This window comes from Sarcophilus harrisii, chromosome 1 (assembly GCF_902635505.1).
Source record: "Sarcophilus harrisii chromosome 1, mSarHar1.11, whole genome shotgun sequence".
Lineage (NCBI taxonomy): Eukaryota > Metazoa > Chordata > Mammalia > Dasyuromorphia > Dasyuridae > Sarcophilus > Sarcophilus harrisii.
In genome coordinates this window covers 20,393,871-20,465,959 of record NC_045426.1, presented here as the reverse complement: position 1 = coordinate 20,465,959, position 72,089 = coordinate 20,393,871, and positions in this window count along the sequence as shown.

Here is a 72,089-nt window from a genome sequence, read left to right as displayed (position 1 = left end):
AAAAAAAAGCAGGGGTAGTCATCCTGATCTCAGATCAAACAAAAGCAAAAAAATTGGTCTAATTAAAAGAGATAAGGAAGGAAACTATATCTTATTAAAGGTTACAATAGATAATGAAGTTATATCAATACTAAACATAAATGCCCAAGTGGTATAGCATCTAAAGTTTTAAAGGAGAAGTTAAGAGACCTGCAAGAAGAAATAGCAAAACTATAATAGTGGGAAATCTCAACCTTGCACTCTCAGAACTAGATAAGTCAAACCACAAAATGAATAAGAAAGAAGTTAAAGAGGTAAATAGAATACTAGAAAAATTAGGTATGATAGATCTTTAGAGAAAACTGACTGGAGACAGAAAAGAGTACACTTTCTTCTCAGCAGTTCATGGAACCTATACAAAAAGTGACCATATGTTAGGACATAAAGACCTCAAAACAAATGCGAAAAGACAGAAATAGTAAACATATTCTTTTCAAATCACGATGCAATAAAAACTACATTCAATAAAAAGCCAGGGGAAAATAGACCAAAACGTAATTGGAAACAAAATAATCTCATCCTAAAGATGAAAGGATGAAATAGAAAATTATAGACACAATTATCGATTTCATCCGAGAGAATCACAATAATGAGACAACATACCAAAATATGTGGGATGCAGTCAAAGTGGTAATAAGGGGAAATTTTATATCTCTAGGGACTTACTTGCATAAAATAGAGAAAGAGAAGATCAATGAATTGGGCTTGCAACTAAAAAGCTAATAAAAGAGCAAATTAAAAACCCCCAATCAAATACTAAATTTGAAATTCTAAAAATAAAAGAATAGATTAATAAAATTGAAAGTAAAAAAACCTATTGAACTAATAAATAAAACTAAGAATTGTATTTGTGAAAAAAACAAAATAGATAAATCTTTGGTAAATTTGATTTTAAAAAGGAAAGAGGAAAATCAAATTGTTAGTCTCAAAAATGAAAAGGGGGAACTTTTCACTAAGGAAAAGGAAATTAGAGCAATAATGAGGAGTTATTTTGACCAACTTTATGCCAATAAATTTGATAACCTAAGTGAAATGGATGACTACCTCCAAAAATATAGGCTTCCCAGATTAACAGAGGAGGAAATAAATTGCTTAAATAGTCCCATTTCAGAAAAATAAATCAGTGTCTGATTTCTGTCAAGCTATGCATACCCTTTGACCTATCAGTGTTACTACTGGGTTTATATCCCAAAGAGATCTTAAAGAAGGGAAAGGGATCCACATGTGCAAAAATTTTTGTGTCAGCCCTCTTTGTAGTGTCTAGAAACTGGAAATTTAATGGATGCCCATCAACTGGAGAATGGTGAATAACTTGTGGCATATGAATGAATAAATTGTGATATATGAATGTTGTTGATCTGAGGGAAGCTTGAAGGAGATCAGATAGAAATGTATCTACTCTCTACCATCTTGGCTCCATCCCTAAATAAATAAGCACCTACTCTGGTTAAGGCACTATACTAAGCCTTGGGGATACAAAAAGAGGTGAATACAGTTCCTGGCTTCATGAAGCTTAAAATCTATTGAAGCAGACAATGTGCAAACATATACAAATCAAACTATAGATGGGAGAAATAGAAAATAATTAACAGGGAAGGTACTGAAAGCAAGGGGGATGAGGGAAGGCTTCCTATACAAGGTGAAATGTTAATATTTATAAATAAGTACCAATTACTAAACATTAACTACAAAGTAATTGCTATTCATGTTTGGAAATATCAGGAAAGGTGTGTCCATCAGAGAATCAAATCCTTGAGGTTTCAATTTTAGACCCTGTTAGTTAGATTAGTTAGTTAGTTAGATAGATATTCTAACTAAAACAGCAGAAAATCAAAGGATAATTCCATCAGACTGAACATCTCTAACTGAAAGTGTGTGAAACAATTACTAAAAAGAAGTCTCTGTTTCCTTCGCACAGTAATGGGATGGAGTATTCAGGCCTGTAACTCTAAATTAATCACTGACTCCTCAAATATGTTATCAGACTTGATAGAATTCCGTCTTTTAAAAAATAATTCTTTTGGTCTAGTCTACATTATAAAGAACTCCCACTGTGGGAAACTGTCTCCACCAATGCCTATGAGAAATTTATCTGTCACTTGGGATACTGAGAAGCTAAATGAATTGTCCTGGGTCACATGACTAATGTGTATCAGAGGCACATGTGGATTCCAGTTCTTTGTGGTTCAGTAGAAAAAAGCATTATGTATAGAATCCCGGGTTTTACTTTCAAACCTTACCTCTTGAAACGTAGTACTTGTGGGACTATGGATCACTGTACTTGGTCCTCCATTTTCTTATCTTCAAGAATATGGGACCAGACAAGATCATTTCTAAAATTCCTCCTAGCACTATTTTCCTATGATCCTAATGTTCACCATGTTAATCCCATCCCCACCCCAATGTTGTTCTTCAGAAATGATCAGAAACCTATACATGATGTCATGAATGCATGCACATGTGCATACAACTGTTTCATTCTCTTCATATTTGGTTCTTTTTAACCAAAAGAAGGCTTCTGGGGTGGGGGTCAATGAATTCTCATCTGTAAACTGGGGATAATAATGGGATTATAACCCAGGGTTATTATGAGTATAAATTGAGATAATATCTATAAAGCAATTTTCAAATCTTACAGCATTATGTAAATGTTCATTATTTTCACCACCACCTGTAGTGTCTGGGTTAGCACCCTGAATGCCTTAAAATCAACCAGCGTCAGGATCAGTAAAAGTCCTTGGTCTTTATTCTTGGTCTTTGGGGGGAAGTGAGATGGATGGACACAAGCTCTTCACAACCTCCCTTCTCCTCGTCCACCATCAAAGTGTCTCTGGCTTGTCTTACTCCATAACCTAATCCCACCTACAATTGTCTGTATACACCAAAAGAATGAGCCAGCACAGAATAGTGAGAAGGGCCAATTTCCAAGCATATACTAATAGAATAGTGTCTAATAGGTAATTAGCCTTAAGTGCTTGGTTATCTGATTTCAGTACACCTACTCAGAGTTTCAGCCCTTTACAATCATCATCATTATCATCTCAACTTCAAACCCAAGGGACTCCAATAAGTCAATTAGTCATTTAGTCAAAAAAGCCTTTCTTTTTAAGTAAAATAATATTTGTATCTTTTATATCAGTAGACTATCTCTCAGTATCCTCTCCTTCCCAAACAACATCTCACATAAAAAAATTAAAGATTAAAAAAGAAAAAGAGGATGAAGAGACCAAAAACTCCTGCCAAATTCATAACATGAAAGAAGTCTGAAAAAATATACTCATCGTCTCCCTATTCATTGATTCATACTTACGATTCTTCAAAGGAGTAGAGTGAGGATATTTTTTACTTCTCTTTTTTTGGAGTCAAATTTCTTTTTTTTATAAAAAAAAATCCACATTAGTTACAGTGTAAAACAAGAAATGGAGCAGAAATGAAAAGCCACAACAAACAAAAACCAAAAAAAGGTGAAAAAAGTCTGCATTTAGACACCATAATTCTTTTTCCCTGGATGTGGATAGTGTTTTCCAGAATGAGTCTTTTGGAATTGCCTTGGATCATTGTACTTCTGAGAAGAGCTAAACCAATCATAATTGACCATTGTACAATACTGCTGTTATTGCCTGAAATGTTCTTGTTGTGTTCACTTCAAGTTGCATCAGTTTGTATGAGTATTTCCACATTTTTCTGAAATCTGCTTGCTTTTTAGTTCTTACAGAGCAATAATATTCCATGAATTCATATACCAAAACTTATTCAGCTTTTCCCCATTTGATAGGTATTCCTTCAATTTCCAGTTTTTTGCCACTACAAAAAAAGAGATGCTATAAATATTTTTGTACATATAGGCCCTTCTCCCTGCCTTTAAAAAAATCTCTTTGGAAGGCAGAGCTAATAGTGGTATTGTGGAGCCTTATTTCAACATGCATTTATTTGGTATGTCCCACATGACAGACACTATGCTAAGTATTGGGGACCCAGCAGCAGGGGTAAAGAAAGGTTCCTAGCCTTGATTTAATGCCCTGAAGTCTTGCCTTTATAGTTATATGTGTGAGTGTGTGTAATGGAAGTTAATTTCAGAGGAAAGGGGCTAGCTGTGAAGAGAAGGTTTTTTGGGAGTAGAGGAAATTTAACTTCCACCCACTCCAGCAGTTTACCAGAAGCAGCCCATTTACCCCCCAAAAGGCTCTATTTGATCTGTTTCAGTTCTGTCATTGGTGCCCTTTCACCTTTCCAAAGAAGTCATTATCTTTGTGTACCTGATGTAGAGAAACCATACCACTGCAGGAATAAAGAGGTTGAATGTTATTTTAATTGAATTTGTTTTCAATTTATTTCTGGCTGTCTAGGGAAAAGCCTTTTACACTCACATCATTTGATTCTTTCTTGCTTTCCCGTCCATTATCCTCATAATGAGCTTTTAACGCATTAAGTCAGCCCTGTTTGTTGAACAGCGATTCACATTTATCAAATCAATAAACAGTAAGAGCATAAAAATGGGAGTAAGTAAGAAATCAAATCAGAACACAAAAGAGAAAGTGAGAGAGAGAATTGGCTCCTTGCATCCAGAGAAACTTTTAGCATGGATTCCTAGAACCTTGGCCTGGAATTGTGTCATTGAAAAGTCTATTCATTTTTCTAGGCCGAGATAGACATAGAACCTCGTGGAAATGTGATGGGAGCATTTACCAACTTCCTTTTCTCAAGGTTATTTTCATTGCCTTTCATTAAAAAGTGGCGTTCACAGGAAATATTGCTGGCCCTTTCTCAAGTCTCCTACTGAGCCTAACAGAATAGCGGTAACAAGCTCTATCAGCCCTCAGGTGGGTATCCAGACTTGCTTGCATCTTGACCTGTGCAGACCAAAGAAGATGGGAGAACATTTGAATTGCCTATAAGGCAAGTATGTACAGCTATCAAGTTTACCCTTCAGTGAAGGCTTGTTTTAACCTATTGAGTACTATTAAGACAGCAGGGAGTGACACATTCCTTCTAGGAGCAAGGAAGAGAAGGATCTTATTTCTGATGCAAAATCAACTAAGAATTTCACAAGAATTGGTACTATGAGTTTTTCTTTTGAGTTTCTTCAAACAAAATAGCTCAAGACTCATTTGGGGGAATCAGTCATCAAATCCTGGGCAGTCTGGTGTCTTGCCCCATGCCTCAGGTCACAAAAGCTGGATTCAAATATTTTATTTGATACTTAATACCCATGAGAATTTGGGCAAGGGTACTTTAACTCTCTGTATCTCAAATTTCTCAAAAAAAATGAGTAGATCAAACCAAATAATCTTTGGTTCCTTTTAACTCTCAGTCATCAGAGAGTGTATTAAACAACACTATATTCTTTTTTTTTCTTTTTCTTTCTTTTTTTCTTTTTCTTTTTTTTTTTGCTGAGGCAATTGGGGTTAAGTGACTTGTCCAGGGTTACAGAGCTAGGAAGTGTTAAGTGTCTGAGGCCAGATTTGAATTCAGGTTCTCCTGACTCCACTGTACCTCTTAGCTGCCCCAACACTACATTTGTTAGGAAGTAGTAGCCAAGGAAAAATAACCAAAGTTCATTCAATTCAGTTCAGAAAGGCAGCATGATGTCATTATGTAGTGGGTGGAGAAGTGGACAACAAATCTATGATACTATAATGTATTCAAGAATTGATTAAATAGCTATTGTGTGCCAGATTCTGAGCCAGATGCTGGCAAAATAGAGGCAAAAATGGTACAGTCCTTATCTTTAGAGCTTGCAATCTATTTTCCCACCTTTGAACCTAAAAATCTTCTCTAGGATGATGAATGTTCTTATTCACATAGAGTTGAGTTTCCAAAAAAAGAATCAAACCTTTGTTTAAGGAAAAAAGGGACCGGTGTCACTTTTTCTTTTCTTTCATTTCCTTTGAGGCTAGCCTGAAAACAACAGAAGTTTTATTATGGATGTGTCATCATTTCTACTTGTAGAGCGGTCCTCATCCTTTGAATGTAACCCATGAGTGGGTTTTTCCTGGAAGAAAGCACATGAGGTCATAATTGTAGCCCATCCATTATATTGTTGGTATTTCAGCACTTAATATGTTCATTATCCTGCTGCAGTCTTTTTCATAAGTTGAAAGAAATTATGTTATAATAGGAGAAATGAGCTTTCTTGTTTCTCCCTCAATTCTCCTTTGTACCAAGACAAAAGGGTTTTGAGTTGATTAAAGTTCTCTTTGTGACCCCCCCACCACAAAGGCATCTTCTTCATATTTGGAGCACGCACACTTATTAAGAATGTTTTGAGCAGCTTTGGGTGGTCTTATTGATCCAGACTGAATTTATTTTAGTTTTTCATTTCATTTATTTTGTATATTCCAGTTTACAAGTAGGGTGTCATGAGCTCATAGTCTGATTCAGAATCACTCATGGAAAAAATGTTTTTAAATGTTGCAAAATTCCATTATTGTGCTTTTATACAGAAAGATTTCTTTGGAAACTTTTTAAAATATATATTTTGGATTCTTTGAATAGCAGCAAAGATGCAATTACATTGCCTGCATACCTGGATGAATGGTCTTAGATTGGAATCCTGACTCATACAATATATAATATTCTGAGTCATTCAGGTTCAGAAGATTATAAACCACATCTGGGAACCACTCTTCTCACAATTTCATCTAAAAGCCTACATGAGACATGACCAGAACAGTTTACCAAGAATACGATATTCAGTATGATGTGTTCATGGGCAAAAAAAAGTTAGAGTTGGGGATGTCTAGAGGATAATGTGAGCACACCTTCGATTCTATTCAAAATGGTAGCATTTGGGGTGGAACACTGGGTCTGGAGTCAGGAAGACCACTGATTTTAAATAAACCTACCTATGATCCAATGCTATTCATTAAGCATTTTAAAAGATGTGTGAAGTTTGTATTAGGTGCTGAAAGTACAAAACTAAAACAAAGCACATTTGCTCTCAAAGAGCATTGACACAGAGGGCAATAAAACAGAAAGCTGGAGGGGATAAAGAAATACACATATATAAAAATATAAATATATATGAAAAATGCAGAAAACATTAACCACTGAAGTTAGGAAAAGGTCATGAGTAGGAGGAGAACCTTGAAGAAAACCAAGGCTACTGAGAGGTAAAAGTGAAGAAAGAAAGCTTTCTAGGTATGGAAAACCATTCATGTTAGGGTCATGGAGGTAGAAAATGAGAAATCGTGGATTGGATCAGCAAGTCAGCCAGTTGGACTAGAATGCAGAATATGTGAAGGAGACGCATATACAAATTAGACAAAGGTCACATTAATTTGTTTAAATAAAATTTAATATGCACAGAGAATTATTTCATAAGACTCAGTAGAAAGGAGATGATGACCCAAACTGGGTTTCATTGTTCAGAAAATTGAGCACAGTCACACATAGTTATGAGCTCCCCTGAAATGATGATTTTCCTTTTTGACATTTGGCTTATTCAGTCCTTCAGGCTTCATAGCCTCTTAGTTCCCCTTCAATGCCTGCATATGGATTCCCTAGGGATTTCACTGGTAGTGCCTTGTCAGGCTTCAGCCTCCTGAATTAGGTGATCTCTTGAATGCATCAAGAAAAGAAGGGAAAACTTCACTGTTGAACAAATCCCCCACACACTCTGATCCCCACTCCAAAACCCATGACATACCTGAATCAACAGAACATCTAAAGTTGAAATGAAGAGGAAAATATATTTGGTGTGAAAGTGTGCACAAAATAATCCCTTTTCTTCCTCTCTATTTATATAGCACAAGCTTCTTGCAAAATGTTTTATATGTCAGTTCATTTAATGATCAGAAAACATTATGAGCTAGTTTAGGAAATAACATTACTTGCACTACATAAATAAGAAAATGAAGACTCAGAGATATAGGTAAATGATAGTTCAAAGGACTTGAAGGCAGTGTTCTTTCTATCACATCACAGTAGCCTCTCCTGTTAGTATTTGGTCTTGCCCCATGCTTCTATGACATGGTAAATTCTGAGCCAGAATTCTGAGTTTAGGAATGAGATCACCTGAGATGTTCAAGGACCATCTGAAATATCAACATATAAAATCCACAAAAATCAGTTTCCATACTGAGGAATTTGATGGCCAACTTGTTCCTTCAGGATGGTGTTCTGACATTTCATAAGCTGCTACCTTTGAATGTTCCCTTTCCTTTTTTTCCTTTTGAAATCCCCAACTTCCTAAATATATAGCTCAGTTGTAATATCTGATATACTCTTGAGATTTCTGCATTTATATTTTGCATTTTTATTTATATTTTATTTACTCATCTAGGTATTAGTAGAAGGGAGTGTGGTATTGGATTAAGATTCAGAAGACTGGAGATTCAAAACACACATGTGAGATCATAGACAAATTATTTAACTTCCCTGGATATCAGGTCCCTTATCAGAAAAATGAGTGGGGTGGCTAGATGATTTCTAAGGGACATTCCAGCTCTAAATTTATGATCTTTTGTTGTAGTCCTTCCCCATCCCTACCTAAGAGGAGTAAGCTTCTTGACAGCAGGCAATACATAATTTTAATTTTCCTTTTTTATATAACTACCATCAAACATGACTTTTGGAACATAGCATTTTAGAGGCTGAATTTGGTTAAATTGATGATAGTAATAATGGAAATTCTAGAGAGAGGAGTTTGGGGAAGGATTTTTGTTTGTTTGTTTGTTTGTTTGTTTTGTTTTGTTTTGTTTTTGCATTTCTTCTGGTCTTGTTAGATACCTGAGATGAGGAAAAGTAATCTCACAGGGAGATTTGTTATGATTTGTTCACTTCAGTTCAACAAATATTCATTATATATCTAGTATATGTGTGGGTACTATCTAGGCCCTGGGATAGGGAAGATAAGAAATAGCTTGGAGATTGTTCCAAGACACCAGGTAAAACGTGATGAATGTCCACATTTGGGTGGGTGGCCACATAAATAAACAAAAGGGGGGAATATAAAATAAAATTGAGATCTAATTGATCAGAGTTCTAGAAAGCAATCAACAAGCAGTGATTATGTGTGAGTCACTCACTGGATTAAGCACTAGGAATACAGGGAATGCAAAACAATTCCCTCTAAGAGCCGATATTATTTTGTAAATAAATGTTTTTCAATAAAAAAGTTTTCTCTCCTTTCCCTCCAACTTTGAAGGAAAAAATAAGATAAAGATAAGTCTAGTAAGAAATAAGCATAGTCAAACAAAATATTCTCACCTAAACCAAATGTCTCATTGTGTACCCTTCATTTCTCTGTAAAGAGGTAGGAAGAATATTTCATCGTGAGTTCTTTGGAAATTGCAATTAGTCATTGTACTAATTGACACTCTTAAATCTTTCAAAATTGTTTTGTTTTTACAATGTTATTGCCTAGCACATAATAGGTGCTTAACAATGGTTAACTTTTTTTTTTTTTGCTTACATTCTAATGGGGAGGCATTAAGATAAATAAGTATATACAGGAGACATGTCAAATAGAGACAAGTTATTCTCAGAGGGCAAAACATAAGTCAAAGATAACACTGATGTTGCAAACTTGGGTGATTGGAAAGATGGCTATACCCTCCATAATAATGGCAAAGATCAAAGGAAGAATGGGTTTGGAGGAATGATAATAAGTTCTGTTGCATACATGTTAAATTTGAGAAACTTTGGGAATCCCATTTGAAATACCTAATAAGTAGTTGGTGATTTAGACTTGAATTTCAGGAGAAAGATGAGGGCTGGAGGGTTGCATTGGTTAAGCGCTGGGTAAACAAGAAAAAAAATAAACATAGATCTTTTTGCATCACCAACTATGTATTGGTTATTTCACACTGGAGATCTTGAATAAATCTCCAATTCAATGTGTATAAAACAGAACTCATTGTATTTCCCCCAAAATTCATTCCTTTTCCAAACTTCCATATTACTGCCAAGGGCCTGATCATTTTTTGAAGTTGCCCAAGTTTGTAACCTCAGTGCTATCTTTAATTATTGATTTGCCCTCTAAAGTTAATTTGCATCAGCTTTATATAGACCTACCTAAATAAATGTCCTCTCCCCCATTAGGTCTGGGAGACATTTGTATACAGGAGCTTATGAGAAGAAAATTACATCATGAAATGAGTATACAATCAGAAGAAAAATAAACCAGAAAAATCATAGAAAACATACAAAATTAATAGGCATAATATAAAGGAAGATTCAGAAGAAGTGGCTAGACAGGTAAGAGGAGGGCTGTTGCTATTTTTTGTCCTTTGTTCTCCAAGAGCATTGTGACATAAGTGACATAACAACTTGCAAGTGAATTGGATTTAAGGGAGGGAAAATTGTGCCAAGTCACCACCAGCCTCACTTTTTCCTCTGGAGCCATCTGGGTCCAGTGGTAAGATATAGATCAGGGCAACTGGTAATGTCTCAGGACAACTCGCATAAAAGAGTAATCAGGTAAAGAGGGTTAACAGCACCAAATACTAATCAAGAAAGATGAGTATTGAGACTTGGCAATTAAGAAATGAATGCTAATTTTGGAGAGCTCTATTTCACCCAATTGAAATAGGATTGGAAGCCTTCTTGCAGAGAATTTGGAAGATGATGAGGAGAAAGGGAAAAAAGGACCAAATGTAGATAGTTTTTCCCAAGAAAGGAAAGACATAGAATAGGAAGAGATAGAATGATAGAATGATTGATAGATAGAAACAGATAGAGACAGATCATTTATGAAGAGTTTATATTCCAGGAACTCTCCTTAGCACTGGGACATGAAAACAAGATGATCCTTACTCAGAAAGAGCTTACATTTAATGGGAGGAGACAACATGTAAAGGTGATAGAAGAAAGTGGGAAAGGAGGGTAAGTCAGCCCACGTGGATACAGGGCAGATCACTGCAGAGTGAGCCAGGAGGAAAGTGGATACAGTGACTGAGACTTCTGATAAAAAGGCAATTCTAAGCTAGGACTCATTAAAGATTGAGTTAGCCTCAAGGTAAGATAAATATCAAGGGATAAAGGCAAATAATTGAAAGTGATCCAGGTGAGAGCTGGCCATCAATGATAAGTTGAGTAAAACAGCTGAGTCAGGGATGATGGTGAGGTTAAAAAACTGGGATGGTGATCTCAGAAGAAATAGAGAGCTTTGGAAAAAGAGAGACTTTGCAAGAAAGAGAAAGGGTTCCATTTTAGACATTGTGCATTTGGGAATGTTATTCTGACATCTGTATGGAGATTCCCAACACTCAGTTGACAAGCCAGACTGTTGCCTTTAAGGTCACTTAGATTTCATTCATTTGATACTCTGGTTAATAATTTTCATCAATCACATAGTCACAGATTCCTCCCCTTCCCAGTGGTATCTATGGAAATTTGTATCTTTTTGTTGTTCAATTATTTTAGTCATGCCCAACACTTTGTGTCATTCTTTCTCCTTAGTTCTCCAAGAAGACCATGATATCAAGGAGGTGATCCTATGACATGAAAGTGAATTGGATTGAAGTGAGGAAGGGCTATGGGATTTTCTTGGCAAAAATAACTGAGTTGTTTGCTATTTCCTTTTGCAGTTCATTTTACCGGTGAGAAATTGAGGCAAGCATGGTTAAGTGACTTGCTTAGAATCATACAACTAGTAAGTTGAGGTCAGATTTGAACTCAGAAAAAAGGCTCTTCCCAATCTAGACCCAGTTCTCTATTCACTGAGTTTCCTTTAAGACACAAAACCATAAGATGTCTTATGAATTAAAGCAACAAAAATAATCGTGCTCTTTGAATCAATAATTTCATTGTTGAGAATATACCCTGAAGAAGCCATTAAACACAAGAGAAGAGCGATCTTTGCAAAGATATTCAGAGCAGCATTATATGTATTTTTAAATAGAAGCAAAGTAAATGTCCAATAATAGCAGAATGGTTAAATTAACTAATATAATGGAATACTATAAAGCCATTGAAATAGATACTCCTGAGGTATATAGTGAAATCTTGAAAGAACAGTGTAAAAATACTGCAAGGTTAGAGACAGAGAGAGAGAGAGAGAGAGAGAGAGAGAGAGAGAGAGAGAGAGAGAGAGAGAAACTAGAAGAATATAGTAAATGCTGGCTATGATTATATTAGAGGATAAATGAAAAAGGTAAATGAGAAATGATTGCTACCATTTACATAGTGCTTTAAAGTTGGCCTATGTGATCTCATGTGAGCCTCACAAATTGCTATTTGTGAAATTTTGTAAGTTGGGGATTGCTATTATTGCCACATTATGGATGAGAAAACTGAGAATGACAGGTTAAGTGATCTGCTTCAAGTCACAGAGCTAGTAAGTGAGCTTGAATTTGAACTCGGGTCTTTTTAACTCCAAATATGGTCTTCTTTCCACTGTACCATCTACTGGCTCCATACAAATATCTCAGTGAAAATGTATGGATAAAAAAAGCCCGATCAGGACTTAGAGAAAATAAGCAAAAAAATCTTAGCAATATTTTATTCACTAAAATTCATTTCAATGTCAATAATTTTCACTGATTTTAGAGGCAGAGGACCTAGATTCAAATTTTGCCTCTGAAGCTCTTGATTTATGTCACTGAGCAAATCACTTCATTTCCCTAGACTCCACTTTCTCTAGCTATAAAATGAAGATATTGGACTAGATGCTTCTGATGCCCTTTCCAACTCTAGAGCTACAATCCTAAATCGCTAATTAAGTGGAATTGGAGGTAATAGTGTTGATGCTTAACAACTGGCTCTCTGAAAATAATCTGCACAATTTTAATTTTTATTATTCAGACATTTTTCTATTCCTTCTCTTGTTTGAATAATCATCAAAATAATATACCAAGCCCTGATTTCTAATTTTTCTGATTTCCAAGTTATAAATACTGACAATGAAAATTTAATAAATGCCAGTAATAGCTGAATCTAGCCTACCGTTGAGTATTTTGTTTGTATTGTTCTCCCTAAAGTCTGACTTCCTTAAAGCCTTGCCTAATTCAGACTTCTCCTCTTGAAAGGCAAGATCAAGTGACTTAGATTGAAATTCTAGCCCCACTACTTAACAGCTATATGATCTTCAGTAAGGCACTTAATCCCTTGGAGTTTGTAAAATGGGTAGATATACCTTCATAGAGGTGTGAGGAAAAAGCTTTGAAACTGTAAAGTGATCAACGCCTGTGAACTATTTTTCCTTCCAGTGTTTTCCAGTGTGGACTTTGGGCTTTAAAGATCCTTAAGTTCCTTTCTAACTCAATCATTCTATGACACTTATATTGTTAGTGTGGGAACAACATGACTCCAATCTTCCTAATTGATGCCCAGCAGTCAGTAGCTGTTTAATGAATGATGATGGAGAAAGTCTGCTCTTCCATGCCTTCCAAGTTACTATGGTATTATGGGTGATTTCAAGGTAGATAAACTGGCCTTATCTCCTTGCAGAAAACCAATCTAACTCTATATATTGTTCATTCCCCATTTTCAAAAAGGACTAATGCCATCAGGAGAGTGTTGTCTTGACTTGCAAGTGAATTGGATCCAAATGAGGTTATGCAGAGTCCTCGGTTTCACTCTCTCCTCCAGAGTCACTGGAGTCCAGTAGCAAGACTGGAGATCAAAATGACTGGCAGTGACCTAGGATGTGGTGGGAGATACTGACCTTTCTAAGCTAAGGTCTTTCCCAGGCCTTAACTTGTCTACCCATTTAGTGATTATATAGATTAGGTAAGAACTGAGGCAAAACATGGTCTACTTTGCCTTCACAAAAAATCAACCTGGGTGAGGAAGACCATCAGAGTTTTGGGCCAGAACAGAAACAAATGTCATTTAAACTTACTCTAAGCCATCAAAATCAAGCAATGAGCAAATGAAGCTTAGGCTGGGACCTATTTTTTTTTTAAGCAAATCAGTGACAGAATGATTTGGGTTTAAAGCTACTATTCAAGTGGTTCCATTTGAATCCCAATTGGACTTTATCAAACCTTAGTGTTTCTGAGATATATTTCCAGAAATCATGAATGAAAACTACATGAAACAAAAGAGATAATTGTTCCAATTATTTTTTTTGGGGGGAAATCACTTAACCCCAAAATTCTGATATCTTGTGAAGTTTAAAGTGATCAAAGGAATATATATATATTTTGATCACTTAAATTTAAATTTTGGACTCAGTATTCATATCATTTCCTCCATTGACCTAAAAACTCCCTGAGGGCAGGGAATAGTTCTACTTTCTCTTTTTATCCCCAGAATCTAGAATAGCTGCTGAAACACATTCTTTAAAAAAAGCTTATTGATTAATTAACTGATGTAAAGAATGTTTTCTTTAAGCATTTTAAATAGTAATTGCCTTCATTTGTAGTTTGAGCAAGAGAAGGGAGAGAGAGAAATAAAAGATACATAAGGAGAAAGAGACATACAAAAACAGAAAAGAGGAAGGCAGGAATCAAGAAGAGATAGAGACAGGGATAGAGAGAGAAACAGCAGTAGAAGTAAAAGATATAGAGGAGAGACAGAGGCAGAGGATAGTTGAGAGACAGACAGGAAAGGAGGCAAAGAAGGGATGAGAGAGTTAGGGAGAGAGACAAGATGGGAGTTTGCCATCACTGTTCCTATGCATAGAAGAAGGAAAAAGAAATCAAATTCTGCCTGGCTCCTGCCCCAGTTACCTACCTAATAGGATGATGTTCCCTTTTTACAACTTGAGGAAACATATATATCCAGTTTAAGGACAGAAGCTTTAGAGTCTAAGGCTTGATGGTAAGGCTGAAAGAACAAAGGGTCCTATTCCCAATTCTAAAACGAACCAGTCCTGTGACCATGGTCAGTTGCTTTATTCCATCCGCATCTCAGCTTCCCCAATTGTGTCATCAAATCAAGACCACAAGCATTTATTAAGTGCCTACTATGTACCAGGCACTATGCTAAATGATGTCTAAAATTTAGACAAAAAAAGGGGGAAGGAACAAAATCACAGTCCTGCTCTCAGAGAGCTCACAGGCAATGTCAAAGAATAATGATAATCACAGTCTGCCAGAATGCATATCTCATTAATGCTTACAAAGGACTTTGTAGCTACTATTTCAAGTACCTTCCAATCTTCTGAAGATACTTGAGCAAAGTATCAGAATGAATGACTGTTGGGATGATTCTAAACTAGCCCATGTTCCAAACAGCTCTGACCTCACTTAGACTCAGGTTTCAATTTTTGTTCTGCTCCCAGAGGGATTTCCCTTCCCTAGAGCTCTGAAAGCAAAAACAAGATGATTTTTTTTTTTTTGGTAAACATTGCAGAGGAAATGCAGGATCTGTTTGGGGTTACAGAAATTACTCCTGAGGCCCCTGCCAACTCCAAGATTTCACAGTGGTGTGAGCATTCATCTTCAGCCACTGATTTAGATTCTCACACTATATTTCCTCTGTATTAATTTGTTTTTCTTATTGCTTATTTAGGGAATTGTGGCACATGGCAATTTTCAGTTCCTCTACTGACCAATCCTTTTCACATGTAGTCAGCCCCATAATCTGTTTTTTGTTTTCTCTTTTCCTTCTTTCTTCTCTTTCCCTTTTCCTCCCTCTTTTTTTCTCTCCCTTCCTTCTTTCTTCCCTTCCTCCATTCCCTTGTCCTTTCATTCCCTCCTTCCTTCCTTTTTCCTTCCCTCCTTCCTTTTTCCCTTTTCTTCTTTCCTTCCTTTCTTCCTCCTCCCTCTCCTTCCTCCTCCCACTTCTCCTCCTCCACTCCCCATTGTCCTTCCTCCCTTTCATTCCTCCTCCTTCTCTTCTTCCTTCCTTCTCCTTCATTTTCCCTCCCTCTTCCCTTTCCTGCCTCCTTCCTTCATTCCTTCCTTCTTTCCTTCCTTCCTTTCTTACTTCCCTCCTTTCCTTCCTCCCTCCTTTCTTTCTTCCCTCCCTTCCCTTTTTGCTTCCCTCCTTTCTTTCTTTTCTTCCTTCTTTCCTTTATTCTTCCTTCATTTTACCTTCTTTCTTTCCTCCTTCCTCTCCCTACTTCTTCCATTCTCCATTGTCCTTCCTTCTTCCCTTCTTTCCCCCTTCCTTCTCCTTCTTCCTCTTCCTCCTCTTCTCCTCTTCTCTTCCTCCCTCTTTCTCCTCTTCCTTTCTCTTCCTCCGTCTACTCCTCCTCTTCTCTCCTCCTCTTTCCTCTTTCTTCTCCCTCTTCTTCTCCCCTCCTACTTCTTCTCCTCCTCTTCCTTTTTCTCTTCTTCTTCTTCTTCCTTTTCTCTCTCTTCTCTGTGTCTCTCTCTGCCTCTATCTTTCTCTGTCTCTCTCTCTGACTCTTTGTCTCTTACCATCAGACACTATTCCAGCATTACTATACATTAAACGTGAATTCTGTATAATTTTAAAAGAACATTTCAAAAGATGTCATCCTTGCCTTGAACACATTAAGATAAAAACAAAGAACAGGAGACTAATGGAAAGGCAAATGGAACATGGATGGGTGGGAAGGAGTCTGGAAAGAGCTAAAAGTGTTCATTTCAGGCAGTTTTCCCAATTGCCCGGAGCTCACCCAGAATATTGAGTAGCCTTTCTAATGAATGAAATGACAGTGTGCAACCTTTCTACACCCAGGTTTGTGGCTAAACCAATTTCAAAACCCTGCTCCAATAACAATTGCTTGTAGTGAAGATTTCTGCCTATTAAACATGATGAATTTTGAGTAAGATCGCATCAACTGCCTGCCTGATACTTCCTACAATCAGGGCAACTACATTGGATTCTGCAAAAGCTGGGGGTATGCTCGTTCTTTGTGCCTGGCTAGGAAGTTGGCAGTGTTTTTGGTCAGAGTAGTAAGTAACAAACAGGACTGTGACCTGGAACATGAGTTGGGTTGCGTAGTGCTGCCTCCCAGGATGGTTTGCTTCTTTCCCCATCCTTATTGGGCATTGAGGCTTGTATCCACGGCTGCCATCCCAATGCTGCATCACATTGCCCTCATTCTTTTTCTGAGTAGTCTTGACACTGACTTTCATGAGACTAAGGGCAAGAAAACCCAGTTTTCTAGCCTGACTATTCTCCCCACCCTTTGACTATTTCTCATGGGTGAAGGCATTTCTAGCTGTGACCCTGATTATGATTTTGTCATCAACAATCATATTCCTAAACCAAACCTAAAAGAGCATTCATCAAGTGGAACACAAAAACAAGGTCATTTTATCTCTCTAGGCCTCAGTTTACTAATTTGAAAAATGTGAGAGCTAATACTTTCCAGTTCTAACATTTTGTGGATCCAAAAAAAAATGCAAGTGCCCTTGCTACATACATCTTCTCAGTTTCACATCCCAAAGGACCCACAAGGAATCCCTCCATCTCTGTATGTGCTACCTATGAGGCCCTGAAGCCCATGGCTAATTCCCAGCAATTCCCAGACTCTGACTACTCACAGAAATATGACCAAACAAATCTTGCGTGGCTTAAGAGACTGAAGAGATATGGTTTAACTTCTCCTCAAAACCCTAAACCAAATAAAGTTCCACAAGGAAACTTTGGCCATTCTCCCAAGCACTCTGACTCGGGGGGGGAAAGAGTTCGTCTTACATGCATTATTGATTTTTTTCAGCTATGGAATTTAGACCACCCGAGATCTTACTTTTCTTTTTTGCACTATGACTTAAATATAGGCACAATTATTTTTACAGTGTTCTATCATTTCTTCTTTCTAGAAAGCAATTAGGTGTGACAGCAGATAGAGCACTGGACGTGAAATTAGGACAACCTGGGTTCGAATCTGACACTTAATAGTTACATGACCCTGAATAAGCCACTTAAACTCTATTGGTATCAGTTTCCCCATTTGTAAAATGAGGACAGCTGGATAGAGATAGAATACTTGGGCCTGATGACAGGAAGAGACCTGAGTTTAAATATGACCTGGGACATTTATTAGTTGAGTGACTGACTTCCTGTTTTCTACAATTTCTGCAACTGTAAAATGGAGACAATTATTATCCCCGTTATCAGGTGGAACAGAAAATTTAAAAAAAAATTATCACTTTATCTCTCTGGGTCTCAGATTACTAATTTATAAAATGTGAGCGCTGATGCCTTCCAATTTTAACATTCTGTGAATCCCCCAAAAATGCACTCCCAGTTTCATGTCTCAAAGGACCAGAAAGCAATCCCTACATCTCAGTACGATCCAGGGTTGTAGTGAGGATTAAAATAATAGGCACTTTTTAAAGCTTGTTTCCTTACTTTCTTTGCTTCCTGCTTTGGATTTCTTTTTGAATGCCCATCTTGACTCAAGATTGAAGAAATGCTACTTTAGCAGCAACTCTTACTCAACTCTGTTGCAATATCTCTCAGTGTCTTCTCAGCCAGATGTTCAGCCTCAAGTCACTTTTTTCTAAGGACAAGCAGCTTCTTAGGGGTCCACCTATTAATGCTTTGTTTAAATCTAATTCCAACTGGGAGAGAATCAAAACTTTCTCTTAAACACTTCTGGGAGGCATCTGGTAATGGAGGTGTTATTTCCTTGCTAGCCAAGAAGAAAAGAATAAAATCCCATCTTTTTTTTCCAGTGCTAATAACTTCCCTGGCATTTAAGCATTGGACTGTAAGAGATGAGGAAAGGAGTAAGAGAATGTGTGTATCTGTGTTTTTGTGTGTGTATGTGTTTTATTTTGGATAAAAGTTTGCTGAGCTTTCAGAATCAACTATTCCAGACCTGGTGGGTTGCTAATTAAGGGTTAGTATACTAAATTAGCAGTGAATTAACATTCATTTCTATGCTAGTACACTTGAGCTGCAGGAAATTACCCAAATTAGATTCAGGTAGTGACATTCATCACAACCAGTAATGACTGTAGCTTAAACAAGATTTAGTGGTACACTGGGGCTAATATTCCCAGAAAAGTTAGGCTTCCTTGTGTGTAGATATTAGGATGTTATCGACATTAGACTATGGGATGTTTGTCAGGGTTTTGCTGCAGGAGAAAGGCTGATAAACACTGGGTTCTTTCTTTCCAATAAAGCAACGTTTTACATGACTGGATATCTTTAGTGCAATATGGGATGCCCAAGGCTGACATATGGAATGGTTTATTTTTTATATAGGTGGAGTGACTAGGATTGGAGGAATAGCCTGCTCAATATTTTATAATGGGTTTGCCCTTATCTTCTTCAGGTAGAAGACATTAGATTATAGCTTCAGGATGCATTTTAGGGGTTCTCTAGTTCAACCCCATCATTTATGGTAAGTCCCAGTGACATTAAGGGATGCTCCCAATGTACAGATATTTCCAAGATTCCTGTTTCCAAGTCTTATACCCATTCCACTGAACTATGTCCACAAGGTCTCCTTTGTTGACTCGGGCTCAATTGACCAACCAATTGGGCATCTCCATATGACAACAAAATGGAAATGGCCTAAAGCTATTATTGTTGTATTCACAGAGAAGATGATGAAGACAGTGAAAGTTATGGAATCCAAATAACATAAGTATCAGAACAAAGTTAAAAGATCCATGTGGCATGTCAAGTTGTGCAAAGTATTGTGTTGTGTATTATAATACATATATGTATATATATATCATATATATCTAGGGGCTGGAAGAATATATCTATCTATATATATATATGTCTATATATATCATTCTCAAAAGAATATGATGAAATAGGTACAATGGTTTTTATCTTCTTTTATAGATGAGACAGAAGCTATGAGAGATGTGAACATGACCCTGTCAACTGGAGGTAGAATTCAAACCCAGTTCCCACTTCAGAGACTTCCCATTTATATGACCTTGGGAAAGTTACTTGAGATGCCTCAGTCTGTTTCTTCATCTATAAAACAAGGGACCCCAACAAGCAACTTCTGAGCTTCCTTCTACTGCTATATATTCCTGTGTTATATTTGCTTCACGTCCTGTTCTCCTTTGGGAATTTCTATTACGATAGAAGATATTTTCAGAAAAATAGAAATTGTATTCAAAATTGCATCCTTATTTCAGCTCCTTCCACCCCCATTCCTGCTAAAAGCCAGCCATCTCTACCCAATTCTATTGTCTGGGTTGTATCGGGCTGATGCAAAACATGACTGCTTTGTGCTTCTGTCCTAACCACTCACCCTCCTCTAGCTTATAATGGGAATATTGACTGCCCATTGACTGTACCAGTACAGGGCAGCTTTGCAGTAATTATGAATGAAAGATGCCAGGAGTAAAGCATCTCATTCCAGATATTTCTACACATAGTCAATATCATCTTTCGTAAGCGTGACTGAGCTCCAAATGGTTTGCAGTCATAAGGGAATGACCAATTGAATAGCTATTATTTTATTCAACCAGAGTGATGCTTTTTGGGTAAAAAAGAAAAGTCAGAATGCAGCTTTGCATAACTTACAGCACCCTGATTCTTGTACACTATAACCAATCTTTATCCATTCCCCCTCTATGCTTCCATCCCCTCCACTCAAGAAACAAGGCTTAGGGAATTATGTCCCTGATACAAATGGAAAAGGATTAAAATTTCCTGTAATGAATTACCAAAATTAGCAAATCTCCACTCTCACGGGCCATTAATGTATTGTGTATTCTATGACCCTATAGAAATTGACAGGTGCTGATGATTAGGGAAATGGTTATTGAAGGGAAACCACTCCATATCTGGGGGGAAAGGAGTTTGATTGTGTGTAGAGATGGCAGGCTGGAGGTCCTGGGGCTGGTGGTGATGTACAAATCTGGCTCCAATAAAAATCAGAGGGCAGGTCATGTCAAGTATTGGAGTTTCCTATGGGCATCTAGATGGGACAGTGGATACAGCTCTAAAGTCAAGAGGATCTAAGTTCAAATCCAACCTCAGACCCTTAAGACTCACTAACTAACTTTAAGCAAGACATTTAATTCGATGCCTCATACATATATACATACAAAAAATAATTGGAGGTTCTTGAAGTACCAAGGTCAACTATCTGAAGGTCCCAGCAGAGAAAGTTCAGATCTGAGAACTCCTTATAATAAGAAAATGCAGGACCAGAGATCCCAGAGAAATAAGTATGTGTGATACAGTCTGTTTTATATTTTATCAGCATCTCTTCTGCCTCTCTCTAATGCACTGCTTAATAAGAGTTCTATGTCCCCACCATCCTCAACTCTAAAGATCGGGATATGATGGTTGGGTCTGGAAATTGAGCTGGGAAGCTCAATTATACCTGAGTTCTCTATGAAACCTAATTTACTAATAAAAACAAATGGCAACTATAAGAAAATAACAAGGCTAATATTCAACTTCTCTTCAATATTTGTGCCTCCATATGGCATCAGGTATAAATTTATGTATACTAACTGACAGAAGCTTTCTACTAATTCCAAACTGAAGCTCAACATTCAGCCTTGAGAGACAACAGGAAAATATGACTCAGATTGTATTCTCAGCCTGCTATAGAGATGCCTGTGTACTGTCCCAGATGCCTTGCCATGGTTCTTATCCAAGCATTCAAAGACAGAAAAGGAACTGGCATGGTATCCCTCAAAGAAACATGTCTAAAGGACAGAATTAGCCAGAAAATGCCAGCAGAGTAGATGATTTAACACATCAGTCAGTCTAGCAAAGACAGGGAAGGAAGAAAGGAGGAAGAAGAGGAGAAAGAAAGGGAGGAAGATACTTGTTTGTTGGTACTCTAGAAGACAAAGTTTCTATGCATCGTTATTTCTTTCCTATTGACATGAATACAGCTTTGTGAAACAATTTAGTCAAATACAGATTGAAGTGCTGGCTCTGGCACAAAAGGGATCATAGATTCAGAGACAAGAAGGGAGCTAGGAAGCCATTTAGTCCACCCTTTTTCCTTTTATAGATTTGGAAGCTTGGATATTGTAGGTGAGAGATTTTGAGTAGTCCAGGATGACTTCTACATTGTGTACCTGAGAGACTGGGAGGATGATGATGTCTCTACGTTAGGTAGAAGTTGGGAGGGAGGTTTTTGGGGAAAATATAATGGGTCCTACAAGTGGGACCTTGAGGAAGGCACAATCTCTAAACTACAGCTTCCAATTTTATCTTTGTAATATCTCCCAAATATACTCCCTTCTCTCTTCTGACACTGCCCCCACCCTGGTACTGATCTTCTTCATCTCATGCTACTGGTGGGCCTTCCTGCCTTAAGTCTCTTCCTATTCCAATAAACCCATTATTCAGCCACCAAAGGGATTTTTTAATTCTAAATTCTGTGATTTTGTAATTTTTTTTGGACCATGACTGGGTTATTTGAATTCTCTGAGTACCTGGTCTGCTAATCTCCAAGGACTATCAGGAATTTGATATAGTGGAAATATTGGTGAATTTCAAGTTCAAAGACCTGGGCTCAAATTGTAGATCTCCTTCTTAGTATCTGGAAGATCCTGGATAAGATGACTTATTTCTATCACATGTTTTTCATAATTGAAATGAAGGAGTATTTTAAATGACCTTTAATGGTTCTCCTTTACCTAAAATTCATAAAGACTGTAGAAATCTGAATGATCTTTAATGGTTCTCCTGTATCTAAGATTCATAAAGATTATAGAAATCGTCAGAGCATTAATTCATTCAAGCCATCAGAACTCTTATTTTTCTCTCTGAAAGCACATAAGACTTAGAAATGTATCTTGACTTTCCCCAGACCACACTTTATGTAGCCTCATTAAACTAAACACTGACTACAGTGAGAGTTCTACACATCAGCCCCCACCCCTCATCTATTATCATCTTGTTTAACTTTAGGAAAATCCTTTAAAGAAAAGTTGTTGGTATTTGCAAATACAATGATTTGGAGAGATAGTATAATAAATCAAAAGGAAAAAACCAAGAATCTCAAATTTGCCTTTCCCTTAACCTCATTCCTTGGATCTTCAACATCTCTTATGTCTAAACTCCCTGAATTCTATTTCTCCTTTTGCAACGATCAGCAAATATTGTGTGAGCAATTTTTTTAAATATACTCTTGTGCTTTTTGCTAGTACCCGGAAGAGAAATGAAGCTTACTTTGCTATCATCTTCAGGTCTCACATTGATATATGTTGTTATTAATCTCTTCACTTCAGAGCAGTCTTTCCCCATAGGCTTTTATTGACCATTTCAGGATGGAAATTTGTGTTGGAAAACATTGAAAAGAAATGCCTGTTTTGGAAAGTGAAACCAAGATAGTGGAGGAAAAATCAAATAGCAGACAGAGAACATAAGAAAAGGAAGGGCTGAAGACTTGAGGGAGGGAGGAACTGGGGGGAAATGTTCTCTATTTCCCTGGGTGGTCTAAGTATAAGCCAACTTGGCCATTTTCTTCTTAATCCTACATGATATTCCATCCTCCACCACTGTGATTTTGAACAGACTAGCTTTCATATCTGGAAAGGGCACTTCTAGAAATGATAGAATCCATAAGTTCCTTCTGGGTTCATGTCACCTATCTCTTATCACTCAAAGCTTTTCATGACAGTGGAGATAGACTGCAGCCCTGTACCAAAGAACTCTGGGAATAGTGGTGATCTCCATCCCAACCCTAAACCACCAGCTTTTATCCCAGTCCCTATAGTTATTACCTAGAGGACAAATTTTTGCAAAAAAATATATTAGCCCTAACATCAATACCAACCAATGATCCACTACTAAGGATAGACAGGTAAACCTAGGAGCCCTAAGAATAGCAATTACCTCTTCCTCTTCACCTCATGGTGACGGAATCTGACAATTGGTCATATATATTAAAATAATACCCACTGAAAATTAGGAAAAGAAAATTGTCACCACCAAATTTCTTGGTACAGTTAAATGGTGCAGTGAATATGGTTGTATTGATGAAAATAAAGCTAAAGAAGATGTATTATCATGAGTTTTCACCACTGTGTGTGCATTGTATCCATCTGATCTGGCAGCTGAAACCTCCTTTTGTGTCTCCTTCATTAGGATGTGAGTTCCTTGAGAGAAGGAAGATACTTTGGGCTCTGCTTCATTCTCATTGGTCTAACCACAAAACTGACTTCACCCCGGGTTATTCCAGGACAGCTCAGGCAGAGAAGACCAGTACAAAAGAGTCTACAAGTACGGATACCACATTTCCCAAGGGAGACTCAGACTCTCAGTTGCTCTGTGATAGGACAAAGGTTTACATCTTCATATCCTAGATCACTGTCAATGTTTTGAGTATAGTATAAGACAAATGGTCCCTAAGGGATACAACAGTTGTATCCATGAGAGTTCTATCCTTGACAAGAAATTAGTGGCCATCTAAATCATAGCTGACAGGGGCCAGTTCTGATAGACAATGTCAAATTTAGTATTGGTGAAAACATAAACAGCTCATTCTCCACTCAGAGGCTATGCTGGTTTTCTATTGATGTTTCTACATAGAGTGTTTAATAAATGTTGATTTTAAATTCATTTTTGAAATTGTGCATAATGAAAAAGTGGAAATTCTTGGTGTTATTTAACTTGATCTGAGGAGGGAATTCCAAGTAAGGAAATTCCTTCTGCTATATAGACCTTCAAGACTGCTTTGCCACTTAAGAGTATCATAGCAGGACTGGAGCACTGGAAAATAAAGTGACTTACTTAGGTGTCATACAACCAGTGACTTGCTTAGGAGTCACACAGCCAGGAGTATCAAGCAGGACTTGGATTTCAATGAATCCACTGTCACCTTGGAAAATAACCCTTTTTAATGGAGTCATTCCACTCACATGTTCAACCTATTCTCCATCTTAAGATGGCAACTTCCTTTTATCTGTGCATATTACAACCTCTTCCCACACCATTCTTCTGAAAAGATCAATGACCAGCTACCATTTTTAGTACTCAACAAGGGTTTTTGACTGTAGATTTATATATCCCTCTGCTTGTTGTGGTTAGAAGATCTTAGGGGCCTTGTCTATTGCTATTCTTTCCATATAGTCTCATATTTAAATAAGCATTTAACATACTATATTTGTAGGTTTACAATCATGGACTTGTGGATTAGTGCTGCCTGGTCCACGAACCTGAGGAAAGGTTCCTTTCCTACATTTCATCCTACCTTTGATGGAACAACTCTAGTGTTGAGGAAATCATCACTTCCTGCACCAAAATCTTTCCATCTATGTCTGAAAGTTCATCCTTATGTTGAGTCAAAACCTGCCTCCCTTAATTTGCATTACTTTTTTGTGGGGAACATTTTATTTAAGTGCTAAGTTCTTATCCTAAACTCCCATGGTTAAATCTTAGCTCTGCCATTTTCTATTTAGGAGACCTTAACCAAGTCAAGAATTGTCTCTAGAACCTCAGATTTTTTCATTTGTTTACTTTTGTTTTTGTTTTTCAATTAATAGCATTTTATCTTTTCCCAGTTACATGTAAATATAATTTTTCCCTTGAGGCAATTGGGGTTAAGTGACTCATACAAGTCTTTCCAGGCTGTTCGGAAATCCCCTAGCTCATCATTTCTTAAAGAACAATAGTGTTCCATTACATTTACATACTATAGCTTATTTAGTCATTACCCAATTGATGTATGTTCACTCCCTTTTCAGTCCCCTGCCACCAAAAAGAGCTGCTATGGCCTACAATTTCTTTATTAATCAATCAATCAATCAACAGGAATTTATTAACTGTGGAGAATATAAAGAAATCCTAAATCAGGCCCTTCCATCAAGGATCCTAGACTCCAGTAAAGGAAAAACATATAAGCAAATAAGTATGTACAAGATAAATGAAACATACAGAGTCGTGGGGATGTAATCTTAGAGAGTAAGGTACCAGCATCTGGGAGTGAAAGGAACTGAATTCTTAAAATGGAGAGGGGTAGACTAAGTGGCTCAGTATCATAAGATCAGGAAAAAATTAGGGGTGGAAAGCACCTTAGTGGCATTTTATTTATTTTACAGAGGAGGAAACTGAGGTACTGAGACAGAGACAGAAAGAATAACCTGAGTAACATAGCTTGAAATACACACTCAAAGCTTTTTAATTCTGGGTCACATCCTTTCATTAGACCATCCTGTCTTTAGATCCTTTCTCACTTTAAATCTCTGTGCCCTTTTAGGCCTTTTAAGCCTAAGCCAAATAGCTCTAAATGTCCTTCCTTATACAATCCTTTGCATATTTCTTGCATTTCACTTGCCTGGTACTTAGTCTTTAGATACTCGTTTTCAGATGAATAGGTCAGGGCATGCTCAGATTCTCTGTTTTGGTTAAGTTGCTACTTTTCCTGAGTTTTTCAGTCATTTGACACTTACCCACTTTCTCAGCCACATCTATGGTTATAATAGCAGACGCCATATTGGACATCTTTGGTTGAATCTCTCTAGCATGACGTCAGGTCTCAGAGACAGCCTGTGAGCGTGCTCCAAAAGACCCTGACAAAAGTCTCTGATGGGTAGTTTCACCATCTAGCTGGTCTCCCTGCCTCAGATCTTTCACTGCTCCAATCCGTCTTCCACTCAGCTGTCAAATCCATCTGCAGAAATTCAGGTCTGACTGTATCACTGCTACCTGCCTCTCAGCACACACACACACACACACACACACACACACACACTACACACTCAGGAAGAGGAGGAGGAGAGGAAGGAGGATGAGGAAGAGAAGGAGGAAAAGGAGGAGGAGACAGAGAATCAGAGAGAAGGGGGAGAGACAGAGGAGACAGAAAGGGGGTCAGAGAGATTGAAAGAGACAGAAAGGGGGGGGGGACAAATAAACACACACAGAGACAGAGAGAAATCTGCAAGGCTGGTATTTTGACTAATCTCAGAGAAGCCAATATTCCAATTCCTTACAAATATAGCTTTCCACTGTTCCCCACGATCACCCAGCATTATATATATTTTCCCATTCCACTGATGGCAGCCATGTCAGCCTGTTCAATCCTGCTTCATGATGAATTTGGCTTCAAATGTACTCAACTATTTCCTAAAAATATTTCCCAAAGTGCTGGCCTCCCAATAACCCCCAGCTGAGATCTGTCTCCTTGATGGGCACTTTTTCTTCCACTGTAATTTCCGGACTTTTGCCATTTCTGCTGAGCTTTCCCTTTAGCTCTAAGTTCCACCCTCACTTATTCCATTTGCACCTCCCTGATCTGCTCCATTTAATTGATTCCTATCATCTTTTTATTTTATTTGGGTTTGCTGGCCTTGCCCAGCGCCCCTACTGTCTCTCAGCCAAACTCAGCTTGGAGTAGCAGAAATGAGTTTGGGGACAGGGGTTCCCGACTCTGAATTCTATTTCAGACATTAGCTTTGAGACCCTAGACAAGTCATTTATTTCCACATAACATGATCCAATCAGGACAATTATGGCTTCTCTGGGTGGTTGTGAAGATTGAATATCAAGAACTTTGATGATAATATAATATATATTATGTGATTATAGATATTACATATCTATGTAATATGTAATATGATATTATATAACATAACAACATAATATAATTAACATACTATAAATGCTATTGTTATTTCTTATACAACAAGCATTTATTAAGCAGAAATATCAGTCAGCATTAAACCCAGGCCTTCTGACTCCAGAACTAAAGCATTTCCTCCAGTCCAAGCTGTTTTCCCTTTAAGATTCTCCATTCCAGTGTCTGTCTGTCTAGCTATCATCTGTACAAGCCATTTCATTCCCTGTTCTGCCTTTGCACCCATCATCTACACAGATGGACCTCCGTGTTCTCCTCTACTTTGCAGGATGTCTTTATGCCAGGCACTGAGTGAGAAGCTGAGCACACAGACAGAAATCGTAAAGCCCCTTCTCTTAAGGGGGCTTGTATTCTATAGAGGGAAGTACACAATATGTGTACAGATTAAACGAAATAGTCTCAAGTTTTTACAATGACACACGTTGTAAGTTCAAGAGGGTGCTAGTAATAACAATGGTGGACAAAGGGATGGGGATAAGGAAAAGCCTCATTAGGAGGTGGCAACCAAGCAGTGCTGAAGCACTTTTGCTATTCTGATCCTCAATTGACTGGAAAAAAATTAATGATAAGGATACTTTCTTTACCTAACTCATGAGATGGTCAACAACACAAAAGGAGATAATATATGTGAAAATATTTTAATCACAAGCTTTTATTTTTATATCAACTGCTTTAATATTATTAAATGTTCAATCCATATAGTGAGAAATCAGATGGCCTAGTAGAAAGGGGACTGGTATTGTAGTTCCTGATTTCCTTTATGACTCAGATCAAATCCCACTTCTGTCGAAGTCTCTCCATATGCACCTAGTACCCTCCTTCTAAGCCATCCAATTGCATATCCATGCATTGTCTACACCTGATTATTTACATGGTAGTTCCCCACTGAGAACATAAGTCATTTGAGAGCAAGGACCAAGTTATTATGGAAAGCAAATTATGGATGCTTGTTGACTGGCTGACTGGGCTCCAATCTTGGAACTGATGCTACTATGTGCATGGACAAGTTGTTTCACTTCATAAGTTCTCAGTTTTCCCCATCATGTGGGGGTAAAAATCCTACTTAAGAGACTTCTTGTGTGAAATAAATTTTGTATACCTTCCTGTACCAAAAACAAACAAACTGAATTCTGATATATCACTCCTATTTCAAGTCTCAAGTTCAAAGTAAGAATCAGCTAGTAAAAGAAAATGAGAGAATGAACAGTGGGGGGAAAGGAAAAATGGGTTAAAGAAATGAAGATGGTGAAAGGGGGTCCCAGAGTAATTGACATTAGTTCACAATTAAAGAAACTGAGTGTAGTATAGTTAAAATAAAATTCATCTTAACCCCTTTCCTGCCACCTCAATAATAAAGTGCCCTTAACATTTGGAGAAAGGGAGAATTCACAAAGAATTGGAGATAGTAAGGTCATTAAATCTCCTTTTATTAATAGAGTTGGCAACTACTGACCTGAAGGGAAGTGCCCTGGAGGTAAGGGCACTTGGGATGGCTTCTATTCCAAATGGGACCACATGATTCTACATCATGGTGAAAGAACACTTAGGAATTAGGAGGCTTCAGTTCAAGTCATCATTCAGTTAATCCTTAGCTGTTTGACTTCATGCTACTCTGAGCCTCAACTGACTGGAAAAAGCTGGTGATAAGGATACTTTCTTTAGCTAACTCATGAGGTGGTCAACAAGATAGATGAAGAAACCTGAACCAATTTCAACTGAAGACAGGCAGGTTTAAAGGTATGAACACTTTGGCAATGATTTAGGTAGGTTAGGTAGTTCATAAAAAAAACAAGGAAGTTAAGGAACTTGGAGGACAATTTTTGTAGGGGCAAGGATTGGGGTAAAGATGAAAGCTGTGGTGAGTGAGTAGTCTAAAGGAAAGAATCTTTGTTCTAAAGCCAGAGCACCTGGGTATAAATAAATCCAAACACCGATACTTGCTACTTTTGTGACCTTAGATGAGACATTCCAAAGTCTATGAGCCTCAATTTTCTCACTGGAAAAATTAGGGGAATGGACAAATAAGCCTTCCAGCTATGGAAGCTCTAATAGCTATCATGGGTCTGTTTTGAGGTTTAAATGGGACAACATATATGAAATACTTTGCAAGCCTTAAAGCACTACATACTTGCCAGTTTTCATTATTAATATTGTATCTGTTATTAGAAAAAACCTTCAGAAAAATGACCTGGTATTTTAACATATATTGACCACCCTGAGAATATTCAGTTTGGAGGAGAGATTTTGGAGAAGGGAAGAAGTTTGATAGCTTATTTCTGACTCCAGGTCTGGCACTCTATTAATTGTGTCACCCAACTGTCCACAATAGTTTATACTTTCAAGTATTTGAGGGTAAAAGAAAGATTCTGCTCTCTCTTGTTGGTGGAGGAGGAGGTAAAATGAGGAGCAATATGTAGTTTTAGGATAAATCTGAGGAGAAAGCTTCCCAGGAATTAAAGCTGTCTAAGAGGAGAATGAATTGGTAGGGAGTTGGTGGTTTTGCCTTTCTTGGTCGTCTTCAAGTTTGAGAATTGTTTACGGAGAATGATACCAAGAGAATGCTCATTCAGAGATTAGAAAATAGGTTTTTTTCGTTTCTACCCACTCTGACATTTTGTGATTCTGCAAAGTTGTATATTTCTGCTTGAATCTTTCTCTGTTTCATGGGCTTTCTATTCTATACTCTTAAGAAGGCTTCCTTACTCGGAACTGGATTAGAGATAAATTAATATTGTTTACAAATGGAAAGTTTCTTCTCCTAATGCAGCTATTTGTGCATGTGGGTAATGACTTGCTATTATCAAGAAAAACGGAATCCACATTTGGAATTCAGATCAGAACAGGTGTTTCACATATTAGGATAAATTCAATCCAAACAGTTGTCCTTAGGGTATTTTTACTCCCATGCCATTATTAAAATAGCAACTATAAAAAAGTGCCATGCTCTTCAGCCAGTTCCTTGATCTCCAAATTACTTATACATCACACAGGGTCTGATCTCACCTGGTGAGATTCACATTCTTGATGAGTGACAGCTCATGCAAAGCTCAGAGCTGAAGTGTCAAAAAAACAGGATTTCCCCCAAGTGTTTCTACCCTGCAGACTTACATGTACATTAATATGCCTGTTTACCTTATATACTTAAATGTGTTATTTCCCCTTCTTCTCCCCATCCATTCTCCAGGAGAATATAAGTTTTTTATGGTAAGAAATGTTGAGAATTTTTTTTTTTCTTTCCATCCATAGAACCTCACCCACTGCCTGGCAAATATAAGGCAATTAAGAAATGTGTGTGGGACTTTGGACGAATTAAGTTGAATGGAATTGATGAATGCTTTAAAATAGACTTCCTCTTATCTATTTTTCTCTTAAGAAACTATAGACTCTTTTTAAATTCTTTTTTACCTTCTTCCTCCCCAAGTAGAGAAGTGATATTTTATTTCAGTGCAGAGTTTAATACAGATTTAGAAATAGCAGTTAGAATGAGTTCTAGAACAGTCAAGAGAAGTTTTTGCCCTCTCCAGTACAAAATGGTTTCTACTGACTCATAATGTTATGATCAATGGAAGCGTCTTAGACCAGGTGTGGTCCAAGGACAACTTGAATTAACTTCTGTTAATGCTATTTGCAGCCAAAGTACTTAGTACCTTATGAATATAGTGACATCATACATCAGGGGGCTTGATGATAAGATAATGATAACAATCTATTGAAGGTTACAAAGCATAAATATCTGGTTGTCAGAAGTATACACCAAAATTGTTTGCCGGAAGTACATATTCTCATTACAAATTCAAGATGGAATCAATTATATCAAAAGTGTTTCTATGGCAATTGCAAGGATCAGGAATCTACTCACAAATCCTGAGTTCATTTTGCCCTATCCAAAATTGCTCCATCAGCTGAATGGGTCAAAAGACTAAAGAATTCAGATTCAGAGAGTCTGTGGGACTTGCCCCCATGCTACATATCACCCAACTATTTGGGGTAGTCAACAATAAATAACATGACAGCTATATAAGTAAGCTGCCTCTTGCTTCACTAATCATTGGAATTACTTGTGAGTATTTAAGACTCTCTCAGCAGTAGATCACAGGGCCACTGGAGATTCTGTACAGTGTCGCATTCCCACTGAAGGATGTTCACATGTATTGTAGCTACAAGAAGATTATTGAGTGGTACAAGTGAAATTCCTCAAGGTTAATGGGTGTTTCTTATTCTGCATTATTTATCTTTCCCAAAGTCATCGACAAATAGGCTTCCATTGTTGAGCTGTCGATGGCATTTTTTTCAAGTTGTTTCTTTCGAAGACACTGACATGTGTCACCCAAATTGCTATGTAGAGTCCCACAATTCCAGCGGCTGTCATTGGGCTCTTTTATTGAAAATTGTCAAGGTTTTTGACAGACAGAAGAGAGGTGGGGGGGTTCTGGTGACATATTTTGATACATCTTGACAAGCTTTCTCACAGCCTTTCCTTGTCAGTCTCCCAGATTTGATTTTTAATCAGGATTGAAGGGAAATCTTCTATGGTCTTTAGCATGTCACCTTTCCCATTGCAAAGGGCAGCCAGAATAGAGAATTTACCTATTTCTTATTCACTAGAATGTACCACTTTTCAATTTTAATTATTCATCTTAGTCTCTTTTCTGATTTGTGGGCTCTCAAGAGTTCACAATCCTTAGAAAAGGTTCATTTGGGCTTTAGTGTGCTGGGCCCTTGGTAGAAAGAGAATTTTTTTTAAGTGGCTGAGAACCAATACAAATTGTAGCCTCATGTCACTGCAAAACTGACAGTTCTGCTCTAACAAAATCTTTTCTGAGTTCTTATGAGACTTCAGTCACTTGAAAAAATAATATAGATTTTAAAATATTCAATTTAAACTATTGGTACATGCAAAAAGTTGAAGGGCAAAGAATCTCTCTATCATAATTCCCATTATAAGCATAGAATATCCATTTTTAAAAGCAATGTATTCTAAATCAAAACCCAATCTCTTAAAAAAAACAAAGAATCTTGTTTTCATTCGGAATAAAAATTTTATTAATGTGTGAGTCATTCTAAAAAGGTTTCTTCCCCCACTAGAAGAAAAAAATCCACAAGACATTTAAATTTTAAGTGCTTAATAAGTTACTCAATAATTGACTGATTATTCTATTATCACAAAGAGCCACCATAGTAAAATGGATACTGAACCAGCCTCATAACCAAAAAGATCCAGATTCAAAACAAACCTGTGCCGCATAATAGCTGTAGGACCCTAGCCAACTTTGGTAACCTCCCGGCACTCCCATGCAGTTCTGAGACTAAGTTGCAGATAAGGTACAACCATACATTGGTAGAAAGCTTTTCCTTATTGTTAGTTTCCTGGGTCTATAAATAAATGAGCTATGTGCTTCCTGAAACTTGAAATTTATGCTACATATATACTGTCCTTGAAATTACTCCCTTGATAGATACTATTGCCAGAAGAAGATTTGGTCTGAATCCATGACCAGATAAAACTTCAGGTGCTATGATTTCCTTCCAAAGCTCAGATTCACAAGTATCTCATGAGACAATATGGAATCATAACAAATTATTGTGGTCCAGCAGTTCTTTGTGTGAAAGAAGGGATGCTGAGATAACCATGGCAGACAAACACATGCATAATAAAAAAATACAAGTACATAGTCCATGTGATCCCAAAGCCTTTCCTCCCTCAGCAAAGCAAGCACTAAAGGAATTGGTTGCCATGATGGTGCTGTATTCATCATCCAGCTGTGTTCCAATGGAGTACTTCACTGGCTTGGCTTAACACCTCCTAGTAACTCACTTGACATCTCAAAGAACTTTGTAAAATATTCTTAAACCTTTGGCATTTCATCCTGCCCTGGGCCTCATGAATAAAACATCTATCCAATCAGCAGCTTTGGCAGAAAGAACAGCCAAGTTCCATCCATCAAAGTCAAAGACTGAATTACCCAGTGATTCTGAAGCCTTTAATAACTCTGTTTCTTTATGATTATGTTGGTAAATAGTCAAATCCTGCTGGCACTGAGCTTTTGGTAACCATTAATTTCTAGTCTTATAAAATCTAGTGGTCAAATGACTTATCTTCATTGCCATACCAATTTCCATTTCTTTTCTTTTTTCTTTCTATTTTTTTTTGTTCTTGATGTTGGTAAATGCAATGTATTCTTTTTTTCAGTTGTTTGTATGAAGGTCAATTAATGCTACATACAATAAAGTCAACTAGAACTTACTTTTTTAAAAAAGGTAAATGATAAATGTACTCCTTCTATAATGACAATCTTTTGTCTTAGTTCTATATTCTGAGGTTATAAAACACACACACACACATTCTGAAGTATTTTTATGAGTAGAGTGAGTATAAAGCATAGAACTTAAATTATGTGAAAATCCAGATAAATTTGGAATTGAGATCCAAGAGAAACTGAAGAAGCTGAGTTTAAGGGAGGCTGTGATTTAGCCAATATCGCACACGAACCCTGGTTCCTTGACTCCAAACTCAGCACTTGTTCCCAGGCAACAAATGTGTGATTTAGCCAATATCACATGTGAACCCTGGTTCTCTGACTCCTAACTCAGTACTTGTTTCCATGCAACAAATATCTTTCCACATAGATCCATTTCGTAACTCCATGATAAAAAGAGATAAAACTGTGATTCTATGATCCTAAAAGTCTCAATTTGGCAGACCCCTCGTGAGGTCTCAAATTTCTATAATAAAATTACCTCTTAATACGAAGGAAAAGTGTCACTTCACAGAACCCCAAAATTTCAGAATTAAAAGGGACTCTAGAAGTCATGAATTTCAACCTGGTCCTAAAGAATAATCCCCTCTCCTTTATTAAATCCTCAAAAGAGGTCATCCAAACTACTCCAGTTAAGGAAAGTTATTCTTTCTCACCTCCCCAGCTTCCACTGTGGAATAGCTCCCAGCAGTTGTGCTAAGGAGGTTTTATTAATTGTAATGTTAATTTCTTGGGATTTATTTGGATCCTGACCAGGCCATACAACATTTAAACCTCCCAATTTTATTTTACCCATAGACATAATAAACATATATTTTATGCATTTATCCAAGGGAATTGCAAAAATAGTAACCATTTCAAGGTCGAGCATAGATGTCTGAGACACTTTTGGAGACCTTCATCTCAGTTAGCTTGGAACCATTTTAATGACAATTCCTTGTATTCAGTTAATCAACAATTTCTGATCAGATGAGATAACTTATGGGAAGTTCACTGATAAATGATAAATTATTGTTGTTATAAATTTGCTTAATTCTAATTGTCATCTAGCTCAGGGGCTCCCAGTCCTGTTCGGTCTGTTTCCTATTAGCTTTCAGTAAATTTACCTTTATTCATCCAAATATCTTCATATTCTTAACAATAATAGTGGGAAATCCATCAAATGTTGTCTAAAATCTAGGTGAATTACACAAACACACACATGTATGTGTGTAAATTCATCTGATCTGTCAATTTACAAAACTATCAAAAAATCTACTAATGCTAATGCCAATCTGGCTCTTTGTAATCACTGCATCCCTTTCAAATAGTCTCTAACCATTCCTTTAATAACATATTCTCAAATTATGAAAGGAATCCAAACCAAAATTATTGCCTATAACTTTCTTAATTAAGGAAATAGAAAATATGAAACCATTTATCATCCTACTTGTATTGAACTGGGGAAGGCTTTTCATTAAATAATCATTTCCCCAAGGATTGATTACTGAAACATTTTCAAACTTACACCATCCTTATTATAATCATTATTGTCATCATTACAATGCACATTTCTAAATAGTAGGAGGCTAAATTTGGAAAGGACCTTTGACACCAATGAGTTTAGGGACTGAATTTTACAACTGAAGAGACAGAGACAGAAAGAAATAGCTTAACCATGGTCACAAAAATCCTAAACAATAGACTTATACAAATATATTTATTTTGAGGATAAAATTTCCCTAAATAAATTATGGCAGAGTGATGAGAACAATTGCCAGTATTAAACTAGATATCCCATCTGACTGACAATTTATCTAAAAGTAAAACAAATGAAAACAAGAAGTACACTAAATTTTCTCCATAAAATTACTTCCAATAAACTATATTTTATATAGCCCAAAAGAGACATATCATATATAGAACTTTAACAGATCATTAAGTCCACCTCATATATATGTTGTTTTTGCCTAAGTATGTCATATTATCATTAGTGAAAATATTGTTTTCGGCTGAAAATAACTCTATCAAAACAGTTAAACCATCAACCATCCAGTCATTCAATCCATTGAAAATAAAAGCTCTAAGGAAAGCAGAAAGAAAAAAAGGAAGGTAGAATTTTGTCTTCCATGAGAAAAACAAGTGAATGAATATTTTGCTTTCTACATGTTGTTTTGAGGTCATGAAGACACAATATCAATTGAATGCAGACACTATCTAATTCAGTTCACAAAAGTTTGGTCACACTGGTCTGTTCTTAGGAAATAAATACCCATCTTCTTTGTCAGAGCCTCCTTCCCACATATACATGAGTCTAAATCTAATATTTTCCATTTGATAACAAAACATATTCTGAAGCATTTAATTGACCATATCCACTATCTTCTATTTTCTCCCCTCAATGAAATATAACAAAGATCTCAACCATTCTATTTTTAAAAACCATTACTATTTAAAAGGAAACAAAAAAAAGAGACCTCAAATTTTGGGTAATGTGATCTAAAAATTCAATTTATTTTGATTATTAATTCAAATGATTATTAATGGTCAACTATGTACAAGGCACTATTGCCATAAAGAATAAATAAGCCTCCATCAGATTAGTGTTACTGTTTAATTATTTCAGTTGTATCTAACTCTCTGTGGCTTAATTTAAGGGCTTCTTAGCACAGATAATGGAATGGTTTGCCCTTTCTTTCTCTGGCTCATTTTCCAGATGAAAAACTAAAGCAAACAGGTTTAAGTTACGTGTTCTGAGTTACACAGCTAGTAAGTGTCTGAGGATAGATTTGAACTCAGGAAGATGAATCTTCTTGACTCCAGCCCCAGCATTCTATCCACTGTAGCACCTACTTGCATTAGCTATTTAATGATGTGATTCAAAGCACAACCAGAGCTTTTATTAGGGTGGCCTTTGCCCCAAGTTGGAAAATTTAGAGGCTGTGATAGCATCATCTGGGGAGAGTTTCCCCCATGCTATTTCCCTAACCAGCCACTTCAGAGAGTATAGGCTTTATGGCCATGTCCTTTCACTTTGTTGAACTTCAGTTTCTTACTGAAGTTTCTTTAAAGTAATGGAATTTGATTAGATGAGCTCTGAAATCGATTCTAACTCTTAAGATCTAGAGATTCTAAAATCCAATGATCCAGTGATACCAAAGTAACCTTGTCCCTTACATTATAGTCATGTCCTGGAGTCATGTCCTTTCTGTAGCAATTATTAGTCCTTCAATAGCATTAAAAACTGATTTTTCCTAAGGCACACTTACTCTCCACCTTATAGTAACCATACTCCTACAGTTTCCTCCTCTCTTCTCCACATCACTATTTGGACCAAGTTCAAAAAGAGCTCATAATGACTGTGTGCACATCTGTTAAATGTAGAAGGGGTCACAGGTAATAAGTGATTTTAAGAAGGTTTCTTAAGGTTCAGTGCTCAGTCAAAAGACTCAACATGGAATGAGGAAAATCTGAGTTCAAATTTTATCTCACACACTTGCTAGCTGTGAGATCTTGGCAAACTATTTTACAAGTTTTGGCTTCAGTTTCCTGATCTGCATAAAATGGATAATATCATCTATCTCCCAAGATAAGAAAAATAAAATAAGATAATATTATAAAGTGTTTATTATTATCATCATAACAAGTTTCCTTCCTTTCTCTTTGACCTCTTCCATTTCCTTAAAAATGTGGCCCTTTTATTGTATGATTTCCTCCATTGTGCTATGTTTATGTGCATGTTTCTATATTTTATTAAACTCACCACCATTCTTTCCCTAAGTACCACTAGCAGTACCCTCACCATAATCAACAAATAAACCTGTTTTTATTTATTTAATCTGAATTTTGAACTTCTATGATATTAGAAATACCATGATTGGAGTCAACGTGGTAGATCAGAGGCTGCAACCCAGCTGAATTCTCTCAATATTCCTCTCAAAATGACTTTAAAATAGCTTGTCTAATTGAATCCTGGGGTGACAGAACCCATAAAAGGTTAGGGTGAGACATTTTTCCTAGCCCAAGACAATGTAGGATGTTTGCAGGAGAGGTCTGTGACAGTTGAGTCAGACCATCTCAGGTCAATAGTAGACTTTAGAGGTGGCTGTGAAACTGGAAGCAGAAGCTTCTGAAGCTCTTGGGTGAGAGAGGGTAAGGATGGAGAGATTATAAGAGACCATAAGATGAGATTGGGCAAAGGATCATGTTACATTGCTCATACAGAGTGCCAGCTGCAGTTTGCAGTTCCAGAACAGGGAAGAACACTAGTACTTGTAGTCCTGGGGGAACATGGGCTTTGTTCACAGTTCTAGGGCTAAGAGCAGGAGCCCTTTCTGGGTAAAGATCAAGGTGCAGACCAGGAGAGGAATGACCACACCTCTCTCTGCATCACATCACCTTGAAAGCACCAAAAACTTACAGACCTGCAGAATTCTCTTTCAAAACATCAGTGTGAAAAAGCCAGATGGTTGAGTTAGGGCTCTCCCATCCCTACTTCAGGAACAGAGATCACCTTTAGCATAAAGTTACAAGTCAAGAAATAGGATGGGAAAATGAGCAAACAACAACAGAATAAAGACATAACCTTAAAAATTATTGTTGACAGGGAAATTCAAGACACAAATTTTTAAAAAGACAGCAATGTAAACAAGCAAAGTCTCAAATTAAAAAAAACAAATTGGCAGAATCTCAATAATAATTCCTGAAAAAACTAGAAAAAGCAATGAGTGGAAGAGATAAAAATCGAGGAAAAATTAATGAGAGTGATACAATGAAAGTATGAAAAGATAAATTATTGGTAAAAGAGGCACAAAATACTGGAGGAAATGACATTAAACAACAGAATTGGTGAAATTTTAAAAGAGGCACATAAATTAACTGAAGATAACTTCTTAAAAAAGCAGAATTCGTCAAATGGAGAAAAGGTATAAAAGCTCATTGAAAAAAATAACTCCTTAAAAATTAGAATTTGGCAAGTGGAAACTAATGATTACATGAGACATTAAGAAAGAACAAAATACTCAAAAGAATAAAATATAGAATAAGTGAAATATCTCAATAGAAAAAAAACTTATCTGGAAAATAGATCAAAGAGATAATTTAAGGATTATCAAATTACCTAAAAGCTGGGATAAAAGAAAGTGTCTGAACCTCAAAGTTCAAGAAATTATCAAGGAAAACTACCCCAATGTCTTAGACCCAGAAGGTTCAATAAAAATCGAAAGACTCCATCAATCACTTCCTGAAAGAGATAACAAAATAAAAAATCTAAGACTATTATTAACAAATTTCAGACCTGCCAGGCTAAGGAGATAATATTGCAAGCTAAATTGCAAGCCTCAGTAAAAAGCAACTCAAATATTATGAAGCTACAGTCAGGATCACACAAGATTCAACATGTCCCATATTAAACGAGCAAAAAGTTTGTAATATGATATTCCAGAAGGCAAAGGAGCTAGGATTACAACCTAGCATAACCTATTCAGCAAATGAGTACAGACAGTTCTTGGTTTCCATAAATTGATTAGAAAAAAAGTAGAGAAGAGGTCTGTATCTCAAAAAGATAAAAACAAAAAACAAAAAAAGAAAAAAGGAACTATATGTACAAAAATATTTACAATAACTCTTTTATTAGTGCCAAAAAAATTGGAAATTGAGAGGATGCCCATGAATTGGAGTTTGGCTGAACAAATTGTGGTATATGAAAGTAATGGAATATTATTTTTCAATAAGAAACGAAGAGTAGGCAGATTAAAAAAAAAAAACAAACCTGGAAAGACTGACATGAACTTTTATGTAAAGTGAGAAGAACCAGGAGAAAATTGTGCACTGTCATGATATTGTGTAATGATGAACTATGACAAGATTTAGTTCTCAGGAATACAGTGATCCAAACAAATTTCCATAATTCTTGTGATGGAAAATGTAATCCACATCCCAGAGAAAGGACTTATAGAGTCTGAATGCAGATTGAAGTATATTAATTTTTAAATTTTTTTAGGTTTTTCTTTTTCATGTTTTTTCCCTTTTGTTTTGATTCTTCTTTCACAATATGACTAAAATGGAAATATGTTTAACAAGATTGTACATGTATAGCCTATATATTGAATTGCTTGCTGAGGAAGGAAGAAAGAAAGGGAGAAAAAATTAGAACTCAAACTTTTACAAAAATGAATGTTGAAAATGAATGAATGAAAAAAAATGAGTGTTTTATATGTAATTGGAAAATATAAAATACTATTAAGTGCAAAGGGAAAAAAGAAAGGAAAAGAAATGATAAGCAGGATGTTCTCCAAGTCTAAAAAGATTTACATGAAATAATGAAATGTGAAATGAGCAGAACCAGAACACTGAACACAATAGCAGTAATATTATAGAATTATGTATTATGAATAACAGATATTTTCAGGGTAAGCTAGATGATGCAGTGAATAGAGCACTTGCCCTGAAGTCAAGAGGACCTGAGTTCAAATCATGCCTAAACATTAACACTTGTTATCTATGTGACCCTGGGCAAGTCACTTAACTCCAATAGCCTTAATTTTTTTTTCCAGCTACACAATGATCAAAGACATTCTGTGATTAAATGTATTGTCCATCTCCAGAGAAAGAACTGGTAAAACCTTAAAGCAGATCAAAAATACTTTTTCTTTACTTTTTTCATTTTTCTTGGGAGGTTTTGTGTCTTTTTTTTTCACAGCATGACATATGTAGAAATGTGTTTTGCATGACTACATATGGATAACCTACCACAAATTTCTTACATTCTCAATGAAGGGAGAAAATTTGAAATTCAAAATTTTAAGAAAAAAGGTTAAAATTATTTTTACATGTAATTGAGGAAAAATAAAATATTAAATTAAAAAAGGAAAAAAGGAAAAAATAAAATTAGATTACCAGTATTGAAAAATTTAAAAAGAGAGAATGTGTGACAAATGAAGAAACAACGCAATGAGTAGAAAGTATTTTTTTCAGATTATATGCCAATAAATCTGATGATCTAATTAAAGTGGATGATTTTTTGCAAAAATATAAAGTATTCAGATTAATAGAAGAATATCAAAATAGGTACATGATTTGGGTAAAAAGGATGACACCATAAACAAATTAGGAAAACAAGGGATAATTTAATTATCAGATCTTTGAAGAAGAGAGGAGTTTATGAACAAAGAAGAATTAGAGAACATGATGAAAGGCAAAATGGACATCTTTAATTACATTAAATTAAAAGGTTTTGCACAAACAAAACCAATAGAAACAAAATTAAAAAGGAAGTAGAAAGATGGGAAAAAATCTTTACAGCCAGTGTTTCTGATAAAGGTCTCCTTTCTAAAATATATAAAGAAATGTGTCAAATTTATAAGACTACAAGTCATTCCCCAAATAATAAATGGTCAAAGGATATGAACAGACAATTTTCAGATGATGCAATTAAAGCCATCTATAGTTATAGGAAGAAATGCTCTAAATCACTATTGATTAGAGAAATAAAAATCAAAACAACTCTGAGATACCACCTCACACCTCTCAGATTGGCTAAGATGACAGAAAAATGATAAATGTTTGAGGGGTTGTGGGGAAACTGGAGCACTAATATATCATGGTGGAGTTGTGGAATGATCCAACCATTATAGAGAACAATTTAGAAGGATGTCCAAAGGGCTATAAAACCATTCATACCCTTTGACCCAATAGTGCTGTTGCTGAGTCTTTATCACAAAGAAATCATAAAGGAGGGAAAAGGACCACATGTGCAAGTATTTTTGTAGCAGCTCTTTTTGTGGTGGCAAAAAATTGGAAAATGTGTAGCTGCCCATCAACTAGGAAATGGCTAAAAAAGTTGTGGTATATGAAGGTAATGGAATATTATTGTTCTATAAAAATGACAAACAAGCTGTGTGAGAAAGACCTGGAAAGCTACATAAACTGATGCTGAGTGAAACAAGCAGAATCAGGAATACATTATACACAATAACAGTAAAAATGTGTGATGATCAACTATGAAAGGCTTGATTCTTCTCAGTGATTCAGTGATCCAAAGAAATCCCAACAGACTTTGGACAGAAAATGCCATCTGCATCCAGAAAAAGAACTAAGGATTCTGAATGTAAATCAACACATGCTATGTTCTCTTCTTTTTTTCTGATTTTAATCTCTTCCATGGTTTTTCCATTTTGCTCAGATTTTTTTCTCTCAATATGATTCATAAAGCAATGTGTATTAAAAATAAACAAATTTATTAGAGAATTCAAAAAACCTCAGAATAAATAGAATCCTTAAATAACTCTATTTTAGAAAACAAAATTGAACAAGACATCAATGAGCTCCTTAATAAAAAATTCCTAGTACCAGACACATTTACAAGTGAATTCTACAAAACATTCAAATAACAATTGATTCCAATACTACACAAACTATTTGGGAAAATAGGTTTTTAAAAGTCCTACCATTTTTTTTTCTATGATACAAATATTGTTTTGATATCTAAAACAGGACAAAACAAAATGGAGGAAAAACTATAGATCAATTTCCCTAATAAATATTAATGCAAACATTTTAAATAAAATATTAGAAGAGAGAAGATCATATACTATGACCAGATAGGATTTATACCAGGAATTCTGAGCTGATTAAATATTAACAAAACTATAAGCATGACTGACCATATTAATAACAAAAATAAAAAAAAATCATATGATTACATCATTAGCTGCATAAAATTTTTTTGATGTAATACAATGCCCATTCCTATAAAGCACACGAGGAATCATATGAATAAATGGAGATTTTCTTAAAATGATAAGTAAAATCTATATGAAAGCAAGAGTGAGCATTATTTGTAGTAAGATGCTTTGCCAAAGAGATCATAGCTAAAGTAAGGATGTCTATTATCACCACTAATATTCAGTATTATATTAGAAATTATAGCTATAGAAATAACATGAGAATGAAATTAAAGCAATAAGAAGCAATGAGAAAACAAAACTATCAGTCTTTGTAAAATGGGGTGATTTAAGTATTTAAATTCCTGTCCTGTTAATCTGCACAATTTACATTTTGGTAAATGTTATTCCATTTCACTTAAATTGTCACATTTTTGGCACAGGGCTGGGAAAAATATCGTCTAATTTTTATTTTAATTTCCTTTTCATTAGTGGTGAATTCAGCCTTTTCATTTTTGATCCTGGTAATGTGTTTTTTTTTTTCTTTTTTTAACCAAAATTAACCAAAGAATTATCTACTTTTCCATAAAACACAAACTCTTAGTTTTAGTTATTAGTTAAATAATTATTTACTTTCAATTTTACTGATCTGTCCTTTGATTCTCAGAATTTTTAATTTGGTAGTTAATTGGGGATTTTTAATTTATTTGTCTAAGTTTTTTAGTTATATACCCAATTTATTGGTCTCCTATTTTTGTATTTTATTGATATAAACAATTAGAGATCTAAAATTTCCCCTAAGAACTGCTTTGTCTCAATCCCATAAATTTTGGTGTATTGTTTCATTATGTCATTCTCTTGAATGAAATTAATGATTGTTTCTATAATTTGTTGTTTGACCCACTCATTCTTTTTGACTAAATTATTTAGTGTTCTATTTGTTTTTAGTATATCTTTCCATGGCCCTTTATCATATGCAATTTTTATTTCATCATGATCTAAAAAGGATGCATTTACTATTATTGTCTTTCTGCTTTTGACTGTAAGGGCAGTCTTTGTACTGCTAAAGAAAAGACATATCTTTCTATCCCCATTAAGTTTTCTCCAGAGTTCTATAATATCTATTTTTTCTAAAATTCTATTCATCTCCTTAACTTCAATCTTGTTTGTTTTGTGATTAGATTTATCTTGTTCTGAGAAATGGGAATCGAAGTCCCCCACTAGTACAGGTTTTTCTGCTACCCCTGCCTTTTTAAAAAACTTACCTGAAATATAATATTCTCTAGGGTTTTTTTTTAATATTTTCTCCATTTCATGGCTTATGGTTTTTAATCATCATTCTTTGAAGACAATATGATACTTAGAGAATGTTAAAGAATCAACTAAAAACTAGTTGAAACAATTTTAGCAAACTATAGTACACAAAGTAAATTCAAATGAATCATTAATATTTATCTACACAACAGGAAATCCAACAGGAAGAGATAGAAAAATAAATTCTATTTACAATAGATTCAAATAATAATACTTATTATTATTAAATATAAATATATATAGATATTACATACATGTAAATAAATAAAATAATTACATAATTAAAAATAAAATAAAATACCTGCCAAGACAAATCCAGGAACTACATGAATAAAAGTTAAAGACATTTTTTCATACAAATAAAGATAGATCTAGACAATTGGAGAAGTATTAATTACTCATAGGTATGCTAAACCAAAATAATAAAATTAATGGGGGCAGCTAGATGGTGCAGTGGATAGAGCCCCAGCCCTGAAGTCAGGAGGACCTGAGTTCAAATGTAGCTTTAGATATTTAATACGTCCTAGCTATATGATCCTAGGCAAATCATTTACCTCGAATTGCCTTGCCAAAAAACAACAACAAATTAACAAAATTGGCAATTCTACCTAAATTGATTTACTTATTCAGTGCTATTCTAATAAAATTTTCAACTGTGATAGGCCCAGAAGAAAGTGTGAATGAAATGACAATGAAATCCCTAACATGTTCAAAGGACATAATCTGCTGAACATCTAGATTGTGCTTGGTCAATCTAGGTCAATTATACTTCTGTAAAGTGAATAAGAAAAATCTCCATGACTACAAGTTAAGAGCCAGAAAAGACATTAGAAGTGATCAGACTAAAACCTTGTGTTTGACAGATCAGGAAACTGAAATCCAAAGAGTCTGAAGGATCTTGTTGTTCAATCATTTTTCATTTATGTCCAACTTTTCATGACCTCATTTGGGATTAGCCAAAGAAATTAGAATGACTTACCATTTACTTTTCCAGCTCATTACACAGATGAGGAAACTGAGATAAGCAGGGTTTAATGACAGGGTCACACAGCTAGGAAGTATCTGAAGTCAGATTTAAACTCAGGAAGATGAGTCTTTCTGACTTCAGGCTCTCTAACCAGAAAGCCATCTAGCTGCCCCTTGATGATCTTCCCAATATCAAATGGATCATAGTGACATAGTCAAAATTAGAATCCAGATTTTATGACTACAAGTCCCATCTTTTCAGCACTATCTTATTTGATGATTTAAAGAAGTGCATCTCCAATGATCATGTAGAATGATTAACAAAACAAGCAATTCAGGCATTTTACAGATGGAGATAAAAAATAATGATTTAAAAAAAAAGATTTTTTAAAACCTCCACTAAAAATGGGGATGAGAACGTAAGACATGGCATGATGTCTATAGTATTGGAACTGGAATCAGGAAACCTTGCCTCACCATGCTGCTTCAGTTGTAAACTTGGACCAAGTCTTTCAACTCTTTGAGCCTTGGCTTTCTCATCTATAAACTCAGAAAGAATAATAACAGCTACTTCACAGAGTTGGTGTGAGGGTTGAACAATATAAAGATATGATATTATTACACAGACTGTTATCCAGTGGATTTTAGACTATCATGAATTAGTCAATAAGCATTTATTAAGTATCTACTGTGTGTGAGAATACAAAGAAAGGCAAAAGATAGTTGTTATTCTCAAGGAATTCATAGATAAATAGGGCAGATAACATGCAAACATTGACATACAAAGATGATATAAACAGGACAAATTAGAGACAAGTGGGAAGGTCACTATCATTAATGCATTAAATCAAAGCTCTAATCATACTATTTGTGGAAAAGCCACAGAAACACTGATGATAGTATGGATACAAGAGTTGGGAAGACATGGACTTAAGTCCTACCTCCAAAACATGGTGACTGTATGACATCTAGGAAAGTCACTTAATCTTTCACTGAGCGTGCACAGAGGCAACACCCTGGTAAATCATCTCAGCAAATAGGCTAAACAATATTGAGAGTAACCAAGGGGTTTCAAACCCATCAATGGCTTAAGGGATGGCTACCTCAAGCATTTGAAGAAATGGGTAGATGAAAACAATTTGTTCCAATGACATTAAAGCGGGCATTGTAGAGCACTTGGATTTAATCAGACATCAAAGACATCAAGGTCATCCCCTGCATCCTGAGCCATTGCCAATCATGACTTTTACCTTACCACTGAACTTTGGTTACTCTGAAATAGAGTATAATTTTATATAACTCTGCCTCACTTAAATCTAATTTGTGTTCAAGTCAAGATATCACCTCATGATGTCATTGGTCCTCTTTGAATGAAGGATGAACAATCTTTGCTTGAGTTACTGATAAGACTGGAGTTCTCTCTAGTCGGAGTTTTAGCACCAGGACTTAACCTATATTAATAAAATCATAGGTGCAGATGATGTGACAATAAATCACCTCTAACTTGTAACATGAGTTGTCAGTCTTTTCTCTTCTCCAACTACAACATCACAAAGAATGTCTTGGTAATTTAACATTTGGATTAGGGGTTGTAAGGTTGTTAACTATTGAAATTGTGAAATTGTTAACAATATGTCTGAACTGCTGATGAAAGGGGACCACCAAATATGACCCCAGAGTTTTTTATGAATAGTCACTCAGGTGAAAGTAGTAGCTTATCAGGTCACCATTAGAAGCACCTAGAAAGGAGAGGAGGAGTATTTATAATCCTGTACTTGGTGTCAGGACCTGAATTTGGTTGTTACCCTTGACTGAGGGACCCTGAACAAACCACTTAATTTTTTCTCCTTCAGTATTCTTATATGTAAAATGGGAATAGCATTAATGCTACTTACCTCTCAGAATTGTTGTGAGGCTCAAATGGGATGGTGTAGGTAAATCAAGTTGCAGATCTCAGTGTTATATAAACCACTCAAATCCAGTCTTTAATAAATAAAATAAGAGATGATAGATATAAAACTACAAGGGATCTCATAAATACATACAGATGATGTACAGATGAAGAAACTGAGGCACAGAAAAATAAAATAATTGGCCCATGGTCATTAACCTTATAAATGTCTGAAACCAGATTCAACCTCAGATCTTCTTAATTCCAAATGTAGAAATCCAGACATTACATCACCTGACTGCCTGAAATAGTGACAGGATAAGCTACCACCTTCACCTCAATGATCACCCAAATGAGGTAAATTTGGTAACTTTTCCACAGTCGTGAAGGAGAATTAGTATCAAAATTCAAGTTCTCTGACTTCAAAATCCAGTTGTCTTTCCATTGTACTGTAACCCCTCGCCAAATTCTAAAGAGTTATGGAGCAATAATTGAAATGCAAATAGAAGGATCTCTATACCTAAAAGGCATGGCATTAGTTCCAAGGATAAGGAGATATGACTCAGAGGAGTGAGCAATTTGCAGAGAGACAGGGAGACAGAGACAGAGACCTGGGGACATAAATATAAGAAACAAGCATGGTAATTCCTGCCACTCAAAGATCTTGCATTTTAATGGGGGAAGAAAACACATGGAGAGAAGATGGAAAGAAAAAGAGAGGAAGGAGACAAGGGAGTAAGTGTGATAAAGGAGATGGTGAAGCATCTCTGAGGTCCTTCCTACTTTAGTGATTTAAAAGATTGTCGGACCTGAATATAGAGACCTCACCTTGACTCCAACAAGCGATACTTACAAATTGTGTGGTCTTGAAGAAATAAAAATGTATTAGAATCCATTTGTACTTCTATACCCCTTCTCATTCGAATTTTAGACAATGATTTCCTTTTGATTGCATAAAATTCTGGTTTATTTTTGTCATTTAAGTTAACAGGGTTCCCCAAGTCTTCCAACTTTTAGAGAACTTCAAAAGGAAACAAAAAAGGAATCCATATTGGAATAAAAACCTTTCTGTTTTCAAATCCATTGGACTAAATAAAGTGAAGACAATGTCAAGGTAAAATACTCAAAGAAACCTTAGGCAGAGGTTGGGATTGTTTCTAATATCACTTCTTGTGCCAATATGGGTTCAGTCCATTGGTCTGGGCTGTGCTACACCATGCCAACCAGTAAGGCAGCTATTTGTTCAGTCCTCCATAATTTGGCTATCAAAGCAATAGTCTTCCACATCAGACATTTAGGAGGAGAAACATGAAACAAAGAAGTAGAGAAGCTAGCTAAACTTTAACAGACATGACTTGACTCAATCTGACTGAGATTTATAGGTTTTTCTCAGCAAGAAACATCCCACTCATCTCCTCTTACTTCTGCCACACACAATTTCATTGCTTGCCTTTTTCCTCCAGGCTTTCATCTTCCAAATAGAGTTTGATATAATCTGCATTTCTAATTCAAAAGTTGCAACTCTAGCAACTAATCTGCACATAAATTAATAACAGTCTTGCCTTCCTTTGCCTTCTCTTCCCTTCCCTTCCTTTCCCTTTCCTTGCCTGTGCTTTTCTTGCCTTCCTTTCCCTTTCCCTTCCCTTCTCTTTCTTTGCCTTCCCTTTCTTTCCTTTTTCCTTCTATTCCTTTCCTTTCCCTTTCCTTCCCTTCCTGTAAATCACAGTCAGAATTTCTTATTTTTGATCTTGTTAGAAATATATTTCCTTCTTCTTGATATCTATAGCAGCTGCAGCTGGAATGCCTTGGGCCATATATCCTTTGTCTCAAACAAACCAGCCCCACATCCTCCTCTCCCCATTTCCCTGCTGAAATGTGTCGCTTGATTCTCAACTGGAAAGCTAACCCACGGGCAGTGAAATCATGAGGTTTGTTTTTATAAGTTATAGCAAGAGGCAGAATGAACAGGGTTCTCTGGCTACGGGGCAAACTTCACCATGCCTAATTTGTTAGGGATGACATTTCTGTTAATGCCCTTGTATGAAAGCTACACTTCTATATTTTAATTTTGCCTTTGTATCACATTGCGGCACTTAATAAGAGCGAGACATCGAGAGCTATTACCCAAAAGATATTATGGAACTTTGTTTGGCTGGGTTGTTTATTGACTTCTGGTCAGTATTTCAAAATGGTTTCATTAAATTTATGTCATCCCAAAATGTAACATATGGACTTGTAGAGTAGAAACTCATACTAGAAAGAGTAACACAATATTTTCCCCTCCATTTTGTGATTTATCATCCATTCCATTATGCACTGCATGGATTGTCATTTTTCTTTAAATGGGTTTGATATAAAATCTCTTGTTCTACAGGGTCAGACACTATTATTCTCCAATATTATGCCTCCTCTACCAGCCCAGCAGCCTGCTACAGTGAGAAGCATGCTGGGGGAAATGAAATTTAACATCAGTGTTCTCTCTCATAGATGAAATACCTTCTGAAGCCACTGGGTCAAGTTTACAACATTCTTTCTACCAACTAGGCTTCTGTGGCAGGGCATCTTTGCCTTGTCATCCAAGAAAACACTGACAAGACAGTATTGTGGCTCACCTATAGAAACAGATATTTTTCCAGTTCATCAGACAACCATGAAAATAAAACTTTCCAGTTTTATTTTTGGTTACTCTCCATCATGAATTTCAGTGTCACTCAAATTGGCCCACTAGTTGTTCCCTTTACAGTAATCTCTGTCTCTTAACTCTGTACCTTTACATGTATATTTTTCCCATATCTTGAATGCACTCCACTCACTTCTGCATCTTAAAACTTCTAGTTTCCTTTCAAGCACAAATTGGGTGCCATTTCCGTTACAAGACTTTGCTGATCCCTTTAGTGGTTATTGTTATAACTCCTCCCAAAATTATTTAGCATTTAATTGCTATCTACTTGGTATATTTATTATTCCCAAGATGGTAGATGTGGGTGAAAAACATTGTTATTTCAAAAATCCTTGTGTTCAGAGTCCTGTGAATTTCTTCATCAAGATTGTGATCGTGGTTTGATTTGCTTCAGCAGCTTACCTGCCCTATGAGCGATAGTTGGCCCAGATGATGACTGAGAAGGCTGAGCTGAAAGAAAGGCCATTGGTCCAAGGGGTGCTAACATTCCCAGGACTCTTGTGCTTCCCTTCCTGTAGGTGGTAGTTGGTGGTAGTAAGGAAAGCAGGTACACCATTATTTCTCTTTCTCTCATGCTTGTGGGATCTGTACTGGAAACATTCCTGGGGGTTGCTATTTTCAAGACTCTAGAGTTCAGGAGCTTATGTTGTGTCCATAGAGTTCTAATGATCATCCCAAGTGATATAAGATGACAGTAGGAACTGTTTCCTTTTTTTGTTGTTTATTAGCATCTAATGTACTACTTGGCATATAGTAGGCATTTAATAAATGATTTTTTAAAATTTGTTTCACATGAAAGATATATTTGGTAATGAATTATACATGGTAATAAATACTAATTATTTATAAATAGTAGGAAAAAAGAAAACCAAACCAATCTAGTTCAAAGTTGTAGCCAAGCTACCATGATTTGGTTTTCCAAACCTTTAATGCATGAATCAAAGGTTAATTTAGGGGAAGGCATTACCTCATATCTTTTTTCATAACATTAGGAGTAAGATAGCTGGAATCACCTTCTTATTAGACTTATTAGTTGATATATGTAAATAGCATTTTGATGCAACATATAGAAGTGTTTGAGTTTAAAAATAGAGAAATGTTTTTTTTTGTTGTTGTCATGGGATTTTTTTTTTTTTGCATGGAAGTGGCTGTTTTTTTTCTTTCTACCCAGTTCTTTGACCCAGCAAAAATTACTGTCAACTCTCAAAGCATTTGAGAGAGATTGATTCTCTCAATGCCATGGCAACACATTAGTTGAAAGATCTGTATGGTTCTTTTCTGTATGGCCCAATCTGACTCCCCTGGATTTTAGACTTTGCCACTTTCTAACCCTTAATTAGTTTGCTTGATGGGCCCTGGTATTTTGTTTTTTGCTTAAGTAGATATTGAAAATCAAGTCATTCAGAAAACAGAGCAGAGTGGTAAAAATCAGTGTGCCATCAGCATCCCAGAGATGACAATGAAAGAGTATAAAACAGCAGACACAAACTCATTCACTGCTCATCAAATATAAGGAAAAAAAATCAAAACTTGTTACCATCTGTCACATAGCACAGTACAAAAATGATGGGACTGCTAGTTTAGTACTCCGAGGGTCAGACTACATTATGATCAGATTACAATAAAATTACTCAATCAATTCTCCTTAATAATTTTCTGAGAATTTCTGTTTTAATCTGTTTTTCATTCTTATGGCCTTCTGGCTAATTCACTTGAAGACACAGTTCAAAATGATGAAGAATATGTAATATGGATCAAAGTGAATACTGGCTGATAGATGAGTCTAGAGATATGAGTCAAAATGAATATGGGCTGGTAGATGAGTCTAGAGAGCTAATGATGGAAATTATCAATGAGTATAACAAAACACCCTTTTGAGACTTTAAATCAACTTTCAAATGAAGTTCATTGGAAAGAAGTCAGTGGGACTCTGTCCTAGGTGCTGAATACCAGAAGTCAGGTTCTGAAAGAACAGAGAAGATGGTTTTGGAAATGTTGTCCCTCCCTTCAGATTCACATATTTGAATATTCTCTAACTAGGCTCCAAACTGCCATTCTATACTCATGTGGGACAGAAATGCTAGATTAGTAAAGATACTGGAAATCTTCAACCCAAAACACATCTATAATCCTTGATCATTAAAGAGACAATACAACACAAGGAATAAAATTGAAGACTTTGGGCTACAGATAGATTTGAACAATTCTTCTAATATATACTAGCTAGATAAATCCCATAAACTCTCATCCTTAGTTTCTCTATTTTTAAAACAGAAGAACTAAGAGCCCCTATCTCATGGAGTGAAGGACCAAGGTGAATAATGGAAATAAAGTGCTTTGCAAACCTTAAAGCACTATGTAATTATCATAATCTCAGCAACTGCAGCAGCAGCAGTAGAATTCCTCATCTCCCCATTACTTCCACTAAATATGAAAAGTGAGATTTTTACACTCCATTTTTTTACAGGCTTCAAAACAGGAAAAATACCTGTCAAACACATATTCACATTGGTAAAAATCTATGAGAATCCTACATTTTCTAAAAAAAAATATTTTGTTGATTAGAATGTTTTGGGGACCAAAAATATTGACATGTTTAACTATTTTTTAAAAAATCCTGTTCTCTCCTAAAATCTAGGATAAAGAATGGTCAGGTTGATGTTCCCAGGACTCTCAATTAGGCTTTTCAAACTAAATACAACATGAAGCATATCACCTGTTGCAAATAAAAATACTCAATAAAGACAAATTGAGATATAGAGGTCTCACTGTGATCAATTTATTAGCAGAAATAAATGGGATCCATAGCCAAGTAGCCTCTGATGTCAGGGAGGTTCATTTATAGCCACCCAGAGAAATCTAAAAATAGACAATGTCATCATTCTGGTATAAGAAAGCTGTATAGCATCTTTGATTAGTTAGTGCTAAGATCACTAGCCACAGCTTGTATCAGCTTATTACCAAGTAGATAAGTTTGACATGATTGACATTTTCTGAAGAAGAATGAGGCACTTGCGGTATATGTGCTACCAATTTCTAATATATTTCAATATAATTTAGGAGTCTGGGGTCAGAGATTTCTGAAAATGAGAACTTAATTAGAGGAGAGTAGCTAAATAGGAAGCTTGCAGCTGCAAACTTAAGATGTTCAGAGTGAGTTCAAGTTCACATGTAACTAATACATAGAAACTTTATTATTAATACATAGTAAAATGATTAAGACAATAAAATAATACAAAATAAAGTGGGATCTCAATTTTCAAATCCACAATTTCCCTCTTTGATTCTTGGAAGAATATATCTTCCATGAATCATTATCCATAGAACAAATTAGTATAATCTGGCATGATCAGCATCCATGGGAATTAAATTAGCAATGGAGAGACTATACAAGTAAATTAAGTCACGGTGAAAGGGGCTATTCACATAAACATTGTGAAATAAAATAATAATTACAAGGGGAAAAATCTGTGCTAATTTTGTCTCTGCAAAGCCACCCTGTGAGAATATGTTACTAATACAACCTTGCAGTATTGCTAGTAGTGAAATATAACATTTTACAGAATGCCAGAAGAAAACTATGGGGCCAGAATTAGTATATCCCTACTTTCCAGTCAAGAAACATTTGAGAAAAGCAATGATAAGAGTCCAATAAGAAGTTAGCAGTGAGAGATGTGAAGCTTGGAAGTGCCTCAGAATTTGTGGTAGCTGGGTAGAAAAATGCCCCCATGATTTAAGGGTGTTTTGGTGGAGCTGCTGACAAATCCAAATCAAACGGGGCCTGATGACTATACAATCTAATGATAACATTATTCATCACCCAGTTGTCATAAGAGAAAGCAACAGGCAATAGTTTTAGGATTGATGATAGTGATGGAATTTTAAAACTATTTCTTTAGTGAGTAGTCTGTTCTACAAATTAAAGTCCATTACCTCTAACCAGTGCATTGACATTGTCCCTTTTGATACGAGGTAGTGTTACATGGAAGAAAAAGTGATGCTCTTGACAGTATTTTGTTGAGTTCTGTTGGTTTGTTGGAAATTCTGGATGTAGATGAAAAATTCTAACAGTCCAGTCTGTGCTCCAGTTCCTGAACAGTGGAATTAGTTCATGCCATTTTGTAACTCTCAGATATAGGAAGCAATAGATGTATGTTTCAGGAAGAAGTCACAGTTTCAGGACAGTTCTGCAGGGGCTCCTCCTTCCATATATGCCTCTTAGGTCAAAGAGCATGTAGAAAGACAATGCAATTGAAAATGAAAAATTTACTATCCCAATTTAAATTTTAATTCCCCCATTAGGAGGATATTATCCTCATATCATTTTGAAGAATTAATAAATATGTAAGTCTTAGAAAGGGATGAGTAGCCAAAGAGCTTATTTACCTAGGAGTTTTATAAATTCAAATTGAAAATAGTAAAATCCTAATTTAGGAATCCTAATCTAGAAAATATCTGAAAATTCTAGATGCTTTACAGATTAATCCTTCATTTAATATAGGTAGTATTGTAACAATAAAAACTTTCATAGTTCCTCTACCCTGATTATAGAAATTTGTTATGAAAGGAAAACTGAGGTACTTGGCTATGACAAAGTCAATATGGTCTGCATAAGGGTGCAGACTGACCTGACACTAGCTATAACAATATAAATATAAAAATAACTTTTTTTATTGCAGGCAATACATCAATCATTTCACAGCTCCACATTCTTCTTAAACTATTAAAAACCAGGTTCAAAATTATCCAGGTGGGAAAATTTCTGGTTTTGAAAAGAAGTAATTCAGTGGGAAACCAAGTCAAGAGGATCCTACCTATATCTTCTCTAGGTTGTCCCCAACTTTTTCCCAGGGGCAAAAATCTATCTGTATTAGTCTTTAGAATACAACATAAGGAATTCCATTTAATAGTGGATAACTAGCTTTGCAATCTTACAATTATGTCTGAAATAAAAAACAACTTCAGAACTATATCTAACTTGCAAAAGATTTCACCATAAGTAGCAAAGGTTTATTAATCATATTTTAGGGCAAGATATAATTATTATGTTCACATGCCAAAAATTTTCAAGAGTATTAAATTCATAATTATTGTTGTTAAGTTGCCATAAATTATGGTAATTCAAGGACATGAGAGTATTCATTAATAGATAAATTTCAATGCAGATCTTGGGGGCAAAAAAATTACCACATGTGCTATGAGCCAGAACTTGAAACAAGGTGGTGATAACTCAATGGAATTGATGGAAGCAGTGCTTGTGTACTTGGGTTTGCACCTTTAAGAGTTTCCACATTAGAAGTTCCACACAAAGAGAGTTTACACATTAGAGCTCACACATTGGAATTCACAAGTACCTGAGATACACAAAGTTAACTTTGTAACTTTGTGAATTCATACCTCCCATAATCCCACTCTCGAAGGAGGACTCAACCTTTGAGTTTACACTTCTAAAAGAGCATAAAAAGAGCTGAGCTTAGTCAGAAGTTAGTTGAAAAAGATTGAAAGCCAGAAGTCAGTCAGTCTGGGAGATTGACAAGCTAGAGACTGCAGTCAGGAAGAACGAAGGATTCAGAGGAGTAGAACCAAGATTCAGAGGGAGCTGGAGGTGACAAAGGACAAGTTGCAAGAGCTCTTGGAACCAAGCAGAGAGATAGGCCTCTAAGAAAACTAACCAGGCTATTTTGGAAAGGACAATAAAAGACTGTACTTTAATCCCTGGTTGCATTCAAGGTGATTATTACTTTGAACCAAAACTAAGGTTGCTTCCAGAAAACCTCTTCAAGAAACCTGCTCCCAAAGAACTATCATATATTATACAAAAGAAGAGAATACCACACATGCGCATATTTTAAAGCATATCTAAATAAATGTATGATAGATTTTAGTTTTTAGATATGTAACTTCCACATTGGTGTGCCATGCAGATGGGATAAAAGAAGGGCAAGTATATCCAGCCTCTTTAGATGAGCTTTGGAGTATAGCTTGCCAATTAAGAGATATATGTTATGGGCCAGAACTCTGCACTTGAAACAAGGATTCGTACAAGGTTAAGTCAGTGGAGTTGATAAGACAATGGTGAGCTAGTTTAGCATGGTGATTAATAGTTCTCTAGTTCAGTACATGTACTTAGTACTTAATATAGTTCCACAAGATTCACACCTATGAGAATGTAATTAGAATAGAGCATATAAGCTGGGACAAACTTATACTGGGTCAGAGCCAGAGAAGACAGGAGGACTGGAGGCAGGAACTCAAGCTCTGGGAGCCAAGGAAAGATACTCACTTCATCTCACACCACTGTGGTGGCCCTCCTGCACTTCCCCCACTGAGACCAAGGCCAGTCTGAAAGGCTCTCCAGAAAGCTGCTCAGCCCCGGGCAAGGAGACAATAAAGAATTTGGATTTTAACACCTGGCTATTGTCATGGTGGTGACTAATCTACTGAAATGAAGGCTAATCCAAGACCTCCAGAAAACCAACCAAGAACATTACAGATATAAGTTCTAGAAAAAAAGGTTTAATGGCAGATTTCATAGTGACAAAATACACATAAAATCAATATGCAAATGTTCACATGCTATGTAAAGGGTGACCATTACAAGAAATTATTGGAAATGGCATTCAGTTGGCTGAATTTTTGCTAAGTTAGACAAGCAACACATTCTGAAGACTTTACACATAGTGAATTCTTGATAAATTACTCAAATCTTCTGGTATTGTCTAGTAAATTAGTAGCACTAAACTTTAATCAAACAATTTTAGGAACAGGTAAAATTCTATAAATTTTAGAAGTGATGGCTAAATAATCTCAGATGAACTTACCAGAATATAAAAACTTGCAATTTCTCCACACATTGAGTAGGAGAGATCATAGGTCTTCAAGCTATAGATCTTAGGTCTTACTTTCTTAAATTGAAGTACACTAGAATTTCACCAAAAGCTGTTGCCAAAGCTGATAAGATCTTATGACCCCACCATGGAAACAGTAAATTGTTATTATTACCTAGTTTAGATTAAAATATAGCCCATCGAATATTTAACAGTTTTTAAACAATTTTGCTGTTTTTAAATACTTCAGTTTTTAAAAAATAAAACTTATTTTAACCAAATGACACACATTCAGTCAAATTCAAAGTAACCATTTATTGTTATACACTTTCACAAGTTCTTTCACAGGATTGATAAGATAGTATAATTTTCCCTTAGTTACAAATTTAGATCATAACTCTATAACATAACATAAGATTTCTATATTTGGGGACAAAAGTTTACTCATTATAATAATTCTCAAAACACTTTTTACCACTTCCTCTTAACAGTTCAATAGAGAAGGGACTTCCCTAAAAAGTTGTAATATTTAGAAAAAAATCACAGAACAGCATGTATTTAAAGACATAGTCATCTAATTACAAGAGAATTATTTTAATTAGACTTCTGAGTGTGGGGATACCCATCAATTGTGGGGAAAACTGACCAAATTGTGATATATGAATATAATGGAATAATATTGTTCTATAAAAAATGATGAGCAAGTAGATTTCAGAAAAACCTGAAAAGACTCATAGGATGCTGAGTAAAGTGAGCAGAACCAGGAGAAGATAGTGCACAATAACAGCAACACTGTGTGCTGATTAAGTATAATGCACTCAACTTTTCTCAAAAATACAATTATCCAAGACAATTCCAAAAGACTTGCGGTGGAAAATTCTATCCACATCCAGAGAAAAAAAATTATGGAGCTTGAATGCAGATTGAAACATGCTATTTTCATTTTTTTTCTTTCTCATGGTTTTTCCCTTTTGTTCTGATTCTTCTTTCACAACATGATTAATGTGGGAATATGTTTAACAGAAGGGTGCATGTATAGCCTATAATGAATTGCTTGCTGAGGAAGGGGAAGGGAAGAAAGGGAAGTAGAAAACATTTGAACTCAAACTCTTACAAAAATGAATGCTGAAAACTATTTTTACATGTAATTACATGTAAAATACAATTAAGTGCAAAATGATAACATATTGAAAAATCATATTTGCATTTCTGATCACAATACAAGAAAAATTAGAAGTTTAAACAATATCATGAGTTGTAAAAATATAACACCATACTTATCAAGTATTTTCCAAGTCAAATAACATCTGTGTAGTTGGAAAACATTTTTATATTTCCTTCTTAGAAAATCATTCATATTATTAAGTTTAATACTTTGTTTAATCTGAAACCTAATGACAAGTCAACATTTATATAGTGATTCACTATGCTAAATAGTTGACAATCATATTATTTTCCCAACAATACTGGGAGGTAGGTGCTATTATCTATTATCTCCTTTACTTATCGAGTGTATTTTAATATTAAATTATCTGATAAGCCACAACTGTCATTTAGTTTCAGAATGAATTCCAAATAGATAAAACATAGATATACAATTCCTAATGGTGGCATTTAATGTTTAATTTCCTAAGAGCCCACAGTTTTCAGCTAAGTTCTCTGAATGGAGGATATTGAGGAACAGATGGTAGAACCTTTTTTTTTTTTAAACTTTTGATGTTGACAAGGACAGCTGATTTTAATAAACTCCCACACCCGAGTATGAAGTAGCCTACAAGGAAATAGCTATACTGGATGGGATGGATGAGATGTTTGCTAAGTTCTTTGGGGCAATGAGAATTGGTATTAGGAAGAAGGATGAAAATCTTTGTTAATGGCATGGAACTCTTCCTCAAAAGTGTATTTCATTTAGACACTTAGATAGTAAATGCTCTTTCAGAAGAGTGAATAGTGATTTAGAGTTTAAACTGTAAATTATAAATTTCACTGACTACAAAAGGGAAGGGTAAGTCTAGCCAAACTTGTTCATATCTCCTTGTGCTAGTCAGTGAAATCACCTTAATCTTTTTAAACTAAGTAATCTTAAATCAAAATCCTTTACCTGCAAAAATCCAAATCTTCTCTCATTTCTATTTGCTTAAACTTTCTGTCCTCCTTACATGTATTAATCCTCTGTTTCATTTCTTTACTCTTTTGTTAAATCCATCTTATCTTTTACCATCTCAAACCTCCTCACTTTCAAAAATTTTTCATTTCTCTAAGTTAGTGCAACTATCTTTACTTTCAAAAAGATTCTCCCAGGACTTGTCTATTCCCTATTTGTATCCCAGTATCTTGAATTTGGATAAGAAAAGAACAATCAAGAGCATTAATCTCTTATTATCTCTAATCTTGTCTCTATATATACCTGTCTTGGAAAAGAAAGAACAACCAGGAAATGGTAAGCATTTGGCCAATACAATCAAAATCATATTATAACCAGATAATTTCTAAATTGGGAGAGTTTCTCGGATCATAATTCATCCACAAACTTCAAACAGAACCCTACATCAACATAACTGGTAAACTGTCATTAACCTTTTATATGAAGTCCTTCTGTGAATAGAAATTATTCCCTGCCAAAGGAAAAGCTCTTATTGTTGGGGAGTTTTTTTTTTTTTTCCTTCTGCCAAGTCTAAATTTGTCTTTTTGTAACTTCAGCTCTTTTCTGTTAGTTCAGCTTTCTGGGACCAAATAGAACAGATCATTGGAAGCATACATGGAAGCCCTCCAAATACTCAGACAAATATCACAACTTGCCTTGGTTCAACTCTTCTTTACATGAAACTTAATCAGTTTCTTCAAAAGAACTTTATATAGCATGAGATGAGGCATTTTGCCATCCTGTTTGCCTTCTTGTTGGGTTCCAAGTCTAAAATGTCTCTATTCTTTTTATTCCTGATCTTTTTCACAGTCTCCTATTCACTGTAAATAAGCAAAAATGACAATTCATCCTCCTAACACCAGGTAATTCCTTTCCAGTCCAAATATAATCAAGAAAGAGCCATAAAGAAAATGAATTATTTAGTGATTGGTTCTTTTCAAGGCTCCTTATGTTTTTTTTTTTTTAATAGCCTTTTATTTACAGGATATATGCATGGGTAACTTTACAGCATTAACAATTGCCAAACCTCTTGTTCCAATTTTTCACCTCTTACCCCCCCACCCCCTCCCCTAGATGGCAGGATGACCAGTAGATGTTAAATATATAAAAATATAAATTAGATACACAATAAGTATACATGAGCAAAACATTATTTTGCTGTACAAAAAGAATCAGACTCTGAAATATTGTACAATTAGCTTGTGAAGGAAATCAAAAATGCAGGTGGGCATAAATATAGGGATTGGGAATTCAATGTAATGGTTTTTAAGACTCCTTATGTTAATCTACATTTGAAATTTATGAATGAGAAGTAGTATCCTATAGTTAGCAAATCAATGGCTGCTTTAAGGGAAAAGAACAGAAGGAGAAAGGACAAAGAAAGGGAGAGGGGAAAAGAAAGGAAAGGAAAAAGAGGAATTGAAGAAGAGAAGAGAAAAAGGAAGCAGAAGAGAGAGAAGGGGAAGATAAAAGAGGAAAAAATAATGTTTGAATTTGGTCAGCAACTGTATTCTTAGCCATAATTAACCCAATCTAACCTGGGTGCTTTGTCCATCATTAACCCTTCCTCTTCATCTTTCATGGGTAAATTTTCCTCAATATTTGGAGTTAAGTGACTATGCAGTATTTCAAAGAGACAATTACTCTTATCCACCAACTAGACAATAGGCTCCTCTAAGCCTAAGATGAAAATTAAAAGTGAATTATACTTAATTTATATTTCTTAATATTTCTCCTTAATTCCTTTTCACTTCATATTGCCTTCAGTCCTGTAAAGTTATTACTCCTTGAAAATAAAATCCCTTATGGATTCTTCCCCTCTCTGCTTTCTCACTTCAGTACTTAATATATGCAAGCAACTTTATTATCAGGGAATGGAATACAATTATGCCTCTCAACTTATAGAAAGGACAGTTGTTATGTGCTTGCCACAGGGAAATTTCATCATATCCTGGATTTGCATTCAAGTGGCTTTTTAATGATGTTGTAAGTGAATATACTTCATGAGGAGACAAAAACCTAAAGATGAAAATGGTCAGGGCAAAAGCATCCTTGTGCTGGTAGTTACTTAAAAAGATCAAAGCCCAATGATTCAGTCATATTTTCTGGGCAGGACCATTGTTTATTCCTGCAATTATTTAAGGTAAGAAAGAGAAGTACTGTAGTACAGGGAATGGCCTAAAAGTCAAGAAGACTTGGGTATATTTCCCAAACTAAATGGAATTCTCTGCCCTTACTTTTCATGTCCAGGCTGGCTCCCACGCCTAAAATGGCCTCCCTCTCCCTCCTGCCTTTTTACAACCCCTAGCTTCCTTTAGGGTTCGGCTCACAATCTGGATCCTCTTTGACATGTTTCTTGATCCCTTCCACCCTGAGAGATTCCCCTCTTCCAAAACCCTTCATATATGTCTCATTTATAGTTTTCAATTTTCTTATTGGAATGTGTATTTTTGCCCTCAATACAATGTAAGCTCCCTTGATGGCAGCTCCTTAAATCTCCCTTTATATCTCAGCACCAAGCAAACTTGCTTTGTTTTCAAGAGCATCTATAATAGCATTGATGTGACTAATTCTTTTTACCAATGGGATCTGTAACTACTATATAACCTGGCATCTTTGCCAGTTTATAGGCACACTAAGAAGTTAAAATCACTTGCCTGGCATCATACATTCAGTCTAAGAAGACTTAAATTAAGATTTTCTTGACTCAGACCAATATTACACCATATTATCTCTGTGTTTGACACATAGTAGCATTGATTATAATACTACTATGACTACAATACTATTACTATTACTATGACTATGACTAATAATAATAATTATGATGATAATAATAGCTAACATTTATAAAGTGATTATTTGCCAGACTCTGTGCTACACACTTAATAGGAATTATCTCATTTGCTACTCATCTATCTGAGAGGTAGGTGTTATTATTATCCCTATTTTACAGATGAGGAAATTGAGGCAAACAAAAACTAAGTGACTTGCCAAAGGACATTTAAGTCTTCCTGACTGCAGACTTGGAGGTTTATATACTGTCTCACTGGTAATAAATGCTTATTATTGCTTTTATTTTGCTCCATAAAGTTTATGATGTGAATATAAGCAAATCACTTAACCTCTAAGTGCCCCAGCCAACTTTCTAGAACTTATATATTGCTGATATGACTGGGAAGGAGTCCAAAGGCGATCCATAAATGAAAAGGAATGACTTCTACAAGAGGAAAACAGCATGGTCCAATGGAAAGAGCATCATCTCTAGAGTCAGAAGACTCAAGTCCATAATCCATTTTTGACACTAATCTTTGTGACCTTAGTCAAATCCCTTCATTTCCTTGGACATTAGCTTCTTCATCTGTAATATCAAAACACTGGACTGACCAGCCCCCAAAGTCTCTTATAACTATAGAGATACCTCTAAATGAGATTAGAGATCAGAGATCTCTGATAAGCATTTTCAAAACCTAAACCTTTTTAGATCTACCTTTTGGAATAGATTCACTACATTCCCATGGAGATCATTCCTCTTTGGGGTAATTGCAATAGAAAGAAACCAGTGAAAAGTAATCAGGTCTGGCATCCTACCCTAAACTTAAAAAAAATCAGACAAGATTCTCTGGCCTCAAATCAGAGTTATACCTGTTTCCTTCACACTTCAACACACTCACATATTTATCTGAGTCACTCAAATTATAATTCACCTTCTAGCTTAAATGGATTCACAGTTCTTTTAACACTGTCCTGAAGTCTGAGATTTCCTCATCTAGAAAATGGGATGACACTTTGCAGGGTCCCTGTGAGAAAACTGTTTTGTAAATAATAGCATATTCTTACCAGGAACTCTTTGTGATGATGATTCATCTGCTTTGGTCTTCAATTTTCTCTTTGCTAATTTATTCTTGGCACTGTCATCTTCAGGTGTGGGGCAAGAAAATTCTTGGGAGAATTATAATTTGTGGTTAGAGTAGTAAGTTATTAGAATAGAGTCTTGAGTTATGAAAGCCTATAGTTAAATTTTTAGTGTGATATTTTCAGTTCAAAAATTGGAAAATGCTATAAATAGGGGTTTGGTTTATTGTTTTGTTGATTGTCTAGATTTAAGAAAAAGATGGAAAAAGGTTAATATTGCAAATTAAATTTTAAATGTGTCTTGCTTTTTTAGAGAGTCAGTTGTTAAACATTTACTAGCATGTTCCTGACTATATACACCATAAAGCCTTGGGCTGTTTTCATAAGTGACTGTAATCCTGGTCTTCTAGGCTTTGATGAGTGTTAAGCCTCTGTCACAAAGAGGTCAACCAGAGATTTTGGATGAATGGATTAATGGTTATCCATCACACACCTCCTAGAAAAATAACCCCCATAGTCCCTACTGAGGAAGGTCAAGAGTGTCATTTATACAGTTTAAGGTACCTATGGGATGCTATTGAGCGATATTCAAATTATTTCTCAGACAGCACCACTCAGAAGATAAAAGGGTATGTCTGCGTACAAGAAGTGAGCAGATTAGCCATGTAGTCTACAAATGGGTAGCTGGCCGGGCCCATTTTCAGAAACAGTTCGTTATTTGCAGAAAACTCTCCTGCCCCCAAAGCCTGCCAATTCCAGTGAAGTACTGGTCAGAGAAAAGACAAAAAGAGAACTGCTAACATGAATTAGCCCTGCATTAATAGGGCTTACCTTTTTGAGCTGCTTAGATTCAGATCTCCTTTGCTGAAACTTGAACCAGGTAAAATTCACCTGCTGTAATAACCCTAAAACCTCTGTCCTTTTCTCCTTCTGTTTTTTCTTACTTGGTGATTTCATCAGCTCCTGTGGGTTTGATTATCACTTCAATGTTAAGATTTCCCAGATTTCTTTATCCAACCCTAATCTTTTCCTGAGCTACAATGACACATCACTAATTGCTTTGGACATTTGAATTCGGTATTCTATATGCATCTCAGAATCAACAGGTCTGAAATTGAACCAAACTCCCTCCTCTCTGCCAAACAATTAGAACAACCAATCATTACCCATCATCCCATTTTCTTTCTGCTGAGGATTAGGAGCATCCTTCCAGTCACTTACTCTTATAATTTTATGGGATATTGTAACTTTAGGACCCCACACTCTTACCCCACATACAGCCAATCTCTCGTCACATCTTACTCTATATCATCTTCTTGATGCTCACACAGCCATCACCTTAGCACAGGCCCTCATCACCTCTTGCCTGGGATATTACAACAGCCTCCTAATTGGGCTGCCTGCCTCAATTTTCTCCCTCCTCCAATTCATTCTCCACTCAGCTGCCAAAGGAATTTTCCTTAAGTGCAGGACTAACCACATCAATGCCCAATTCAATAAACATCACTGGTTCCCTTTTACCTCCAGATCAGATATAGAGGTCTCTGTTTGGCATTGAAAAGCCTTCACAACTTGGATCATTCCTACTTTCCCCTTCACATTATACTTCTCTTCCCACAATATAGTCTATACTCCTGTTATATGTGTCTATTTACTATTTTTCCTTTGAGTTTTTCTCCGAATCCAATGCTTTTGCACTGTGTATCCCTTATGTTTGAAATGCCTTTCTTCCTTATATTTGCCTCCTAGCTTCCCTAGTTCCCTTCAAAATTTATCCCTAAAACCAACTTCTGCAGAAGGATTCTCTCTCAAGTCTCAGTGAGATTGTTTTCCAACTTTCTCTCTCATTCTTTGTATGTATGTACACATGCATGTGTGTATATAACATATGAAATATATATATATATATATATATATATATATATATACATAAGTATATATGTCACTTAATCAATTATCATTTATTAAGTACATTCATTTAGTACAGGGCCATGTCTTTACCTTACCGACATATCTGGTACAAAGAAATATATATGTGTGTATATGTGTGTGTGTGTGTGTGTGTGTGTGTGTGTGCGTGTGTGTGTGTGTGTATAATAGACTCCTTGTGACTTAGTTTCTACATCTTAAAATGATGGAGCTGAACCAAAAGATCTTTTAGATCCCTTTTAGATTTAGATATCTGATCCTAGTCGAATGCTCACAACTAGCTGGTCTAGTAGAGCATAGGGCTGCTTCTGCCCTACCTCTCCTTCCCACTCATCCCACTAAGAATTATATTCCCTGGGCCTTTGTCATCCAATACCAAAGCAAAGCATGATGAGTATGAACTGGCCTCTGGTTTTATACCTGAGAGGCTCCATTTCTGAGATATAATCATTTTTTTTCACATACATACATAGCCCCTCAAGATCTTTGTTTCTGTCACTTTGGGCAACAAAAACAATAGTGGGACTCAAAAGGAAGACAGCCTATAGTTAGTTTTTGTGTTTATCATAGCTGACACACAGAGATGGGAATGTGGGGGGAACATTGAAAAGGAAAGAGAGTGGGACAGACAGAAATAGATTGAAACATCCACCGAAAGTTGGGTAAATGGACAAACACACGGAGAAAGGGGGAGGGGGCAAGAAGAGAAAAAGAGGGAAAAAAAGAAAATAATGAGATCAGTGAATCCTAAAGTATTCATGGACAATTCTTGTAATATCCTTTTATTTATTTGGACTTTGGGCTTCAAATGTTTTCATCTCCAAGTTGAATCAAGGCAAGGTCTTGATTCAGTCTGAGCTTAAGTTGCTCTCAAGACTGTGCAAAAGGCATTGAGTATCTACACAGAATCTGCCATGTTCACATGATCACTCTGTTTATCTCTATATATCTATCTTTTATCTGTATCTTTATCTCTCCATAATCTGCCTCTTTATTATCTATATGTAATTTATCTATAATTAACATTTCTATATCACCTATTACCTACCTATTAATCTATCTACTTATTTATTATTTATCTATTCCTTTTATTTATCACAGTCTTTTTATTTAACTAAATTCCTACCATTTCAAATTCCCACCTCTAGGACCTCCCCCACACACCCATTAAGAATTTCATTCCTTCAAAAGATCAGTGATGTGGACACTATCCAACAGTGCAGATCACACCTGTCTATGGTTTTTCATTCAATGCCTCTCTTGTCCAAAATTTCCTATACTTTATGGAGGATCCACCCACATATATTCTCCATAAAAGTAGCTAGGTAGTTTACTGGAGTGCTGCACTTGAATCAGGAAGACCTGAATTCAAATTCAGTTTCAGATAGTTGCTACCTATGTGACCCCAAACAATTCACCTAAACTCTGTCTGCCTCAATTTATTCATTTATAAAATGGGAATGATAATAGCATTTCCTTGCAGGATTACAGAGAGGAACAAATGAGATAATACCCTGGCCAACACTTTCTCAAAATCTTTTTTTTTTTTTTAATTTAATAGCCTTTTATTTACATGGTATATACATGGGTAATTTTACAGCATTAACAATTGCCAAACCTCTTGTTCCAATTTTTCACCTCTTACCCCCCCCACCCCCTCCCCTAGATGGCAGGATGACCAGTAGATGTTAAATATATTAAAATATAAATTAGATACACAATAAGTATACCCGACCAAAACGTTATTTTGCTGTAGAAAAAGAATCAGACTCTGATATTGTACAATTAGCTTGTGAAGGAAATCAAAAATGCAGGTGTGCATAAATATAGGGATTGGGAATTCAATGTAATGGTTTTTAGTCATCTCCCAGAGTTCTTTTTCTGGGCATAGCTAGTTCAGTTCATTACTGCTCCATTAGAAACGATTTGGTTGATCTCGTTGCTGAGGATGGCCTGGTCCATCAGAACTGGTCATCATATAGTATTGTTGTTGAAGTATATAATGATCTCCTGGTCCTGCTCATTTCACTCAGCATCAGTTCGTGTAAGTCTCTCCAGGCCTTTCTGAAATCATCCTGTTGGTCATTTCTTACAGAACAGTAATATTCCATAATTTTCATATACCACAATTTATTCAGCCATTCTCCAACTGATGGACATCCATTCAGTTTCCAGTTTCTAGCCACTACAAAAAGGGCTGCCACAAACATTCGTGCACATACGGGTCCCTTTCCCTTCTTTATAATCTCTTTGGGATATAATCCCAGTATTAACACTGCTGGATCAAAGGGTATGCACAGTTTGATAACTTTTTGAGCATAGTTCCAAACTACTCTCCAAAATGGTTGGATTCGTTCACAACTCCACCAACAATGCATCAATGTCCCAGTTTTCCCGCATCCCCTCCAACAATCATCATTATTTTTTCCTGTCATCTTAGCCAATCTGACAGGTGTGTAGTGGTATCTTAGAGTTGTCTTAATTTGCATTTCTCTGATTAAACTTTCTCAAAATCTTAAAGAGCTTTATAAATGTTAGCTCTCATTAATACTGAACATGCTAGAATCTTTTATAGCATAGCCCATGAATTAATTTGTTTTTATATTTTGAAATAATTGATTTCTTTTGTAATCCCATATGTTTTATTTTATACTTTTACATTATTCCCCGAAACACTCCATAACCTTAACCAGATTCTCAGAAGGATCAAGGCTACGAAGAAGATAAAGAATACCTGATCTAAGGATCTGAATGGTTCATGGGTAAATGGGCTCCACTGGAGCTGTCCCTCTTCTATTAATTGCTCTTACTATATGACATGCTTTTTCAAATATGGGCTTTTTAGATGGTATTGTAATGCCGAAGAAACTGAGCAAGACAGAGATTAGAGACCAATTCAATAATTTATTAAATGGAGAGAAATACTGGGACCAATGGATCCATGTTGATCCCGGGGCTAGACGAGACTATCATCTCAAAGAGTCTAGCCCCCAGTATGGGGGCAGCAAGCTTTTTATGGAATAACAAGAACAATGACATTACTGATATTCTAATGACATCTGAAATGGATAAACCTTTATCTTGTCAAACATTAAGGAATGTCTATAAAACCTTTATCTCAAACATAAAGAGGGGACGGTTATAACCTAAGGCAGAATAATGAAATAGGACAATTGGAGGAACTGGGTCACCCCATTAAAAGGGGACTTTGGCATAACAGTGTCTTAGATGGTATCCCTTAATGCATGTTGAATTGGATTGGGATACCTCCCTGTGACCCAAGTAAATCTTGAATTATCACTCAAAGGTCCCCTAAGTGATAATAAAACCTCTGTTGGTTGGTTATTGTCCTTCATTTTTGAAGATGACCAAAATGACATCACTATATTAGAGTCAAATAATAGTTTGTCTATCTGTGGCTGATCAGACAAATAAGAGCTCAGAATGGTCTACCACAGGTTGCACACAAATAATCCACATGAATGTAGAGCACAGCACTTTCTCTGATGAGGGCATACCATGTCCTGAGCCAGTGTCTTTCATGGCATGCAATCAATTCTAAAGTTCTTAAGAGAGGGGCAGCTACATAGTACAGTAGATAGAACACCAGCTCTGAAATCAGTAGGACCTGAGTTCAAATCTAGTCTCAGACACTTAATACTTCCTAGCTGTGTGATCCTGGGCAAATCACTTAACTCCAATTACCTTACAAAAAAAAAAAAAAACATTCTTAAGAAAGATCTTGAGAGTGTCCTTGTGATATAGTTTAGGAGAACAATTCCTAGTCCCAAATGATGTGTTTGAGATCAAACACCAAAAGCTGAGATTGGGGTAGGCACCAAATATTGGAGTTTGATCATATGAAGAATTCACAATGGCCATTCTCTTTGGCAAAAGGTAGATTTAGTTAGGAGAAGAAGTTACAGACAAAATGAAAAAATACAATAGACACCAGGAATAATTACTATGAAATAGAGCAAGGAAATGGGTTGTAATAATTAATGATGAAAAAAAAGACAAGTTCCCTAGTGGAACTCACAATTAACCAGGAGAAAGGGAATACCCTGAGATTGGAGTATGACCTTAGTTGGTTAGCATCCTAAAAAAAAGTTAGTTAGCTATAAAAAAAGGATACCACAAGGCATGATGGAATGAAAGGAAAAACACTATGTGGCATAGGGGAGAGTGGGAAGGAAAGGACACTGCAAAGCAGAATATCATGGTGGGCTATAACCCAAAAGGGGTTCAGCAAAGATGACATGAGCCATGTCAGATTTATAGGAGAAATTTAACCCCAGGGATTTGACATAATTCAGGTTTCTGACTGAACACAGCAAGGTGGTACTGTAAGGTTAAACTGATTCCTATCAGTGCCCTTTCCCTGCTTGCCCAGAGAACAATTCCATCAACATTTCATCCTTTCTCTTCCAACCACACCCAGTTACTCAGGTACTCAGGACCTTTTCCCTTGTATCACTTTTTCTGACCATCATGTGACTGCTTGACCTGTGTGAGTTCTCCATAAAATAGTCTTTGTGATAAGCATATTTTTAGCATTCAAACAATGTGGCCCATCCAATGGACTTACAGTAGAATTTGAGCACCTCCACATCCTTCATAGCTCCCACCTTTTGTAAATTAGCCAATTATGCAACAGCTTGTCTCTCTAGTTTATTCTATTTCCAGGAAACAGCCTCAGGTATTCCAGCATGGACTTGTCTGAAAATACCACTCAAACATTTCCATGGCTCCCTTTTGTTTTTTTTTTTAGGGAGATATAAACTTCTTAGCCTAGAATCTAAGCACCCCCCCCCCTTACCCCCACACTCACTCCAGCTTTTACTTACCATGCCAGCTTTTATTCATAATACCTTCCTTAATGAACTCAACATTAGATAGAGTCAAGCTGGCCTGTGCCATTCCCCAAACTTCAGCTCTTGACTTTGTAGACTCACCCAATACTTCCTCTCCTTTCTGGAATCCCTTTCTGCTCAGCTCTCTTCTTTCAGATGGCACAGGATATACCATTTTCCTATGAATCCTCAACTGGTCTCCAGACTACTTTACATGCATAGTGTATACACTTATTTCTGTATGTGTAGTTTCTCTCATAAGAATGTTAGTCCCTTGAGGGCAGAGACTTTTTCCATTTTTTTATCTACATCTCAACCCATTTCCTAGAAAAAGTAAGTGTTTCAGATACTTATTGATTCATTAATCTGGTGCCTGGCAAATAGTAAGAACTTAATATTTGTTGAATTGAATTGAGTTATTTCCCAAGCCTCAAGCATTCAGTGTCCATCCCCTTCATTTGGTATTTAACAAGTCAAAGTAAAAATAACAGAATGTAGGCTATTGCACCAGGCTTCTCTCTTAGCTAGATTGTAAATTCCTTGGAGGCAAGGACTACAAACCTTTCACACTTTATAGTCTCCCCTCCTCCCCCAAGCACAAAAGTTCCCATAGAGTGCATATTCCATAAACAGGTAATGATTGATTGACAAAGGCAGTCTTCACTTATGACTTATATAAAAGCCTTAAGGTTTATTGAAAACTTTTCAAATTTTTGAAAGTGAAAACAAAGGGCAGAGGGTGAATTTTCCAATCCTTGAGTCCAGAGTTCGGCTCTTTGGATTTTTCTATTCCAGCTCCACCTGCAGGATCTCTTTCTCATTGTTGTTATTCAATCCAATCTCATTCATTGTGGTGCCATTTCAGGGTTTTCTTGGCAAAAATTCTGGAGTGCTTTGACATTTCCTTCTCTAAGGGATTAAGGCAAACAGTTTAATTGACTTAGGTAGGGTCATACAGCTAGTAAGTAAATTTGAACTCAGATCTTCCTGACTCTAGGCCAGCACTCTATCCACTGAACCACCTAGCTGTCTTCATAGCAGGCACCAAATCAATGCTTTTGAATTAAATTAAATCGAATAGAATTTAAAACAGCACATACCTCCTCCTTCTTCTGGACACCAATACTTGTTTCCAATATGTTGTCCAACAATTGCACCTAAATGCTCAAAGTTTTGCTTTGCCCCTACCTAGAAGAAAGATGAATATTATTTGCTCAAAAGTGCTTTGGATTTGAACCTGGTTTCAAGTACTCACTACCAAATCCCATTTGACAGCTGATATACACTAAAAGACAAATGACTGAGAAGCCTTGATATGTTGGAAGACTTTATTGAAGAATCAATAGTGCATAATGGGAAGAGACCTCCAATCAGGAGAGACTTGTGGTCTAACTCCACCATTGACACGGGGTAAGATCGTGAGATTGTAAACTCAGAACTGTAAAGGAATCACCATTCACAAATTCTTACTATGGGTCACACGGTTTTTCTTCATTTTAGTCAAATACTAAAATGGCTTGATTGTCATCAATGTGAAAATCGCTCCAGACAAGGCTCACTCCTACTGAAGAAGTATCAGGTTGCGGGAGAGTGGTTTGGAATGTGAAGCATTCACAACAGGCATGAGCATAATCAAAATTGTTTTTTATTGATGTGAAAAGGCTCATGGCAAAATCAAAACTAATTTTAGCAATGGGCTGTGAGTGAAGTGACCCTTTTAAGATGAGAGGGAATAGGGGAGGGAAGCTGGGGATAAGATCTAGGGAGTTTGGGAGGGTCCCATTTGACAACAAAATCTCATGTACATTATGTCTATATGAGCAGCTGCATGATGAGACACTTGAGTCTGTCTTAGATATGCTAACAAGAGAGTCTCAAGAACTTGACCTATCTTTGTGTGTGACAATGAGAAAATATTGGCTTGATTAAAGTCCTACATCATTCCTTACAATGGAAACCAATGGAGATGAATGCGCTGAACTGGCTAAAGTCTAAGTCATTCTTGTGCCACATCACTACTACATGACTCTCCATTGCCCTCTGTATTATGTTTGTTTTTTATTTTTGAGAAATTGTTGTACTACATTTTCATTGCTGTGGCAGCACTGCCAACAGGACATTGATATTAAGGAAGGGTCTTTGTTTTCTAGGAGTGATTAAAGGAATTTTGTAATTTCTTCAAAGCAATTTACTCTGTTCTTTTCTTCTGACTTTGTGGGATTTCATTTTATATATGAGGAAACAGAGGCCCAAAGTCACATTAATAGTATCAGAAGTAAAATATGAGCTCAGGTTCTATGGCTGCAGTACCATCAGGACCATGAACAAGTCAATCAATCAATGCTTTAGCATTTGACAAGGAAGTTCTATATCCCTGTCCCTATACACTTAAGTAAGGACTTCTTAATATTTTTTTGTGTCCTGAACTCCTTGAATAGTCTGGTGAAGGTCATGGACCCCTAAATCCTGATTTTGAATGCAGAAAGCAAAATATAGAATTACTAAAAAATATTAAAATCAACTTACCAAAACATTTTTTTAAAAATACAAATTCATGTACTGCAGGTTAAAAATTTAGGAAACCAAACCTCTCTGAACCTCAGTTTTCTCATCTATATGATAAATGTGATTAAATCTGAAACAGTACAAGCTTGAGTTTCAAAAGAAATAATGGATATCAAACATTTTGCCAACTTGTAAGTGCTTTATCAGAGCTAGCTCTCATTCTTAATTAATAAACCAACTTCTTAGCACTTGAGATGCCAAAATGATTTGAGAAATACCCAGCCCTCAGAAGAAATCCACTTTTTGTCTAGAGGTTGTAACAGGGGAAGTTGTAATAAGAACATCACCTCAGGCAGTCATGGTTTCCATAAAAATGTGCTGAGCTCCCTTACTCAATACACCCATCCACAGGCACTTGCATTACATTTGGATATATTGCAGATTCATTTTTTTTTCATTGGCTTGTCCTTTAACATAACCAATACAAATGAACTTTATATAAAATATGACCTAAGAATCCACATACCCATTTGGCTCTTTTTGGGGCATTAGTGAAAGCTGTTCTGCTATACAAAGACTAATCCCAGGGAAAGGACCACTGTGTACAGCTCATTATTTCAGGGATTTATGCTGTTCATGGGGGGGGGGGAGGGGAAATAACAACCAAAAAAAACAGAAAAACATGTTCTGAGCACTGACTTAAGTCAACACAGGTTTCCCACTGAGTATCATGTTGGCAGAATAATAGATTCTCAGCTCATGGCTTATCCATTTCAATATGCAACTATTCAAGAGGGGAGGAGTTGAACTTCTGGTGGACTTCTGAACCTGGAGACAACACTTGGATTTCCTAG